Raw genomic sequence first — 71,376 nt, forward strand, 5'->3', positions numbered from 1 at the left:
ACAGCACTTAAAGCAATGAAAAAAAAAAAAAAAAAGAAAGCCGACTAAGCCACCACGGACGCAGTTTCACAAGACCGAGTTTAGGAGAGAGTTTAGATGCTTACCACGGGGTTAATTGAGTCACAGCAACTTTTCGATGGCTTATCCAGCGGACAAGAGCTTCTCCCGTTGCTTAGGTCCCCTGTTATATGTATAGAGTTGTGGTCAGTGTGAGTCAAATACCCAAGGGGCCAAACCCAAGTCCCTCGATGAGCTGTACTGGGCAGCACTGGTTTGAGCTGGCCAGTACAGCTCTTTGAAGGAGTTAGTTAAGTTTGCCAAGGGGCTTGCAGCACGAGTTCAAAGGAATTGTGTTACCAACCTTGGACGGTCTCACCGGTGGTCGCAGAGCAAACGCGATAATTACAAGGTCCAGCACCGATGTTCATGGCAAGCAGTGCGATAGCCATAACAAGTACCATATAGAGCTTCATGGTAGATAGAAGTACGCTTTAGTGAAGATGAAGATGATTTTATGGATTTGAAGATGTTCCTCTGATGAGTGATTGGATGATGATATTAGCCACAGAGCCGAATGGGAGATGGGTTTATATAGTATGCTGGTGTGATTTTGTTTGCTAGGATACTTTTGAAGCTTTTGTATATGCTCATTGATTCTCAGGTTCGAGGGACGGATACACCACAAAGACACATTTGCGCAGAACGATGTCCAAGCCGTCCGAGATCCGATGCTCAACTCCGCGTCCCCAGTCAGGGTATCTTTTGGGCTAAGCTTAACTAAGCCCCTCTCGCGCGGCTGCGTCCGCGCCCCTCGAAGAGGGGCTTACAACGGACTCGTACTTTTTGGCAGGAGAGCTCCAAGAATTAAGGTGCCTTAAGTAGTTTTTTGGACTTCTCCTCGAGCCCTCACCGTAGAATTTCTCAAGTTTCTCGTATGTTGTTCTTCACACTTTTGTACATGATCTGGTACCTCATAGTTTGTCTCACCTTGAGGGGAAGTGTTATAAATATGCGATGAAGATTTGGTAATATGTGTGCTTAAGTGCTTTCAAATTTCGTATCCAAGGCATATGAAGAAGGCTTAGGCCATTACAAGAGGACGTAAGGCCTTGTAAGGCCCATTCTTGACACAGCTCTCAAAGCATGCAGAGCTATCTGTTTCTCATGAAACTTGTGCCAGCAAATGTACAAAGGCATGAAGAAAAACATACCAGCAGCTCACAAATTTCTACGGTGAGGATTTGAGGAGAAGTCCAAAAAACAACATAAAGGGACTTAATTCTTGGAGCTCTCCTGCCGAAAAGTACGAGTCCGTTGTAAGCCCCTCTTCGAGGGGCGCGGACGCAGCCGCGCGAGAGGGGCTTAGTTAAGCTTACTTTTGGGCGTCCTTGAGCGCTGACGCCTTTTTCACACTCTGAGGATGTTGTGATGGCTCTCTGACTGTGGATACTGGATGATATCCCCAGCTCTCAGCCTGACCCGGACATCCCTACTGAAGCTGTCTTCAGAATGAAGCCTGGATGTCCTCGCAAGACCTGAGATCATAATATTTGGCAGATTCCGTCAAGTGTGCACCAGGTTGTCCGCCAACTTTGCCTCGCCAACTGCGCCCCTTCTCCAAGCCGTGTGAAGGTCCATAAGGTCCGTGCGCTGACCACTTAATGAAAGAAAGTTCTAGAAAAAAAGATAGAACAGAAGAAATCGGAGGGAGAAGGGGAAATACCTTTGCAATTCGTAAGGTCACTCCACCTTCCTCATCCCACAAACTTTCATCCGACCTTCTTTCCTCACATCCCATCATCACCACTAAACTCAACTTGATTTATGAATTCACACTATTTGTTTCAACACTACATAACAACACCTCCCTACTACCGTTCTGAACTCCTCTCCTCAACATTCATCTTCTTAACTAGATCGCTCTCTCAGACTAAGTCGTGCAAATTGCAATTCTAGACCTATCACACTGACTCTCAACTTGCATTCTAGGCACTTATCTTCTTGCTCGTCATAACCTACCCATCTGAATTTGTAAGTTGATCACTTTTTGTCTTCTCTTTATCTCCATTATTCCATCCACTTCAGGTCTACTCTAATCTGACCATACCTTGTTTGACTTTGATCGTATCTGAATGGCTAGGGCCAGGAGAACCAAGTTAACCAGTCAGTGAGTTTTGAGCCACACCACCTCCACTTCCAAACTTGTGAATTAATGTCATTTATGTTTGATTAGGTGATGATCTCTTTGAGTCTGATGGTTAGGGCAAAGGCAACAATCAAATGGTCGGTTACTTATTCTAGAATCGATCGAGCAACCATGACCAATCAAACACATCTTGAATCAAGCTGAATCCATAGCCATCTTCAGGATCGCGATCAGCCCGATGTACAAACTACAGTGATTGGGTGAGGTTCGGAAAAGGTCTAATCTTCAACGGGTTCACCACATTTCAGAAACCTTCAATATTTCAATTCTAATCGGCTATCAGTAAAGTCCCTTTTGTACACTTTTGATTGATTTGATTGCTCCCACCTTCCATGAACCTATCATTGTAATAAAATGAGATCGATCATGGCTTTGTAATTTCATTCGACATATTTGTGTTTTTGTCCAACTCTATACACGTCAAATCAAATATCGAGTCTTTATCATTCTATCTCCTCTAACAGCATTGAAATGCAGCATACGTTTTTCCTACAAAAATTAGTCTTTGAAGCTGTCCCTTGTGTCTGATAGCCGGTGTGTGAAACAAGTGAGAAGCCATCCCTGAGATCATTGGTCCTGGAGATGAGTAAGTCATCCTCATGACAACTGCAGAGACCCCCAGCAGTTCCTGTGAACACGCAGCTCTCAGCACAGCCTACACAGGCGTCTTGAGGACACCCTTGTAGAATCAATACGAAGACTTTGGGAAGCCCGTGGGACGCCCCGGATTCCGGCTCTGATCCGGGCTCCTTGGATCAGTTTCGTGAGGACGTCCCTCCCCCCGCAACGATAAGCGGTTGTCCCTGGGACATCCGCGTGTCCTTGTGGTGTATCTATTTTTGTTCATGATCTCCAACTACAGTCAAATCGGAAAAGCTTGACCGATTTCGCCCGCAAAACTCGAGCAATTTGGCGGGGAATTTGTGACAAGCTTTTCCGGTTTGACTGTAAAAGAAAGGCCGGATGGATTGATCTGGCAAGCTGTGCTGGATTATAATTCAAACTACGCACCTGCGCTCGGTCATCCTCGCGAGGCGTTGAGCGTGAGTGAGCGTGAGTGATGCGCGAGCGCGGGAATTTTGCTAGTCTTGTGATTTGAGATGACGATGTTTCTCACTCTGAGGATGGTACATACTTATCTTCTGATCCAAAAGTTAAAACTGAGAGTGAGCACAGCCTCACTCAAGCAACGCCTCGCGAGGATGCGCGAGCGTGGGACTTTGTTAAGTTTACAGCCTCACCAACTCTCACCAACTTCACTGATGATGGATCATTTCTCACAACCGATCTGAAATGCGGTGAAAGGACATCCACCGGCCCCGGTGTCTAGCCGCATGAATCCAGACATAGCCAATTTGACAAATTGTTTTGCTTCCAAAAATTTGCGTCACGGCAGTGGTCAAAACCAATTAAAAAGCGTTCTTAAAGGTTTTGTATTGTTTGTATTCTCAAAATTAGCAGAGAAACAAAACTTGGTCAAGAAGAAAACCAAGTCTTGGACAATGATGCGCTTTTCAAAAATAATCAAATCAATTATTCTCAAATCAGCTGTAACACAAATCTCTATATGGTTGTGCCAGAGATTAAAACAGTGCATGCAGCACACGCAAATGAAACGTCAAAACCACATCAGCTGCAAGATTGTCCTAATCTCGCACAACTTGACTCAAAGAGACTGAAAGACAATTTAATTTGCACATGATTATGCAATTACATCCCAACAAGAAGAAACACCTAATCAAAAAAAAATCTCATCCAAAACATTCTTTGAACAATTGGCAAAAGCTTTGTACAGCCCTTTGCATAATTGATGACTTTGAAGAAGAAAAAACATTGAGTTTTCAAAGAAAAAACCTTGAGTTTTGTCAAAAAGCTGCTGAGTTTTTCAAAAAGTCAGTGAGTTTTTTTTGGAAACCTGGCTCAGTAAGTCTAAAAGAGAAAGAGCTGGCTCAGTTTTTGAAAAAAAGAATGAGTTTTTGAAAAAAACTTGCAGGTTTTTTTGAAGGATCGCACTATTTGGCGCCCGGTTTGGGACAACTCAATGCCCGGTTTCGACAGCCAAATTTGGCCGCAGCCGCAGCAATTGCGCAAACCGGGCTCAATATTACCGGTTTGGGCTGTTACACACTGCAACCGGGCTCAATGTGATGAAACCGGGAGGCTTCAACTCAACTTTACCCTTAACCCTTTACCCTTCACCCTTTACCCTCTAACCTCTACCCCCTTCACTCAATTCACCCTTTGTTCCTCACTCCTTTCCATTCCTCCCTCCGAATTTCAACGCTTTGACCGCCAATGTCCTAAGTCCCAAGCTCACCTCTATATACATAGGATCAAAATACATATGCATAAGTGATGAAACATGATCAAAGTGCAAATGAAAGTGAAATAAATGTGGTTTGGGTTATGTATGATTGAAACAAAAGAGCAAGAGGCAGAGCGAAATCGTGTGAAACAAAAAAAAATTGGGGGCGAGTGAGATTTGGAATGCCAAAAGCAAAAGCGGTTTGGCCCGTTATTGGAATTGAAACCGGGCTGCGAAAGTTGTGTCAAGTTTTGAATACAGTTAAATAAAGGGCGGTCTTCCCAAACCGGGCGCCAAATAGTACGATCCTTTTTTGAAAACTCAAGCGTTTTCTCTTTTTCCAAAGTCATCAATTCTGCAAAGGGCTGTATGTATTTCCATGCTATGGGGAAGGTATGCTTTCCAAAGTTTGTACAAAAAGTCTGGAAGGTCTCATCGATTATTACAAATTCCATCAAACAAAGAAAACCAGAATGACTTACAATGGCTGATAGTTTTTTCAGAGAAAGTAGCAGCATTCTAATTTTGGAATCATTAAGATGGGGTTTGAAAGAGGCAGATCCAGTCTCTTTTATGGATACAAGAATGACTGGCATTGGTGTCTGAGAACTTGATCCAAGAATTGGGAATAATTTTATTCTTCCCCCTCCTTCTCAAAATATGTTCTGGGGCAAGATGTTAGGTGTCATCTCAGCAATTGGCATAGGAATTGAAATCAGCTCTCATGTGCCTTACAATATTGTGTGACCACTATTTTGACATCATGCAGATTTTGGAAGGATGTTTTATGCATGTCTCAGCTGAATTTAATTCAGCTGCTGATAACTGATCACATCAAAAATCAATCTTGACCCCTAGAAAACTGATACCCTTTGTCATGAAATCAATGCTGAATCCATCTCTGCTTCACAGATTGAGCCCTCTCTTTGTTCTGGAGGTCAAGACACAAATTGGATTTCTTTCAATTTGTCATCCCAATTAAAGCTAAATCCAAATGAAAAAGCCTGTGTTCAAAAACCCTATGTTAAACATCTCTGTAAACAATTAAGGAAGTTGTCTAAGCAAGATCAAACTTCAGTCATTTGTCCTGTTTCTTTACAAAAATACAAATCCTGTCTTCATTTTGAGCTTCCATTCAGTTGCAACAAACATGACTTATGCAATTTATCATCATTGATGAGTCAAGTAATTTCTCCAAAATCGGTTTGTGCATATTTAGTTGATATTCATCACATTTTTAGGATACAATGAAGTACTGTATCAAGAACTTATCAAAGCCAGTAGTTAGGAAGGAGAAACTTACGGTGGATCAAATCAAGTCTGCAGCATCTATTGCATCCTCTAACAATGACAAATTATTCTTAGCCATGCTGGGTGTGGGTTTTGGGGGCCTTTGTTGCTTGGGTGAACTGACCATTCCTGGTTTGAAAAAGTGTTTTGACATGTGGAAAGTTATATTACAATCATCATTTTGGTTTTCAACCTGCAAGGAATTTATTCAGTACAGTCAAACCCGCACAAACGCATAATTTGGGTGGAAGACTTTTGCTATGCATTTCTGTTGTCAAATTTGGCAGTAAAAAGCATCAAGATTCTAGTTTTTTTCTATGCATTATCACGAGTTATGCACCTGCGCGAGTATGCATTTGCGCGGGTTTGACTGTATCTTGTTCAAAAGGGGACACAAATTTCATCAGTGCTCCTGTCATTATTCATTGTGCTGCCAATCCTTCCTCTTGTCCCATCCATCTTATCAAGTCCTGTATACATAAACGAGATGACACCAGATGAAAACTTCATCACTTTTCCTGAGCTCTTTGTCACACACAATGGTTCTTTACCATCCTGCTCCTGGTTGCTGTCAAAATCCCACACTCGATTTTTGATAAATCTTTGGGCAGTCATTCTTTACATTCTGGTGGTGCTACGGCTCTAGCACAGGCATGCACTACTATGGATCATATCAAAAGTGCAGTAAACTGATCTTCTGAAGCATTTTTGATTTATGTTCAAGGACATGTCACAATAAGATTACCAGAGGTTCAAAATCATGTAATTGGTGATTTGTCTCATGTTGGATCCATTTTTTTTCTCAAAAAAAAGGGAATCATTGGGTTTTAAGACTGGTCAATGGCTTCCATGCTTCTGTCTTATATCTCATTGGTCAATGGCTTTCATGCCCTTACAATGTTGTTTGATATGTCTTCTATGCCTGTGTGTCTGGTGTTGGGACAGATCTTGATCCAGAAACTGAGACAGAGATTGTTTCTTTCTAATGTTTTGCTTCACCCTCTCCTCCTTCACCACTCTATGGCTGTATGGCTTGTAGACAGGTTGGAGAGGGTCTTTTCTTTTCAAAGAAATATCATAACCCTGAGCTGTTTGGCCTAAGGATTTGCCCACAACCACTCTGCCTTTTTAGTATTTTCAGATACTGAGTATCACAAGTTTTTATAAATTACATTTCTTGTATATAGCTTTTTGTTTATTCACAATACACAGCCCTGCAAAAGTAATTTTTGGGTGAAGTTTATTCTTTGGCCAACCCTGGTTGCCTGCCACAATAGCAAGTGATGACGGGCAAAGCATATGAGAGGTCCTCAAAGCCATGTGCTTTTGGACCCAAATATATATATATATATGTCCCCCAAAAAATCAAAAAAGTATATTAGAGAAGTATATACATGTACATATGTAGCTTGTAATTGAAAATTGCACTCTATACCAGAAAAAGCTACCTGCTCAGTAGAATCTGAAGTAAAAATTCATAAATGCTAATCCAACCAACACACCTTGCTCAATAAGGAATTCATACTTTAATTCTTGCAAGTCAACACCAAATGGAACAAGAATCCACCCCATTTCATCAATTTCAGAGTTCAAACAAAACAGATGGAAGAATGTTATTGGTTACACACAATATTGATAAAAAACATACATAGGGAACCAAAGTAATATTTCATTTAAAAATTGGTACACAGTATTTACACAGAACACAATTAAAAACATCAAGTCAAAGCTTGAGATGGACATGAGTATCAAGCTTTACCAGGGCTTGTTTGCTCCATTGCTGATTTTACTGAAGGAGTAATACACCTCAGTTATGATGTGCCCATGATGAAGAAAGAATGTGTCAACTCACAAGCTCCATGAAGTGATTTTAACATTTGTTTCATCGTCTTGGAACCCAAGCCGTGACATCATCTGCGTAAAGAGTCATTCCAGTCAGGTAAACAATCCCAATAGTGGATTCATGATAACACATACTTGGTCAGAGAGATAAATTCCTGAACACCCGTCATCAATGTCAACAGGCTTCCCCGTGGTGAAAGCACACCCGTCCGCGATGATTCCGTCAACAGTCCGGTTATTGGCAATCACAGAGCTGTGCAAAAAGGAGATTAGTCAATCCTAGCTGATGACTGACAGACAAATACCTACACAGTTTTAAAGCAATTATTTTTTCCGTTATTCAACCTGATGTGAGAATAATTTGTGAGAACCTAATGTCAGCATACACTGATAGGTGCAGATCATAGTTGATGAGTAATATGAAACAACCCGGTAAGCCATCCAGGGACAGAATTTGAGTCATCTTGACCGCCTGAACCGTTCCAAGGGCACACAACAAGGTCTGAACCGCTATAAGCAACGCCACATGCCTGGATTTTTCAATTATGTAGTGTTAATAGGGTGTCTAGCAAACACAAGATTATCACCGGTGATCAAGAAAATTACTTACGCCTTGCCCGCCCGAAGAGCCGGAAATCCTTTTACTCTGTAGCAACCAGTACTGATTGAGCACGCAGTCTCAGATGACAGTGAAGATTCAAAGGGACGGACTTACGGGTTTGGTAGGCTTGATATCCGAGTTCACTTCGGCTGTCGCCATTGTTAAAGCGGAGGTCTGGAGACTGGTGAGCTATTGAGGAGAATGGTCCGTTTGAATAGACGAATCAGTTTAAGCTTCAAGGTACCACATGGAATCAAAGATTTCAGCACTGACTCGATAAGCAGACACGTCTTGGACTTTGTTAGAGTTGGTTAACCACTTGTAACACGTGCTATGAGGGTTTGCTGTGTTGTCTTTTGGTGCAGGGAACGTTGTAGGTTTTTCTCCCAAGACGTTGTGAAGCAAGAACATAAAATATACTGTGGCAACGTTCAAAGGCATCTTAACAGAGTTATAGGAACAAAAAATAGATATGGAAGAAATTTCGAGTGTTCAAATTGGAATATGTAAGCGATTGTGTGAGGTGATGAACAAGAAGGCCAAACTGCACATGGCCTTTATAAGGTCTTTGGACAGTGCAAAAGAGAGAACTGCTCGCGGACGGATCCTATGCTCCCCACTTCTCATCGCCCCTCGAAGCCTCATCGCGAAATGGCCAGCAATGTTATGTGCTTCACAAAGTTTGATATATGTCTGATCAAGAAAAGCTGTGCCAGATTGAATAGAGCCATTCAATCTGACGAATGTTTTGTCAAGCTCTCTTGTTACCTGTAACGTCAAATCCATACCGCACGGCCGTTGTTACCGGGTCACATCCTGACATCCAATCCACAATCCACAATTCACAATTCACAATTCACTGGAGCTTGCGCGAAGCGCCCGAAGTCCAGTATGATCGTGTCTAGACAGTGAGTGCGTAAGTGGGGCACGCAGCGCCAGCAGCTCGCAGACTTTAGATATCTCTTACACCATGCCGTGCAACAGATAAGTATCATATTGATCAATTTATAACCCTGGAGGTCTCTGTGGGGAACACCAAGTCCCCCCCCGATGCAGCCAATCTCCCCCCTGGATTTAGCAGTCACAAGACTTGTGAATTCAAATCCCAAAGAGAGTAACAAATGAGAATAAAGGGGGCGGAATTGGGCAGTAAAAGTATACTAGGAGTATGAGCCCAATATGCATTGACGCTGTTATCCTCTGCTCGCGATTCCACTTGCACTGGTGAGGAATAGGTGCACTCCCGGTACGGAGCCATTGTGGCGATGACCCATGAATCGATTCCTACGAGATAATAAGATTGCTTGTTACGACATTGTTGTTCTGTCAATGGAATATATATTATTTGGTGCAATTTGTACCTCATGAACAGAGGAGAGAACTATGTATCACCTGACTACCCCAATAGAAAGTTTCAGAAAACAGGTAGGACTGCTGAGTCATGGAAGGCTTGCACTCTGTTTGAATCAATAAAAAGATGAAGCATAACTTGAACACCTTAACCTGCTTTCAGCAAGTGTTTCCATTCTCTGTCAAAAAGGCGGAGATTCTCTGGGGTTATCAACTTGTTGCAATAGAGTTGTGACCACACGTGCTTGTCATGAGATACAAGATGCTTCATTGCCATGGAATATGTAAAACATTCAACTGCGGAGGAATCTCACCAGAGGTTCCCAGGCAGCTAATCATCAAAGACAAAATCCAAATGGAGAGTAGAAAGTGTATTCAGTGACTTTGTTTATCTGTTGGCCCATGAACTAATTCCTCCTCTACCTGATATATAGTACAAAGGAGGACTTTGAAATCCAGGATGAGCTTTCAGCAGGTGTTGTATTTGGAAAGATAAAACCTTTGTTGAATTATTAGGGAAGTCCAGGTTGGAAAAATGCTGAAAATAAAACTGTGCCCAAATCAAAATGCTACTTATAATGTTAGAATTTTGAAAAGCCTATCAGAAAGCCTCACCTGATCAAGAAGCACATTCCTAGACAAGAACAGTTGAAACCAATATACTTTCAAGTTTTGAGGGTATACAAGGCACTTTTTGGCTCACTTGAACCTCACTATTACAACCATTTTCATAGTACAATTCTTATTTAGTCCCAATGATCAAGCCTGATGCTTTATTTATCAAAGCCCTGTCAACTCAACTTCATGACCTTATCACAATAGTTTCATGATCATAAGAGATACAAGAGGTCATCCATGTGTATGTGTGTCATATCATTTTTTATAACATTGATGTCAGTACATTTCAAAATTATTGACTTTTGTTTTCATGTATCTGGATCCAAATTCTGAATCCAAATATATACTTACCTTTAACAAAAGAAACAAATCAATGAGAAGTGTAAAAAGCCTTTTCAATGATTACTAATACAGGGAGCTCAATTTCAAAGATACTCAACTACTCTTGGGTAATATTAATTTACAGATGGAGCAGGACTATGGCTGTGACCTGGACTCTGCCCTTCCCATCTGACTCTACCCAACAATATGTTTCAATTTGAAAGTCTGCAGCCTGTAAACCTGAAACCTAGCCACAAACACCCTGTGGGCACGTCAGTGGCCTTGGCTGCCCAGGTGCCTGTGTTTTTTTGCTCAACATTTTCTTTGATATTTTTCTTTCCATGATCTCAGTATAGCTCTTTTTGTTGGGCTGATTCCATACACAGAACATTCTTAGTATAATTAAGATGAAAAACCAATGAAACAAATCTTATAATCAGATTGTTAGAAGAAGCAATCAGATCAATCTTTATTACCTGATTACCAACACGGAACAATCTTAGTATAAGTAAGATGAAAACCAAACCAAACCAATCTTATATTAAGATTCTCAGAAGAAGTAATCATATGAGGAAAAAGGAAAACATCTGATTGTTGTTTGAGGTCAAGTTATAAACAGAAAACAAAAAATGAATTGGTGTATGACATCATAGGATCAGTCATGTAACTTTATACATGATGTAATATCAACAAATGAAAAGATGAAAACAGAACAAGAAACAATGTATGAAAATGATCAAGTTAAGTAATCACATTGATGAAAAAGACTTTGAAGGCATTCACAGATATTCAATCCAACACTTTTTGATCTCCAAGTAGGCTCATATAGTCTGTAAATAAATTTTGATACACATATAATGTCAACATAGGTCAAGATCATTGCATTTTTAGCACATTTTTACACCTATAAAGCATTCAAGGTGTACCCTGCTTGACAGTAACCAAAGCTCAATGTAATTTCAAGCAATCTAACCTAACTAAGTCTTGGCAAACAAGCCTGCAAGAGATATAATTATATCTATGCAAGGAATTTGGCACAGGAGCTGGAGACTTTTTCCAACTGCTATATCTCAATATCTTACAGATAAATTGTCATGAGCCTACTAATGGGTTTAAGCTTACTGTGTATCAGATCACAGATACTACTAGACAGCTTGAGCCATGTTGTACTAATGATTCCTCAGATCACAATCTTATCATTTATGCTCATGAAGCACCTCTTGATCTTTTTCAAACATGCTCCCTCTCATAACATATTACAAAGTCTTATCTCTGGACATCAGCAAGATTCATACAAACATCTTGAAATCAAAAGTTAAGCAAAAGACAATCAGAATTTGATTGGAAAATTTCAAGAAGAAGAAGAAAGAAGTCAAATCAGAGCTTGAATTAAATTCATTACAATAAGGGTGTCATGTCTCTATTAGCTTCAGGGCCAGCCGGCCTCAGCCCTGGGACATTCAGGATTCTACCAGGTAGGGCCAGGCAGGCCCTGGCTTGGGCCAGCCCTTTGTAAGCTGGTTTGAAAGCTTGGGAAGGATGCTTGATGACATCAATTTTTCCAGAAAATTGCCTCAACAAGCCCTTTACCCATGCCTCCACAAAGATTTTTCTGATGGCCCTGGCCCCAAGTTTCCCTGGAACAGGGCCTTTGTCACTATCACCAGGTTGAGTTTAAGGCTTGGTTTTGACCTAGCCTGGAGACCACTTGGGTAGACTTGGCCAGCTCATAGCCCAAGATTGCATACACTTGCACTTGTTTCACCTTTTGGATTCTCTGCCCTGCTTGGCCCTGAGTGATTTTGGGATACCCTTGTGTGTACCCAAGGCCGGATTTAGCCCTGTGTCCGGCCCTGAAATCTCAGGGTCGGGTCACAGCCCTAGGCAGGACAGTGGTGTCTCTCTATCTCATGTATGTTGGACATGTTACAAGACTTTGCCACACACCTATCTAAAATTGATATTTCCTCAACTTCCTTGGCTTGGCATGTTGTTTTCTTTTGTTTTACTGATATGTAAGATGCCAAAAGACTTGTTCTAAGAGTTGGATTCAAGATATTGATTCTCTCTCATAACAGAATCTCTCCTTTGTTTTTCTGAACTTAAAAGACAGAATACCATGAGTGTTGAAAGAAATTATATTAACAAACAAATATCATCCGTCAAACCTAAAAAAAAGATCACGATCTGTCCAATTTCATAAGACCCCCATAGATTTTTTTTACCATTCTGCTTGGCGTTTTATATGTCCTTTTGTATGTTTTAATATGTATATGTATATAAAAAAAAGTTATACTTGTGATTAGAATCTTAATCTCACAAGTTTGATAAAAAGATATGACGATATCTAAGTTTTTGATCAGAATCAAACCAAAACCCAAAGAAGATGAAAAGGAAGGAAAATGGAAAATGGAAAATGAAAGGTGACGAGATATGTTGTAGAAAAGACTGGAAGATATGAAGGAAGTGATAGTTTGAAGCCGAAAAAGAAAACATAATGATCAATGTAACCAAGTCCTTGCGACTGATCTAGGATTACTTGGGCCAGCTCGAGGATTTGAGGCGACTCGAGGGTTAGGAGTCGCTCGAGAATTAGAGGCTGGTCCAGGTTGAGGGGTATTCCGACGATGTCTAGCAGGACCATGAAGAGAGTTACCAGGATGATCATGATATCCAAGATGATAACCAAGATACTGATGTCGAGCACCCGGAAGTTGAGCTGGTGGAGCTGGATGATGTAATTCAAAGCCTTCGATCCCAGGTAAGTTTAAACCACGATGAACAGGAAAATCATCATGTTGTACAAATAAACCAGCTGCAGGTTGAAGACCTAAGGGAGTTTGATGATTCGGTTTTAGACGGGCTGCTGTATCGAGTAAAGCTCTTCGGTTTGTCCATTGAGTTAATTTTTCTTCTCTTTCAAGTTCCATAGCTAATGCTTCTGAATCCTTGCCTTCTGATCTAAGCATACTAAGTTGATGATCCTATCATTCATAAATAAATAAAAATTAATGTCTTGAATTGAATCTCTTCAGATTCATTCAACACGCTTGAATGAACTTACAAAGTATTTTTGTATGATTGATTCAAGAATATACATTCGAGCAGGTGGTGAAGTCGATTCTTGTCGACAAGATGGACAAACCGACTAAAAGTGAAAAGAGTTGAAGATCAGTCTCAATAAGTTTTTTAGTGAAGTTAAGTAGATTGAACTTTGTTCGCGTTTAGATCGACAAACCTCTTTTTGTAACCAATCATGTGCACAACTACCACAGAATGAATGACCGCAAGCGAAATTAACAGGCGAAACAAATAATTCACAACAGATTGGACAAGCTAATTCTGAATTAAGAAGCAAAAAGAAAAAAGACAATCGGATCAGAGATTGATATAATTGATCAAATTTTAAGACAAAAAAGAACTTACCTTCATCTAAGTCAAGAGAGGGAGCAGAAGCAGAAGAGGAAGGTTTTGTAGGATGATCAGGTTCAGGTGTTTTTGATTGATAATTAGATAAAGTAGTTTGTTTTAATTTTTTTACATGATGAAATCGATTTTGATCAAGATGATGACTTGTACTTGTACTTGGATTTGATTGAGTTCTTTTATTGGTAGAAATTGGAGGTGAATCTAATGTTAAATCAATGATGGTTGATGTTGATTTCTTTGAAGTCGATTGAATTCCTTCATCATCTTCTTGAACTTCAGCTTTGTTTTTGTTTTTGTTCTTCTTTTCTGATCCGATCTCGATTTCGTCGTCTTGATCTGAATGAGATAAAACTAAGTTCAAGTATTTGTTTTGATTACTCATATCGATTGGAATCGAGTAGTTGTAGTTGGTCAGTGTCCTTGTTGATAATCGATGATGGAGAGGAGAAGAAAGTTGAGTATTTTTATTTTTATTTTTTTTATTTTTTTTAAATATTTTCACTGAGCGTTTTAGAAATTCTGAAGATTTCTTTTGATCAACTTCTTCTCAGCAAACCTTTGTGTACAAGTTCGAGTATCCTAAAACCAAATTACTAAAACTGGATTTGATTTACAGTTATGTACTTGAATACAACTTCAAAGAAATCGGTAATGTTTAATGGATACAAATCTTTCCATAGGAATCACAAACTGACAAACCACCATCTTGCCTCATGTTGATGTCCATCATCTTTGTCATTCTTTATTTCCTTTCTATCCCATAATTCCTCAGCTTTGGATTGTATTTGGAATACCAAATGCACGATCTGTACCATAACCACAAACTTATAAAGGTACAATCATACTTGTGTACCCCCTGTGTGTGGACTTATAAGATACAGAAGCTTGATTTCATACTTGGACAAAGGGAAATGATTGTATTTCGGAAGTGGATATCACAGATGAAATGTGTTCAATAAGATATGTATCTCGTGAGGGTAACTACCTGTTATTTTTGCCCTTTTCCCTCTCTTGTATATTTGCTTGCAACCTTCGACGTCCACTTCCAGGTTGTAAGATATCCAACCAAATCGAGAACATACCCTCATTCGCAGATAAACCTTGAACAGACTCTGCTCAGCCGCCTAAAGCTAGTTGGAAAAACGAGAAAGGTATCATCACAATGAAATACAAAGGACTCTCTGCAACTGTTCTGATCCAAACGGACTAAAATGGGTGCCAACTGTTTCGTTTGATGCGAACCCAATCGCTTCACAGAACTCCTTTGTGTTTCCCCTTGTGCAGGTTTTACACCCACCAATCAAATATTTGTTCGAGTTCACTTGAAGACCATTCACAGAAATGCAAAAGTTACGTGTTATCAGCTTATAAGCGTGTACGATATTATTCGAGTTCCTTTTGATACAAGTCTGATTTATAGCAGGTGTTAGGACACTCTTAAGCTCGCGAAATCGGTGCCTTTTGAATTATCGACGAGAGCAAAAAAATCATGTGCACTCTCCTCATCGGTTTAAGTGTCATAACTAACCGAAAGCTGGATATCCTTACGAGTTTTTGGGAAAAAAGAATGCGTGATGGGCAGACACTTGGTGATTGAACATACCCTATGATCAGAAAAGGCCACTCTCATTGAAATGTGGACTAAATATTTTTAAATGCTAATCCGACTGTGAAGCAAGACCCAATGCTCAATAGGAAGCGAAATAATACGTAGTGGTACACTTCAAAACTCAAGATCATGGTTATAAGTACAAGGCAACATGAGATGGAACAAGAATTTATTCCATATCATGAAGTTCAGCGTTCAAACTAGACAAATAAAAAAGATAACAGTGAATAGCTTTGGATACTAATAAGAAAATGTCTCTGGAATCAAAATAGTATTCAACTTTAAAAGGAGATTCAAAAACCATTGTGTGATTGTCTTTGAACACGCACGTAACACATAAACAATAATAAATCAAGACTCGGAACGGACACCGCTATCAAACTTCACCACGGCTGATTTGCTGGAACTTCGGTTTTGCTGACCAGACAAGAAATCTCAGTGATGATTTGGTCATGATGAAGAGTTTCAAAGAATGTGTTGACTCACAAGTCCCATGAAGTGATCCTAACATCTTGATCATTATCTGTGAAGCCAAGATCTGACATCACCTACACAGAGAGTCATACCTGTCTGTCAGGAAACAATTCTTAGGGTGCCTTACTCATGATAAATCATACCTGATCAGAGAGATAGATATCTGAACATCCATGATCAATGTCAACAGGTTTGCCAGTACTGAAAGCGCACCCGTCCGCAATAGTTGCGTCTACAGTCCGACCATTGGCAGTTACAGTACTGTGGAATAGAGAAGTCAGTCATTTATATTTGATAGTTGAAAAAAGAATGCCTACACAGTTTTGAAGCAATTGTTTAGGCCTTTAAGTTCTCTGACATAAATAAAGCCCATGTTCAACTCATGTCAGCATAATTGGTGTGAATCATACTTGATGACTAGTATGAACTAACCCAGTGAGCCATCCAGAGACATAGTTTGGGTCATCTTTACCGAAGGAACCATTCCAGAGGCACACCATACGATCCTGACCGCTGTAGGTCACGCCGCATGCCTGGGTAGTCAAGTACGGTATCAACAAGATGTCGGACAGACAAAAGTATCACCGGTGATAAAGATGATCGCATGCTTACACCTGTGAAACCAGAAGAGCCGGAAATTCTCTTACTCTGTAACGAGAAGTATCGGTTGAGTAAGTAAATGACAAAGAGCTCTAAAGGGGGTGACTTACGCGATTAGCAGGTTCAATGTCATTCTGTGAGTTTACTTCGGCTGTCTTTGCTACCAAAGCAGAAGTCTCGAGACTAGTAAGCTACCAAGACGAATTATCCGTTTGCATACATGCACGCATCAGTTTAAGCATTAAGACACTAATTGAAGATGCAAGTGCTGACTCGATGAGCGGACACTCCGTTTGATTTTTTGAAGTCATCTCTCCACTTGCGACACCTACTATGAGGGTTTGCTGTGTTGTCTTTCGGCGCAGGAAACGTTGTAGATTTTTGTCCTAAGACGTTGGTAAGCAAGACTATAAAAAATACCGAGGCAACGTTCAAAAGCATTTTAAGACAGTTAAAGGTGCAAAGAGAATCGATACGGAAGAACTTGTTAGTTATCAAATCAGAGTATGTAAGTGATGGAGTGAGCTGATGAACAAGAAGGCTGACTGCATATGGCCTTTATATAGTCCTCAGGGCAGTGCAAAACAAAGAAATGCTCGCGAACGGATTCTATACTCCCCACTTCAAGTTCGCATCGCCCCTTGGAGTAAACTCATCAGAGTCCCACGCTGTCGCTCGCAGGAGCCTCGGAGCCTCGGAGCCTCTGGAGTCTGCGCTCTTTCCCAGAATCGACAAAGACCAAATGAGTCGATATCATTTGAGATGTGTCCAATCGTTCGAAAGAGGAGAAAAAAAGCTTTGCAAAGATGAATAGAGCCAATCAATTTAACTCCTGTTTCGTCTGACTCTGATATTGTAACATCAAATCCACACCGCATGGCCTTTGTTAACCGGGTCACATCTTACCATCAAAAAATCACCAATCTCTGGAGCTTGCGCAAAGTGCCCAAAGGCCAGCAGAATCATGAGTGAGTGGTGAGTGTGTAAATGTTAATGGAGCGCGCATCAGCCATCGGACTTTAGACATCTCTTACACCGCGCAATGCTATGTATAAATAGTTATTGTACAATATTGATCGATTCACCATTCTCAAGGTCCTTGTGGGGAGCGAGGGCAATGCAGACAATCCTCCCCCTTGGTTTCGGAGTCACGAGACTTGTGGAGTCGAAGCCCAGAAGAGACAAATGAGCAAGTGATGGGAGGATATGGGGCGGCATTAAGCAGTGATGTATCTTCTCCAGGGAGCCCCCACGTCCATTTGTAGCTTGTGAGTTGACTCCACTTGCGCTGATGAGGTATGAGTGCACTTCCAGTACAGATCTGTTGCGGTGTTTGCCAGCAAATCGATTCCCATGAGACAAGAAAGATTCATGTTCCGACACCGCCTTTCAGTCAATAGAAGATATCCATTACCTTATGGACCCAGAGGAGAGAAGTATCATCTGACAATCCCATTGCAACTCCAGAAACACTAGACCAAACTGATCAGTCAAAAAGAGCTTGGCTCTTTGTATATTATGGGCTATCCAAAATACAAAAAACCAAGCAAAACTTGAACTGTTCAACATGTTGACGCGCTTCTACCAAGCAACTCCTTTCTCATGTGAAGGTGAGGAATAAATCCCTCGCGGGGATCGACTCATTCAACCAGAGTTGAATCACGAATGTCAATGATGAGACAAAAGACGATTTATTGCCGTATAATATAACATTCAACTGCTGCTACACTACACTGCGCGTATCAGTCCCATAAGTATCACCACATCTTCATACATTGGGTAGCCAGATTTCTGGCATTTGTGCACTCTATTTTGACTTTGAGACCGAAGCCAACAGGCATCATGATGATGTAGCAGGAGAGCATTGATCTATGCCAATTTGCTCACTTTAACTTCACCAAACATCTCTCCTCTAGGAGATCCAGACTTATTATTCTTCAACTATTCAAAGAATCAAGAGAAAAGCATATACATAGTATCATCTACCTTTGACTATCAAGTCTCCAGACAACTTCCAAGATTCTCATCTGGCATGACCAAAAAATTATATCACAAAGAAAACTCCCTTTCACAAAATGAATAATCCACAACTAGGACCAGCATAACAAGACATCAACTGACTGTTTTTACCCAATAAATCTTCAGTAAAGAATGCTTTTAAACCCATCTCTATATAAGTGCAAAGTATTGCCTAACCCTACTTACATATAATCACATATCAAAAAAAAAAGAAGAAATCAAACACTAAAACTTCATCAACACATATCTCCAGTTTACGATCTTAAGCCTTGACTTGATTTTTGGTCTACTAAAAGTGTCAAGATGAAGATCTCAAGTATAACTCTCTACACAGGAAGCCGATGGGTCCTTCCGTTGGATCGAAATCATACATATGATATGTCATGAGAAATGACCTTTTAGTGGGATGAAGGTACACTTTTTCGAGTATTTGATGTTCAAACATTCATCAAAACACGTCCAGACACTTTATCATCAAACTGGACTTTGCCGTACACCGGCAAGTCGATCTGTAACCTAAAATTCGTAAACCATACAACCATTTTTTTCGGTCAACCTTGTACCCATCATCGCTTGCTGGGATTGTTTCAAAGACTCACTCCTCTGATGTAAGGTAAACTTAGAAACGTTCCTACCATAGGAACTTGCCGTAAGAATGAAAGAACCACAGGAAAGAAATCTCTACAAAACAAAAATCGGAAATCATGAATCAGTTGCAAAGAAGCGTTACCAAAAAAGACAGAAAGACGAACTAACCCAAATAGATTCAGAAATCCTAAGTAGAGACCGAAAAAGAAGATCAAGGTATTAGATAGATTCACATTTATTTAGTTAAAAAAATCACACCAACCAAACATCTCAATCAAGATCCCAAAGAAAGGATATTTAACGAAAACTCTAAAAAGAAAATATCAAGTCCATTTCAATCAGTTACTTTTCAGTGACTTTATTCAAAAAAATCTTTTTGATTCTAAAGGATAATCAATTGGAAAACTAACTAACAAAACGATCCCACCTAAAAAACATACAGTTCCACGAATCTTATTCCATCTTGCAAAAAAATAATACGTTTTCCTAGGTCCAATCACCAAGGTGATTCCCGAAAGAAAAAGAACCTAAATTCTCTCCGTCCCACCCCCCCACACCACGACCAAGAAAAAACCAAATCAACCCATCAATTTTATATAAACTCATCATCAATTTAAAGATTTCTTTTTTGTTTTTTTGTTTTTTTTTGTTTTTTGTTTTTGATTTATCTACTTACATTTCCTAATGCTAATAAAGGTCCATCAAAAAATAACATACTACCAAGTAACAAAAAAAAGAATCCAGCAGTCGTAAGTCCTACACCGATTTTTTGTCCATCTGTTCTATTACCATCGGAAAAAGAAAAAAAATAAAAATAAAAAAAACAAAAAAACAAAAAAGATTCATGTTGTTTATCATTAGTACAGGGTTTCGTATATATTTTTGGAGTTGAAAGATTTCTTACAGCCACATTCTTTTAAATTGGTTTGGGTTCTTGGGGTTCAAGGAGGTTTAATGATTCTTGATTCGGTTTGATCGGTTCTTAAGGCTTGAGAAAGTGTAGTTCTAAGTTTGATTTCTTTAAATGATTCAGTGGTAAGCTTTGGTTTGAGTGGTTTTGAGGAGATGAGAAGTGTTGAAGTGATGCTGAGCTTGGTGGTGAATGAAAATTTAATCGTGAAGGATATATTGCTCGAGTTGATGACCTGATGACGACGATTTCTCAAAACTGCAGATGTCAACTATCTGTCACGCTTCACTCTGCCAATTCAAGCCCTTGACACCTCTTTCTGAATCAGACTCTCGGTCTCTGATGGTGACATACGCGGGTCGGCTCATCGGGGCCACAGGATGAGAAAAACATCTTCGCATCTCTTCTTGCCTTCTTCTCTCTCACCCTGCTAGACAGCAAAGGCATGTTAGAATCATGTCCTTTGGGCTCATTTAAACCGCTTGAAAAATGGTCAAGAAGCAAACCCACAAATCACACAATACTCAGGGATACCTGAGCAATGGGTGGATCATTTCATTTTCTTATTCATTTGAATAATTGAATTATTTCAATCTTTCTTATCAAAATCTCTTTGGTAAAAGAAAGAAACCACAACACAAAGAAAAAAATGTTCAAAGATTTCTCTAAAAAACACAATCCAATCTAATCCAATCCAAAAAAATCTTTGCAATGCTTATTTCTTTCCCTTTCATCTTTCCCCTTATTCTTCTCTTATTCTTCTTCCTTTTACATATATACAAAAAACATCAAAAGAAAGACATCAAAAGACCAATCAAAAAGTAAAACCAGCAAATTAAAAAAACAAGACCAAAAAGAAATCTAAAATCTAAAATTTTGTAATGTTTTTCTTTGGTGTTTGTTTAAATACTTACATCAGATCCAAGTGATTGTTAAAAAGAATAATAAACAGATAAATAAAATGATCAAAATCGAAAAAACAAATCAAAAGAACCGTTCATTTTTCAAAAAGATTTGTAATGATAGAAAAAAAACGAAACAAATCAAAACGAAAATCATAAAACGTTTTATATAAAAAAAATATTAAACCAAGAAACCCATGATCATCTTCATCTGCTTCGAATCCGAGGATCAAGAATTAAAAAACCCCACCATACAGATCCACCAATTGCTTTCCCTCACCAAAAAAAACAGAAAAAAAAGCAAAAAAAAGCAATTCAAAGGTCTACCGAAATATACAAAACACTCGAAAAGAAAAACCAGAGAAAAGAAGATGCAAGGTTTTACGTTTTTTCCCTCTTTAAAGCCTCTGTTCAAAGGATTCAATCACATAAACGTAAAATTCAAATTAAAAGATACACTCCTAATAAACTAAGAATCAATAAGTTTTCAATTTCCTATGTTTTTCCCTAAAAGTATCTAATCGATTCAAAACCTTACTATCAAGTACCGGAACGGCCAGCACAGACTTCTTACATTCCCTAATCTTTTCCATTTCTTTTTCCTTCAAACTCTCTTCTGTTTCTTCTTCCATCTCTTCCATCTCTTCTTCTTCTTCTTCTTCGAATTCTAATGTCAACGAATTCTTAGGTTGTTCTTCATCGTATTCTAAAAACTGGAGTGTTCCAAACTTGGCTAATCTATTTAAACTTACAAGTGATTCAGTTAAAGTAGGTAATCCGAATGGTAACTAATCATAAATCCCATATCGATCATCAGTTCATAATCAATTCCACAACCTTTGAAAAAAACCAGCTTACCATATATCTAGAATCCAATAATTCACCTAAACATTCAGGAGAAGCAGGTGGAAGATAACTCTCGAATTGGCTTTCATCCATCAATCCTTCATCAATAGCTTTGACCGCATTATCTTCAATCACTTCAGCTCTCACTAAACCTTCTAATCCATTATAGCCATTCCCATTACCTTGATGAGCTCCCATCATCTCTTCTTCTGCTTTTTCTCTTTCTTCTAATTCTTCTTTTCTACTTAACCTTTTCTTATCCCAATCTTGTTGTAATTTCACTAAATACGTTCTACCTTCTTCTGTCATCTTGGTTTCTTCAATCTCATATCTATAATCTTTTAATGATTTTAACATTTGTACTGGATTCAATGAACTCGGATTCAATTCATTAATCACGCAAATCAATTTATTCATATCTTGAACTTGTTCATTCGAAATCGATTGTAACCATTTCAACATCGAATTCAATGGTTTAAAGTATTCTTGAATCAATCGATTCGGTAATCGATTATGTCTTGACCATTCTTCAATCACATTCACATTCAATCTGATCTCCATAGCCTTCGATCTACATAAATATTTCCTTCTAGTGATGATTCGATTAAACAATTCACATCCTAACCAATAAAACAATTGTGAAAAGGCTTGAACGATCAAAGACGAATGTAACTCATACGATTGTAATACATAAAGCACAGACGAAAGTAAATCAGTAATCGCTCGTGGTCCAATCGATTGATTGTTGGGGTTAAGATGATTTGATTTTAATGGGGTCGTATTAGGTGATGAGACTTGATGAGAACTTGATCTTAAATGAGTTGGAGTCTTGTTAGGTGTTTGTTGAGCAGATCCAGATGAAGGAGGTGAACGAGGTGAGCCGACCAAAAATGAACTCAAACTAGGTTTCAATGAAGTTTGTCGACTCCTTTTAACCGTCAAAGCTTTCACAAATCTCCATGATCCTTCTGGTTCGAATTCGACATGTTCAAATCCAGGTAAGGGTTGAAAATCTAACATTGATGAATCTAAGACCTTATCTAATCTTCTTTCTGCATTTCTGATAACCAAAACAAAAATCAAATTAATTAAATCTTGTAAATGAACTTGAAATTCTTTGGAAACCGAATTCAAATGTGGTTCTCGTTTCAGATAATAAAGTAAAGTACAGCAATTGAATAACCAAAATGCAGAATTCGCCATACTATCCTCACGAGCCTATCAACTCGACCAGAAAACAAAATCTCGATCAATATCGAACCTTTTAGCACCAAATCTCTGTGTTGTCTGTTTGCTTACCAAGACCACATCTTCAATCTGATCCAATGCACCCAAGATCAATTCTTCAAGTAAATCTTCCGTACCGAAATGAGCAGCAAATCTTGCACAAAGAAAGATCACATTCGAAGGTACAAACCGATGATTTCTTGATCTTTTGGGTTCCATCGAACTGATCACTGCATCAAATATGATCGGTAATTCATCAATCGAACAAACTAACATTTGATCCGGTAAACATTGATCCCAATCGAACTCTTCTGATCTTTGTTCTTGTTCCCATGCTTCAATGGAATTTGAGTTTTGTAAATTGTTAAGATGATGTGAAGTATGAGAACTTAGAGTTGATAAAAATAATGAAGATGAGTTGAGATGACTAGCAGGTTCATTGTCTGTTGAAGTTGAAGGAAATCCAAATAAATTAAAATTAAGATCTAATGTTTTAGCCGCCAAGCTTGCAAGTTCACGTAATTGATTAGATTGTGATTGATGAGCTTGAAGTTGAGCTTGACGTGCAGCAGAAGGAGGACGTGGGGATTTCATGGAAGCCAAAGATGGAGGTCTAGAAGATCTACTCGGATTAGATTGTTGATCTTGAGATTTGAGTAAGGCATCAGCTTTAGCTTCTTCTGCCATTCTTAAGATATGACGAATATCATCACCCTCGGGTCCTCTTTTAGCCAAATCATAGGGTCTTAATCCTCGAAACCTTCTGGTTCGTTTTGAAGGTGTATCAGTAGGAGTAGTAGGACAGGATGGTTGATCTTCACAATAACTAAGTGAATCAGAAGCTAAAGTGGAAAACGAACTTGCAGATAAACGTGAATGAGTTGAGATTGAAGAAGATTGACAAGATGAAGGAGGCATGGATGATTCAGAATAAGAAACTAAATTGGTAGTTGCCCCATGATTGAGTAAATAAGATACGATTGTAAAATCACCATTCCGAGCAGCCCAATGAAGTGCAGTCCAACCGACTAGAAAACCCATTGAAGCAAATCAAGTTAGTATATTAAACTCTGAATCCGAGAATTGAGAGATGATTTAATGAACCTGAATCTCTAGAATCGACTACATTACCACCTATACCATCTACTATAGCACGTACAGCTTCAGGATGACCAAAAGCCGCGGCTAGAATGATAGGAGGAGTTCCATCTTGATCGGTTAAATTTAAATTTAAATATTTTCTTGGTTCACCGGGTTTTAAGATCGAATGAGTGAGATTAGAAGTAGATTGGTTTGAAAGATTGTGTCTTGGATGACGAGTGAGATGATTAGGAATTGAAGTTAAATGATGATGATCGTGATCTTTTGATAATAACCATTCGATTAGATCACTATCACCTGAACTAGCAGCCGAAAGGTAAGCTGAATTGAAGACTTCTTTGACTTGATTTTCTTGAATCGAATGAAGATGAATCGAATGAACCAGATTAGATAGATTGATAGGAGTAGGAGCCAATGCAATCAAAGGATCAATGTAAGAAGGATCTGGAATCAAACTTGAGTTTTGATGATTTGATGATGATGATAGTTCTTGTGATGGTTTTTTTGGTGATTGATGATTGATTGTTTGATCTTCAGTCATGTCTGATTGTTTTAATGTTTGATAGTTTGATGGTTTGATTGGATGGATGGATGGATGGTAATGTTGTTGTTTGACGGTTTGAAGTTGGAAATTGAAATTGGCTCAAGCTTTACCCTAAATCCAAATCACGTCAAATACCCGAATGAAAAAAACCCGGACGAACCCATTTGAATCTTCACATCTTTCAAACGGGTATCTTGCTCATCAAGCGCACTTTATAAAGTACTTGCAGTCTGAGGAAGATTGTAATTTAAAGTTGTTTTTGGATGAAAAGTGATTGATCAATCAATCTTGTTGTAAATCAAACATCAGAGAAACAGTTTTCCATGTTTACTTTGAGGTTGAGCCTTGTGATTGAGAAGTCTCAATGTCAGGTATAAAGTAACACAAATCCATTGCTTCCATATCAGTTGGCTCCATATTTCTGTGTATGAGCTCTAACATTATTTGGATGCAGGCTATGGCTTGCTTCATGTTCATTTCCTCAATGGCAATTTTTTGCTTTCTGGCCAATTCTTTTTCTCAATTAGAAGCCATCATTTTGGACAGCAGATCATCAATTTTTGTGGTGATGTTCTCTTGAATTTGTGCAGCACATTCTTCACTCTCAGCTTCTTCTTCTTTAGTACCTAGATGTTTGATTATAGAGTTGATACCTAAAAGATCTTGAGGTGAATCTGGAACAACAAGTGTATCTTTACTACTGACTCAACTGTATTTCCCAGACAGATTTGCAAGAAAAGCACTAGGGGTGTGGTCTTCAATAGCTGGCTTGTTATTCAATGGTTTTTGGAAAAGTATTTTGAGACCTTCCAATGGTGTATTCAGAGTTTGAGATGTGCAAGTTGGTGAAAGAAGTTGAGGCTGAGCAATTAAGAGAGGTTGAGGTCTGAACTGGATCACCTAACAAGTCCCTTGCCACCAATGTCATGGATTGAGGTCCTGATCCTACCCTGAAGGCTACCCTGACTATCATATTTCTTGTTCCCTCCTCCTGGTTTCTTAGCTAATTTGAATGCTTCAATGATGTCTTTTGAGACTGTAAATCCAAACATTTGACCCACCATGTTTGCCCTCCCCAGTTGATTTGGTCAAGTCATTAGAGCAGCTTTGAACCACCCTCCAAGTGTCTTAATCTACGTAATAAATTGATGAGTTAAAGAAGAAAACTACTTCAACACTACATCAAAACAAGACTCACCTTCCTTAAGCACACTTGACCTGGTCTGCTCAAATATTTCTTGCTTGCAAGAAACTCTCCCACCTCCTTGAAATGCACAACCAGCTTTTGTGTGCACCAAACATTGTGGTTTTTATATACACTGTACCATTCACCATCATTACTTTGAGGTATAATTTTTTTTGGTCAAATTCTAAGTCTTTGTTCTTGCCAACTTGAGTTTGAGCTTCATTTTGATTTTCACAACCAGAATCAGGCTGAAATGGACAAAGAGATTTCGAGATTCTGGGACTTCTTCCTTTAGAGGTTATTCTTGTGGCTTCTTAGGGGGGTTAGGAGTGGCCATAGGAGGCGTAGGTTGGTTGGTTGATAGTGGTGTCAGATAAGAATATGGCCAGATGGATTTGGTGGAGGCGCAACAAGTTTGCTGGGAGGAAAGGGTTGGGACTGTAAAAGCTGTCGAGGGTAAAGTTGCCTGAGTTCCGCCAGTATTTGTTTCAATAGCAAGTGTTTGCACAAAGTTCGTTGAGTTGGTTGAAGTTAATGTGGGCATAGTTTGAGAGGCGATTGGGACACATGGAGGTGGTCAGGTTATTTGAAGTAGGCAAACTTTGGAGTTGTAAATTGAGAATGATCAGTAGTTGAAAGGTACATCAACTGATCATCAAGTAGTATACCAATCATAGTGCTTATGTAATCCAAATTATTCAATTCCAATGCTTCATCCAAATCCATCTTTCAACTTCTCAATCAAACTGAAGTTCTCCTCATCAGATTCATCATTTGGATATCCATTCTCAATCTTTAACACATTCCATCATCAAAACACAAAATACACATAATACACATTCATGAACCATCAAGTGTTTAATAAAGAAACCTATCTACATTCATCTCCATCATCATCTTCTCATTCAATACAATCATCATAGTCAACTTCATGATTCATCTGCACACTACCTTCTACTACGATCGGACTACCAGGTACGGATTCCAATACAAGTGGGGGTGGTCTAGACCCATGACCATGATGATGTTGATGATGATGTGCTTGTTGATGATTCGTTCCATGTCCTCCTTTCAAATACCTTAATCTAGAAAGCCCACCGCCACCACCGCCTATACTTTTATCTGAATCAGTACTACCTGCTCGATTACGATGATCTGTATATCCATTCGGTGGATTCGGATTACTCAGATTCCCAATCAGATTTCCCGAACTTCTTCTAGATCTAAGACTAGGACTTGGTCCACTTCCACTTCGTTCATTCACTCCTGAAAGTTGTAATGGCAATAACCTATTACTCAGATTCGTCATGCCCGTCATCGTAGGTGATTCAGATCTAAATTGAGTGGTCAGATTAGGTGAAGGGGCTCCCATTCCTGTACTACTACTTGTTAATGACGTTCCAGTCGATCCACTACGTGTTCTGAAATCTTGAATCGCTTCTAAATCTTTACAAATCAAATGTGAGACGGTTTTGGCTGTGAATGAACTGGTGGGACTACTAAGCGGTTTCGAATATGATTTCTTACTACTACTAGCAGCTGTAGTCGTCACCATCGAGTTAGGAGAAGGTGGAATACGTGAATTCGAAAGTGGAATGACTTGTGGCATACTGATCGATCGGTTCGGTCCTGATAACGAAACACCAAGTCCAGAGAGAGTTTCATCTGTTCTGATCGGAGCTGGTGGTCTTGATCTAAAGGTACTGGTCGAAGGACTTCCAGACCGTTCGACCGAATTACCGGCTGCAATCACCGCTGCTGCTGTGGCTGTACGTTTGGCTCGTTCTTTTTCTCGATCTCGTTGTCTAGATCTTTGTTCAGATTTTTTCGATTCGAAATGAGATCTAGCTGATTCTTGTAAAGCAGATTGAATCGAAAACCTATATACATATCCTCCGCCCCCCACCAACACAAAAAAAATCAAAAGTTTAAGTCAATTCAAAATATCAAATTAGAAATGATCAAGAAACCGTATCGAACTAACGAAAATGCATAATCTGAAGCTGTAAATGTACTATTGTTCTTAGCCCAAAATGGACAACCTCGATCAATGAGTAATAAAACGATTTTAAGATGACCCCAACCTGCAGCACTAATTCAATCATTAATGCTTAGAAAAGCACACAGACACACACACCCAAGGGATGCTAAAAAAGAAAATCGTAAGTTTCTCAAAAGAAAGACTGACTAATGTAAACATGTATTCCCTTCATTATCTGTTAGTTCCACATCCGCATGTAGGTCTAATAAGAGCTATCCAAGCGAAAAGATTTGATCATTAGAATTTTTTTGGTCAAGATTTGGAAAGAAATTTGATTGACTTACTGAAACTGTCGTTTCGTGTCCTTTTTGAGAAGCCACATGTAAAGCTGTCATACCCTCTGAGTTGGCCCAATCCAAAACAAATCTAATGATCATGAATCAGAAAAAGTCTCCTGTTAAAAATCAATCTTATAAAGACTTACGGGTAATGAGAATGATAAAGAGTAATAATATCAGTAGAACCTCTTGATGCAGCCAAATGAATCACCGTATTATTCTCAGGATCCTACCGAAAAAAAAAACAGTTCAGTGTCCTTAACCAATCCAAAAGAAAAGAAAAAAACTTGAAACAAAACTTACCCTACTTACTGCATCTGATTCAACATGATATTCTTCAATTAACATTCTACACATTTCAACATCACCTACTTCAGCTCCAACAATCAAACTAGTTTTTCTGGTCACTGGATCCGGTTGACTTGGATCTAATGGACTTCCATCTGAATTAATAGCTGTATTTAAAAGTCTTCTAACCAAGTTCACACTTGAAGTTTGAATGGCTTTTTCTAATCTGTCATAAACAAAACAGATGGTAAGTTTCATTTTGTTTTTTGTTTTTGTTTGATGGGAAGTATAGAATCTTGATGGTTTACCTGGCAGAGGGTGATCGTTCGTCTTGAAATGGTGGTGGTTCTTGATGAGTATGTCTTCTTTTTGATGAACTTGAAGTTGACATGATGATAGTTGATTTCTTGTCTGATTCCGATGTTTATGACGCGAGAGTGTTGAATCCATGAATTGAAATTGTGTCATAGTAATATGTACTACTTGATATAAGCATATCCTTATACATAACCATCCCAATCGAAACCAAAAAAAAAGTTTAAAAAACATATCAGACCACTTTTGACACTTTTCAACCTTCAAACTTATCGAAAAGATTATAAAACATCATGACTTTAATCGCTTCATCAAGTAAACCTCACCAACCAAAGAAATCAAGAAAAGAAGAAGACAAAGAAAGTTCACATTCCAATTCAAATTCAAGTTCAGATCAAGAAGATGACAACTCAGGATCAGGATCAGAAGATGATGAAATCAGTACAGATGAAGAAGGAGATGAAGATGAAATCAAAACGTTGAATAGAAACAAACATGGAAACCAAACTCATCGGAAACTAGTTTGTGAAGAAGAAGATCGATCAGATCAAAGTGATGAAACTTCAAATCATATCTCTCAAACTACAAAAAGTAATTGTCCAAAACACTTCCTTCGAATCTTTCATCCAACATAACCTTCCATTTTAATGTTGATTTTGGTTTTCTGAAAACAGAACGTAAAAGAAGAGCCACTTCACCTACTACTTTTGGAACGATCCTATCCCAAGCCATCGAATCATCCAAAACATCAAATGCACATGGCCCAGCCACCTCACTAACCCAATCCTCAAGAGCCGCCCTAAAACAAGCCAAAAAAGATTCACTCCTAGAATCCAATCGAAAAAGAACGGCCTCTAAACGTCACGAGTTACAAGAAAGAGGTCATATCAAAGATGTCATAGGAGGATGGACACCTAGACCAGCCTTACCGTTTTCAGAATGGTTAGTCGGCAGAAAAGGTATCGAAATCGAAATGGTCGGTGGAGTAGGGCACGAGAAAGTCTTGCGAAGGTTGGCTCAAACAGGTGTGGTGAAACTGTTTAATGCGATCAGAGCTGCACAAAACGTTGTGGAAGATGAAGCCGGTCAACCGTTTGCTCCGGTCTCACTTAGTGGAGCTCAGAAACGTAAATTGAATAAATTGGCGGGGTCTAAGCCTTTAGAGAAATCGGTGGAGCATGAAAAGGAGGAGAAGGATCAGACGAATGAAGGTTTGGTTAGTAAGACTAAATCCAATGTACTTGGTAGTAGAGGAAAAGAACAAGCATGTAAGTGGTTTCACATCTTTGTTGAAATGTATTGTTTTTTTTTGCTTTTGGAACAAAGGTGAATCCTTGTGTGAAATTGATTTGAACTTGTTTTGACGATTGAAATTTAGTGTCGAATCTATCGAAGATTTCGTTTTTAGAATTAATTAAATCTAGTGGAATGAAGAAACCGATATGATTGAATGAAAAAGGAAAAAACACAATCGAGAGTTGATATTTGATATTTCAAGGATGATTTGTTGGTTTGATTCTTTTTTATGACAAGTTTTCTTTTATTGGATTCAAATTATTCTCTCGAATTGGAACCCATGAATTGATGAATTGAAAATCTAATTGGAGTGATTATAAAACCCTATAGAATACAAAGTTGTATGAACATCCAAGCCTTGTGTTATAAGATATGAAGCTCGAAATGGTATGTCAAAAGACGAACATCTCAGTCTTGCTTCTGTTCTCTAACTTTACACGCAACTCCGATCTTCCAGTTCGGGTTGGTAGAGAGCACTACACCCCATCAAATTCTACCAACACCTAACCTGGAACAGTGATGTGCGCCAAGTTCACTCTTGTTTCGGACGGATAAAACTTTTGGTCACTTTGCAAGTCAACTGAGACCCAGATTGATCTTGATCATCATTACAAAGTTTACCAATTTCTTGATTCTCCTGCTGCCTCGAAATGCAAAAATGTAAACAGAGATTGACCCTCTCCCCTGCAGAGGGCCCTCCAACGCATCATCTGTGCTGTGCTGAAGTGTTGATATATGCAAAGGATCTGTTTGCTATTGCCAAGACATTAGTTTTGATTTACCCGGATGGTTTGTGTGTTATTTACTCATTTTATAAATCGGTTATGTGGGGTCTTGAAATATGGAAGTTGAGTAAATTCAATAGTTTTTTTGATAAATAAACAGATCAATATAGACACTCGTTGCGAATCAATAGCGGATGATCTAAAGTGTGAAATTCTTGAAGTGATCACTGTGATTACCAGGTGTTTGGTTGTATCAACTTTTTTGGCAAATGGAAGTGTGATATGTACATCATACGTATTTCTTAGGAATGTAAAACATGATGAAGTTTTTTATCACACTATTACTGTGAATTATACTCTCTCTATTATTAATAATATCCCTGAGGTGAAAATTTGAAAATACTCAATGATTTGATCTATCCACCAAATCTCACTTGGCAAGCATGGTTCATCATGATTTGATGAGGTTAGATTGGTTTTAACCACTGCATGCTTTTTTATGTACACACAAACGGTCAAAGTCAAAAATGATTTGTTTTTTTTATAAAGTTTGGATGAACGCTTGAAAGTCCATTGATGATGATGTCATTTGGAAGGAACCGGAAGGAGAACTTGGCAAGAATCATAAAAACAAACTTGCGCATTGTTTAGATTCAGATTCATATTTCAGGTAAACACAAGATTACAGATGAGCTCATTGGAAGTACATAAACAACTTGTGCTATAACATAATATCATTTTGAAGTCTATCGCAGCAGGTCCTGAGGATGGCAATAAAGAATGAACTATATATTACTTGAGGCAGGATGACCGTGATGAGAAGTGAAGTTGAGAAAGTTAAACTGATTGGCTTGAGCAGGTTGTTAGCAAGTTGGATGGAAAAGTCGTTGATTGGAGATCATAAAACGATTCACAACCTTCAGGATATCATGACTTTCAACTTATAAATATTACAGAGTTTAAGCATTCCTGCTATCTACAACCTTTGAAATGAACTTGCATGAAAAGACATGGCTTCTTGGCAAGACAATCTGGATCTTCCTCAAGGGTATCTCATGGTCAATTGAGCTGATGATCCCTATTTCCCCGCATTGCTTTAGTGAAACGCTTTGATATGAGAATGATTTGGGGATTTGCAGCTAAACGACTTTATTCGATCAACCGATCAATTGGTACTATGTACCTAATACCTCCAAGACCCCTTATCAAGTAAATAAATCAGTAGTCAGACTCAGTACCCCTTATCTACTAATATATTACTCTTGAACCCCTCAATTTTAAGTTTCTTTCTTTCTTTCTGAAATTAAATATTCACTTGATTACCTATAAGAATCTACTTCACTTCATCCTACAATAGTTCTTACATAGCTTTATCCGATTATCAACTTCAGATTGATTGATTGATTGATTGATTGATTGATTGATTGCTAAACAAGTTGATCAATTCTCTTATTCGTTAACTATAGTTGCTTTCAAAGTATACTACTACTTCTTTAACCCTCAATCAAACTGTCTACCTCAATCTACACTTACTTCATCTCAATATGGCGTCGTCTAATACCAATAATAAATCTAATAGTAATCATACTATTAGAAACCCATTCAATTCTATCCTTAAGGCTCATGAACTCAATCAATTTGAGATCTCAGAGCTTGAAGGAACTCACCAAGTCGTCATCATTGGCGCGGGAATGGCTGGTCTTAGTGCTGCTCTAAAGTTGGCTAAACTTAATTACAAAGTCATCATTGTTGAGGCTAGAGATAGAGTTGGAGGTCGAATCGAGACTCGTGAATTCCAAACTTCTACCAAATCAAATGATAGTGTCAAAGAAGATCCTAGCCGAATCGATCTGGGTGCAAGGTGAGTTGAATGTTGACTTCTTTACCAATCTGGTAATTGGCTCTGAATCACGTGCTTACCACTTTTTGCGATGATGTTTCGGTACAGTTTTCTTCATGGGATCGAAGGAAATCCTTTGATCGATCTTATGAAGGAGTATAAACAAGTAAGTCCTTGATTTGGTATATCAGACTCTATAATCAGAACATACTCACCTGGACTATCCACATCTTTAGCCCGTGCATTTCGAGAATGAGGAGAGCCCAATGAAGATATACTCCTTCGATGGTAAGTGACTCAAATCATTTCTGAAGTGAATTGATCAAAGTTGTTCACAAGTTCTTCCTTACCATTTCGTTTGCAAAAAAAAACAATTAGGTCCAGCTCTTCCTGATAAGTCAACCAAGAAACTTATAGATCATGCGTATCTTACCTTTTTTGAGTCGGCTCGTAACGATGCCCAAGCTTCTGAGACTCCAGATTCGGCTGCTTCATTAGGTTCCTACTTATATGATCCTCAATCACCATTATTCAATGTGGCTAGTGGACCAGAGGATCGTTCAGTTTTAGCACATTTGGTTGGTGGATTAGAGAGTTGGACAGGAGCAGCTCTTGAGCAAGTCTCACTTCGTTGGTGGGGATTTGAACGTGAATTTAATGGTAAAGATGGTGTAGTCACTCATGGATACGGTGTACTTGTTAATTTAATGGCACAGGAGTTTATTCGATTAGGTGGAAAGATCATCTTGGGTTACGAATGTCTTGGATTAGAATACGACCTTGATGCTGGATTGGTGAAGACTTTAATCCGTCCAACTTTATCTGAATCTTTAGAAGATAACGCTCATGCAGAACGGATACCAAGGCCGGCTGAGGAGGCCGGTTCTAAATCAATTCAAGAGGGTGCCGTGATCAGACTCTCATCTGATTATACTGTCTGCACCCTTCCCTTAGGCGTACTTAAATCTATCTTGGTTAAAGATCATCTGTTCTTCAACCCTCCTCTGCCTGCTCGTCGATGTCAAGCTATTGAACGAATCGGATTCGGATTGCTTAACAAAGTTATCCTACGATACGATCATGCCTGGTGGCCAATCGATGCACCATGGTTAATGCTCCTTCCACTCAACCCATCTGGATCTTTAACTTCCTCATCGCCTTCTTCTATTTCTCTCTCGAGCTCTGGATCTACTTCATCGGATTCTAGTTCAGGAGCTTCGACTCCTTCAAGCGTTTCGCCTTTCCATGGTCATCTTCCTAACCATGCTTCCTTACTTGAATCTACTATCTTTGCTACTTCAGTGAAGGTACAGAACTATGTTCCGATCACTGGTGAAGCTGCATTAGTATTTTTCTTTGGTGCATCTGCTGGAGAAGCGATTGAAGAGCTTTCAGATCAATCAGTATCCGAAATGATGCACGCTAAATTGGTGGCTCACTTGGATGACGCTGAAGAAGATGATCGTCATCTTGAGATTCCTGAAGGACCATCTGAATGTATTGTGACTCGTTGGAGAAAGGATCGATTCTCACTTGGATCTTATGCTTTTATTCCTCCGTTTTCGAAGCAAGCTTCCAACTTGGATGAACCGGCTACTCCACTTGATATTATGGAGATGAATAGACCTTTGTGGAATGGTAGACTTGGTTGGGCAGGTGAACATTGTCAAGTTGATCATTATGGTAAGCTTTATTTTTCTTTTCTAATCTGATTGTCCTGAAAATATCACTCACATGCCGATGACTATTTTAAAAAATCTACTTTTTGACTATTGACCTCAAAATTGTTTATCTTCCAATACCACCCATCCTAAATGCGACTTAACTATTCCTATTCTTTTCAAATCGAATCGATCAACAAAAGCTTGTGTTCATGGACCTCATCTGAGTGGCTTAGAAGAAGCCGAAAGAATTCATGTGGCTATCCAAGCCAATACTACCGGTTCTCCTTCCTCCTCTGTCTGATGAGTAAGGTAAGGAAATGGGAGGAAAATGGGAAGATCATCAAAAAAACGTATCAAGTCGTCCATCATTGTAAGTATTTCTCAAATATCTCTGTGTGGGTTTGTTACTGATTGTTAGTTCTTTTTTGTGTAGGTAACGTGTTCTGAAATCTTAAGATTTTCTTGTAAGAAGTAAAATCACGGATTTACTTGAACCTATGAAGAAAAAGAACTTATAGACTTCATCATGATCGAGACTTGTATGTAAAGATGATAAAAAACAGATTCCCCTTAAACTTATACTCAATGAATTCTTAATTTTTGTTTTGAGAAATTTATCATTGATGTCAATTGTGTGTTTTTTTGATGTGATTGTTTGATTGTATTACCATTTTCTTTTTGTTTTGTTTTGAAGTCTTATGGTATTGGTGATTTGAAAGAAATACATGTCAGATTATGGTATCCTATACACAAAGTCAAATCTGAAACTTTTCCACAAAGTTTGCAAAACTTTTCTGAAAACAAAAAATTGGCTATGTTCTAGACTCCTGAACTTGTGAACAAAAAATACATCTTTGAATGATCTAGATTGGTGGGAATGGTACACTGTGGGGATTTGATTGAGTTTCAGAAAAGTTGTTGAATATATTTTGGATTTCTGACTTTCTGGAAACTTTTTGGAAAGGTTTTAGAAAGGTTTTAGAAAGGTTTCAGAAGTGGCTTTGGGCAGTATGATTGATGGAAATGTATTGGTTCAAGTATAGCTGGTTGTGAAATTAAATGTCTTGTGTGCAAAACTTCATGTGAGTTTGGTTGCCACACGACCACCTTTTACCAACACAGCAACAGAGTAACAGAGTCATTGGTTAGCCCATACCCAACCTTGGAATGACATGTGCTATATTGACAAACAGCATCTGAACTTTGGAACCCTGCCAGATACCACACACATGGGAGGCACACAGAGTTGTTGGATGAAGATTGTGACTTCATGCTAGAACTGCTGAATGGTAATCCTAGCCTATGACTAGAAAAGTGTTGACAATCTGTTTACCATTGTACTGGAACTTGGATTTCCCTCAATACCATTGCTAACAAGCTCAAGAATTTCCTGAACCTGATACTCAATAAATCTCAAACCTGGTATCCATTTCAAAGTGCCACCAAGCCCAATTTCTATGATAATCAACCCACTCACCTGATCAACCACAGTAGTTCCAGACAATTGTAACTTTTGTTAGGATTCACCACATCATACCTTTGAGGCATCAATATCTGGTATTGTTATTGGAAGCAGATGCCTACCAAAGCGCGGCTTTGACCACAACATTAGCTTACCTTTCTAGACTTCATTCTTTCCTACAATTCTGCATATTCACAATTTGCCCTGCAATCTGCCACCAATTTAACCAGAGTATGCAAAGTCCTCAGAGGAGTCACAGTCCAAATTTCACTTTTAGTAGAGAGCAAAGAACCACTCATGTGATTTCTTCAGTTTTTTTATCAATACTTCAATTGGTTTATTGATACCTTGAAAAATTAATCAATGATTCTGTGAAATCTATATACTCATTGGACAAGATCACAATCTGTTGAGTTTTGCATCAACAAAGAGAAGGCTTAAAAACAAAATATCACAAGCTTATCACTTCAAGATTGTGATTTTCTTTATCATTCAATACTTATTTGATGATTTTGGTAAGTGTTTAAAATTATTGGAAAAGAGAGTTGTGCAATTATGATGTCTCACCAAAGCTGCTGCCTCACTAACAACCAAGTTGCTGATCGATCTAGCAAGTTATTGATGATAATACAAGTAGAACAAGCAAGGTTTGCATGTATTGTAACAGTAAACAGATAAATCAAAAATCATTCAATCAAGAGGATGATTTTCAGACTTGATTGAGTATGATTTTGTACCAAGACATATCAACCACATCAAGTTCTCATCATCAAATCATGAAGACATTCATCCTCTTCTTCTGTTGTATTTTGTAACAATACAAAAAGACTTAAAAATGAAAGGGTTGGTATTTTATGTAGCAAGGAAATTGAGTTATCATTGATGGAGATGGATAAGATGTATGGAATTGGAATTGGATTGAGAGCTCGTTTAGAGCCTTGGTGTATGTTGCTTGAATAGCAGCAGAATGAAAGCTGAGGGCTTATAAAGCTCAAGCTGTGATTGTACACAGACTTTTGATGGGTCTTGTCTTGAATCAAACATGAGTCTGACCAGGAGCCAGATTTTTCTCTTTGGTTGGACAAGCTTTCATGGAAAGGCAGAATTTTTGGTGTCCAGGCAAGATACAGTGTGTAGAGCACAGGAATAACAAATGTGTTTCAAGCTGTGGAGTTGTAAGGATAGATGTGCATGAGGCTCAGTGTAAAACTGTTGCAGCTTTTACTGCTTTGTGCTCAAATTGTATATCCTCTCCAAGTGGTTTCTGTAATCACTCAATTGCTCAAGCAAGCAGTACTACTACCATGGCAAACCCTGTAGGAGAAAAACTTGCAAATATTTGATGATGCACGCTTGAATCTATCAAATAATGGTCCCATCCCTTGACTTAACTGACATAGGGTAAGATTGGAATGCAAGTGAAAATAGGAGGAACACATTCAATTGAAGCAATTTGACTTAATGTAAGGAGCCTGATGCCCGGATTCGCTACCGGTCAAAATCACTGGTTACAAATGCTAGGTGTGAAGGCGTGTACATCGTAAAAACAGCATGTTTAATCGAAATGATTTAATAAAGGAAAAGAAAAATCTAGTGCCACGAGAGTAAGGTTGTCTGCTTAAAAACATATTCACATAGAAAATTCTAATGATGTCTGTGGAAAACTGTGTGAGTGGAAGTGAGAAATGCATGGTTGTCATATCTGAGTAAAATGAAAAACATGCGATCATCGTGGATACGAAATACAAAGCATAGTAGGAGTAAGAAAACTGATAGAGCACTGTCCATTGAATTGTGCAAAGAGTCATGAAAATTTTGCAGAGTCGAAACGCAGCAGGTGCTTGAAACCTTTGTAATGTTCAAATTATAGATTTTTCCGAGTAGACAGCGAGATCGGAACTTTAAGATGTGCATTGGAGTCCTGATCAGTTGAGATTTGTCTCGCGGCCAAGCTTTGAAGGGTCCATTGATGGATGGCACCTGTTAGAACATCAACAAAAAGAGCATGATGTGTCAGACAAGATGTAGTCAATTCTGGTTGAGCACGTGAACATACCATTGTATTGTTTTACCGCATCCGACAAAGGGGTTCTCGGATGAGTGTGAGCTTGTGAAGGATCACTAGGAAGATGTAGAGAGCTAAAGCTTGAATTCTCTGATGAGACTGAATAGGATTGATTTGGTCGCATAGTGAATAGATGAAGATGAAGTAGGTAGGGTATGGTGCTATTGGTAGCGAAATTCTTAGGGCCAGGTGATGACTTCGTTAAAGCTCACTGGGTAAAGCTCGTTGATGTGTAAAAGGGTACTTCAATGTTCTTCCAATCATCAAGAAAGCTGAGGCTATTTAGGAAGTTCATGAAAAGACTGCCAAGGATCAAAACCATGGACCATTAATTCAGCTTGCCCAGAAGAGTCAGATGATGAATCGTAATTAACGATCAAGGCGTGCGGAAGGGTAATGACGAAAATTGCAAATATGACATCATATCGCATCGATCGAGTTCCCGTTCATTCATCATAATGCAGGTATCACGTCACCAAAGCATCACACTCTCAGTCCTTTACAAATGACCAAGTTGTTGAGCTTGCTTTTATTTTTCAAAGCGTTCAGGCTAGCGCATTGATAAAAGTTACAACTTTTCAAAGATTCATGACCTCTTTTATTACCAGTGACGTCAGAGTCAGGTAAACTTTCCAATGATATCTACAGTTGATTTGAAAAAGGTTGACCCGCAAAATTCAAGTGATTTGTCTCGAAACTCTCGCCAAGCTTTGTGAGTTTGATTGTAACTATACGGGTAGATCACACCCTCAGATTAACTTGAACCTAAACTCACTTTGAGTGTAATGATCCTTGCAAATGCGAAAAGACTTTAAAGCGTTACAGTCTAACCCGCGCTAATGCATAATTTGGGGAGACTCACTTTCCTATGCAATTAGACGGGTTATGCTTTTTGACCTACACCCCCAAAATGCATAAAAATATGCATTTAGATTTTGGGGTGTATTGCATAGAATTATGCATTAGTACGGTTATTGTATTGCCCCACCCATATGGGACAAGAGAGGGTGAAGGTGGGAAAACTTCAGTAAGAAAGTTTTCAATTTTGAGGACATTTGTTGTCTATTTAGTACGATATGTACAGAAAGAAACAAAAACAATTGTTTTCAAGAACATGGTTTATCGAATACAATGTGTTACAAAAAGCAGTCAACAAACAATAACTTTTGAGGACTTGTGCTTATTTGGTACGACATGTAGAAAAAGAAAGAAATTGAAGTATTTTTGAAGGTAATTTCTAGGTGGAGATCGATCAATAATCAAGTGTTAGGATATAGTCACACGTTGGAAGAAATCAGTTATTGCCACTTGTTTTTTGTTACCAAAAAAACTCGGACTCAAGCATCTCGGCATACTTCTGCAAAGAGTTGTCCAATTTGAGACCAGAAGCTGTACCAGTGCCCTCTATGTGTGCTAATTCCTTGTTTCCAGTAGCAGACATGATGAAGAAAGATGCAAAGTGATCTAAGGGAGCTGAAGATTGTGTGAGGTGGGTGATATCACTTCACTGATCATTCCAAAGCACAACTGCTGTTGCTTTTTGTCAGTATCACCACCACATCACTGGGTTTGACCTATGCAATACCGCTTCCAAGATATGATTTTTTTTGCTTTGACCCTATGCATTATGCAATATGCAATTAAAATCTTGTTTTGGCCCGCACCAGCGTGGTGGAGACCAAAATCTATGCATTTTGGCTGGATATGCATATGCGCGGGTATACAACAGCGCGGGTTAGACTGTATCTGGATGTTTCCAACTATGCACGGTGGTGGAGCACTGTGTGGTGGTGAATTAAGCATGAGAATCAACTTTCTCCTCCCTTCGTCCTAAGTCTACCACATCCCCTCCAAATACAAAGTCTAACTTTGTGATTGCACTACCGCTTTATTGTAATTCCACGGTTCACAATTTTTCATTTCAACATTTCAAGTTTTCGCTACTTTGAAGGCGCGTATTGTTTTGTACCCCACTTTGCATGGTTGTATCTAGATTTCTCCTCAACTCTCCATGTACTGTCCATTGCGAAAGTCTTGTCTAAATTTTCCCGTAAAACTCAATCAAGCTGGCGGAGAATTGTGGCCAACTTCTTTCTAACCGAAGGAATATAATGCAAAAATCAAGCTTTTCACATTTCAATAGCTCATTGACCCATCACTGGGTTTAAGCGTAGTAAGCCTTTGAATAAATGTGGTCTGGTACTGCACTGCTCACTTCATACTCGAGCAATTTGTCTAGAACAATTCAGCATAGGCATCTTTTCTCAAAATACATGAAGACCAATATGGGGTTGCTGTGCAAGTTCTAGGCAAAATATTGGCACCTTTCCATTCATCCAGTCGCCTATTGGTTGTCCCTCTTCACAGGACAGCATCAGGTTGGACAAATGATGATGCTGTGTGACTTGGGTAGGAGCACAGTTGGTCACTGTTCAACTTCCAGTAAGCTTTCTGTGGACAACCATGCTGGCTTGGATAGTGGTTATTACGACACCTCTTAATTGTTTCACTATTCCAAGGGGGTATAGTCAATTTTGGGTGATGGATAGCTGACCTTGATTGTGTTGAAGCTTTTGGCATGCTGTATGTTTCTAATGTGTGTACTAAATTTGCTTCTTAAAATCAGATAATTCACCTTATACCTTTTCCTATCATTATCTCACCATTCTCCTCTTGATTAAACTAGAGCTCCTGGGTGGACAGGAGATCCGCATGGCACTCAGATGCTTTCAGCATACCCGTCTGTTCTTATCAAATCTTTCAATCACCATCAAGGGTCATAGTCAATAGTCAAGTGTCGCAACTTCAAGCTATCTTTCCACTCTCAAGGGAGATTGCGAGTTGTGTTGTCGAATTAGTAAAGATTTTATCGTCGACGAACCAATCAAACAGACTGTAATACCTGAAATACCACATATGTTCACGTCAGAAGTATAGTATAGCCTAGCCGTTACTCTTGAGCCAAGCTAAATGATATCAACAATGCTAGTTGATGTTCACCAATATGAATTTTATATATCAATTTTCAAAGAAAAAATTCCAAACCACACAGAGTCCAACTACATCGCTTGCAAACTAAAGTCCCTTCTTTTTCTTTTTGATATATACAGATGAAAATCAATAGAAAACCAATGAGATGACCCAACCACAGATCTCATCATCCGACATATAAACGTGTCAGCAAGCAGACTGATTTTGTGTCAGATTAATCCCACTAAGAAAACATATCATAATAAAAAAACATATGAGAGCATATATGAAGAAGTAGATTGGAAAGACTAGAATAAGGAAAGATGGAAAGTAATAGAGGCCGGATTGTAAAGAGCATAACTAATGGGCGATCTTGCAAACACAAGGGTAAACTACGTATATCTGTTATGTGTGTGAATGTAAACCGGAAAGAGCTAAAGAGTCATGAAGAAGAGCAAGTATCAAAGCATCTCCTCATGTGATTGTCCATAAGAATAATGACCTCCTCCAGTCATCAATCGTGAAGAGAAGCCTTGAGAAGCGGTCCAAGAGGTTTGTTGAGAATATGCATTCTCTACTGTCATATTGAATGGAGCAAATGTCCTCCGTGAACGCACAATGTCTCCAAATTGACGTTTAGCGAGATCTCGGATAGGTTCCATAAACTGCGAACTGTGACTCCTATCATCTTCAGAGGTTGGATGAGCAAGATCGTTGAGCTGGGCAAACCATTTCTCGATAGATGATTCTGACAGGATGATACCATTGGTTGAAGTGATATGATAGATCTTCTCAATGAACTGTCGCCAGGCTTGTAGTAGATCTGGTATCAAAACTGAACGCAAAGGTTGAGAAGCTGCATAATTGAGCATATCTGATTGATCACGACTGGTGGTAGGCAAACAGTTATCGATCTTTTTGATGGATGTGGTGAGTAAGTACAGAAAACTGAATTGATTCGAGACTGTGGTGTGGATTTGGGATTGTTCGAAACCATCTTCGCCTTTGGTCCAGATCTTGAGTAAACCGAGACACTCGTTGACATACTCATTCAGAGGACATCGAACTCGGTTCCAGATGTATTCCTCTCGGTTAGTACGCTTGTTAGGTATCGATTCCAAGAGCTGACTCTCAACCTCCGCTAGTTTGGTGGTGATAGCTTCGATTGTGGGTTTCGGAAGTAGCGCGGGAATAGATCGTTTGAGTTCTGGGTGTTGAGCGACGATACTCTGAAGTAAAGTGAGAAGCTCAGGCTTAGTGAGACTAGCTGTAGACAATTTCGAAAGTAGGTCGAGTGAGTCGATAAGTGACGTTATCCTGAATTCAATAGTCTCGCAATAACTTACAGAATGCTTTTCCCAAATCAATTTGATCCTCTCCATCATCCTTTGAATCGCTGGTAGTCATATCAGCATCCGAGGAAGACTGACTAACGCCCTTCTTGACTCTTTTAATCGGACAGGCAGAGATGATTCGAGTTGAGATGGGTTGCTGGTCGTGATCCATTTCCTCTGATGTACATCGTTTTCGAGTCTTGGATGAAGAAACCGCTCTGGGTTGTTCTTTCTTGGGAGATAAAGATGTAGGTTGAAGAAATGATTGAGAAGGTCTAGCGAATCCCCATGAGAGTGGAACAGGAAGAGCGGGTTGTCGGAAGGGAACTTGATGACTCATTGGTAACAAAGGAGAATGGGTTGTAGTCCTGAAATATAAGAAGCGCAGTGTGATCAAGTTTTTAGTCAGACAAACACAAACCAAAGTTGATTGAGAGAAGAGACTCACATGATGGAATCCTATCTATATATCTTTACGATGTATATCTGCGTTGTAAACTGATTTGAATATACTAACTGTATGAGCAGTTGAAGTTGATGGATGGTGAGTATAGACAAAAGTATGTGATGACTGATTTTGATTTGGAATGTAGTTAATGTTAATCAGAGCTTTTGATGTAATCCTCAGTTGTTCATTAGAGGAAGAAAGAAGCAGAAGATTGTTACTGATACTGATGAAGGATGAAAGGATGAGAATCGATGATGATAGGAAGAAGTTCTCAACTTGGACTTCATCTCAACATTGCCCTCAGTCTCAGCTAGCCTCAGCTGCAGCTTATGTAAATCACATACATTGTTTTTTTAATGCGATTGTTATGACTTGTTACATATGTCATTACAGCTGTCTCTGAGATAACCCATAGTTTCTGGGTGCAATCAGAAACTATGGGTTATCTTAGAGTATGGGCTACACCAGGATTCTCTGCATGAACCCATGAATTGATAGGTATGGGTTATTGCAGAGATTTTTGGCGGAAGGCAAGACAATAGCGCTTTTAATGCATATGATTCAAGAAGAATGAGAGAGGAAAGACAACAGGTTGTGCTGGACTACGTAGTGTTTTGGAGTGTGTGGCACTACATGCACCCAGAGCTTGCTGTATGGAATACAAAAGTTGGGAAGGCTCAAGATGGATCTCATTTATTGCAAGAGCTGGCAAGGGCTTCTCAGCGCAGTCAATCAATGCAAAAGTAAAAAAGCAGATTAAGCCATCTCTAGCCCTTTCAAAATTGAGGTGAGAAACACCTCAATTGTGGTAAGTCTTTTCCTGAACTTAATACTAAAAAAGATCAAGATAGACTAGATATCAAGCTTGAAAAAGATTGATATCTATTTGAATTGATTTTCAGATGAATCTTGGGCTTGAATGAATTAAGTTGAGATAAGTTGTTGAGTTAATGTTCTTGTTGATAAAGGTCCCATATTGTTGATATGGTGAAATTCAAATTGTCAACTTGCTGAGAGATCTTGAACAAGATTGATAGTTGATATTTTAGCTGATAGGGGATGTTGAAGTTAGATTGGGAATGTGGTGATCTGATCAAATTCCAGAAAGGCAGAACACATTCTGGCTTTCTGGCTTTCTGGCTTTCTGGAAAATTTTTATGGAAACTTTGCAGAAGAGTTCCAGAACAGCTTTGTGTAGTATAATTGACATGGTTGTTGATGATATTATTGATCCATGATTTCTATTTCTAAATAAGATAGACTGCCTCCTTTTTCTAATTTATCTGCTTTTTTTTGTCATGAAAATTAGATCACAATTGATCTATGTTTTTGATGTTCTGAGACCAGATTACCTGACCATCTAGCCAATACCACTAGAGATTTATAAAATCTATTCACCTGCAGAAGATTCAAAAGGTTAGGTAGATTGGCTGGTCTAAAACTTGTGGGAACTCCATGTAACAGGACCTGGCATGTATTGGGAAGTGTTTTCAGATTATTGTCTATTGGATGAGTCCATTGATGTTCATTTTGTAGAAGAAATCTAGCTTCATCCTGTGATCATGTAAGCAGTCTTTTGGGCATGGTTTTGCTGCACCTTAAACCCAAACTGGTTTATCTTCTAAAGTTATGATCAAAGCTTGTAATACAGTATTTGTCTTGTCCCTGATTTAAGCCTGAGATAAGTCTGCCAACAGAGAGACTCCTGGTTGAGTATGGATAATAAATCTGCCTGATTCAAATTCATTTATTGCTTGTTTTGATGGAAGAGTGATTGCATCTGCATTTTTTTCTTCCCTTCTATCCTTTGTTTACAAACTATGCCCATCATTGCCCAGCTGGATTTCAGGTGGATGGAATAGTGATTGGTGGGGTAAGTTTCATCAAAATTGGCTTTGAGCTTAAATTTTTGATTGTCTTTTCCAAAGTCTACATGATGATATTCTGCTTTTGATTGTGTCTTGAAGGATAGGTATTGAGATTTTTCCCGAATTTGATGACTCTGTTAATGTTTTCTCATCCCATAGCTGTAATGGGGATGCTTTGCCTTTGTGGTTAGTAATAAGATAGTCAATGAAGTTGTGTAAACCTTGATGAACATTTGCTGGAAACGTGGAGTTTTCCAATGAAGCCTTGCTGATGTTTGATCCTGTTGGGGGAGGAGGATTTGCAAAGGGCATATGGCTGATGATTTGATGATGAAGCAATGAAAAAACTGTGATCATGCAACAATGAGGTGTTCCACAGTGACTGCACAGTTTTAATCAACTGTAGTGGTTCAAAGTAAGAAATGGTCATCCAAATCACATACATTGTACATGAAAGGCTGATTATGTAGGCTACACCTGTTATGTATGGATTAAGCCACCTGGTCCTAGCCCTGACAGCTGAGTGCACCCAATAAGTTTTACCTCAAGGCCAAGATGAGGGCCACACAAGGCCCAGACCAGAAAATTTCAAGTGGAAGAAAGCTTCCTCAGAAAACTAGTGACAATGTACAAGTGGCAACTGCCTGACAACCCATGCAGGATAGTGACTTTCATGAATATGAGAAGCTTTGTTGCATATAATGGGTCAGGTCATAGCCCTAGTTGAGATATCAAAATTCATCAAGGTCATATTCATGTTGATGTCTGCATTCTCTTTTGACCTCTTTTATATATGCCCATGTTGTTCCTAGATACAACTTGTCACAATGGTTTGTTTTGGATGGCTCAGCAACTTTGCCTTTGAGTCTTTTTGAATTTCTATCTTCTACTTCTGAATGTTTTGGAACCTCAATTGTCTGGGATTTCCCAGATACATTGTTCATTCCACCTTCTTTTGTAGGATGAGTGTTCATTAACCTCACGCATTTTAGTCTAATGTGTCAAAAATGTGTTGCAGGTATCAGTTTTGTGGCATTTGGCATGTTTGTGAGGGTAAAACCATCAGCAGATAAAACCAAAAGCTATGACCCCCACTCAGTTGCTGGTCCAGTCAAACATGGATGGTATATGAGTGACTGGCTATTAAGTGATCATATGTGATACTCTGTCAGTCATCAGCCAGTGCTATTCTCCTTGCTTGAGATCAATATAATAATGCTGCAGCAGTTTTGTCAAATGGCACCAGGTGGTACCTTTGTGATGGATTCATCAATCTTGGTCCCAGATTCCAGCGCAAGCTGATTTTTGTGATCGATTGAATTGTAGAGCTAAGAGCAGTGGGCGGCAGCAACAGGGTTTTTGCACGCCAGCCTTCGAAAACAAGTGGAATTGCGACCAGGGCCCATCGAAAATGAACAGGCCCTGATTTCATGGGCAGTGGATGTGGCTTAGCGAGTTGAGTAGGGTCGAAGGGCTGCTCATGTAGTTGTTTGGACAGAGGCCTCCGCTCCTCCGGGGAAACTCAGTCGGCGATGCACATGCACCTGCATTTTTCAATTGTGTCCGTGGAACGGCGAGAAACTTTCAGCGTATCTGACACAAAACACTTTCACGAGTGATCTGAGATGGTGTGATCAAACACATTTACTGTGTACGGAGATGAATGAGATCAGAGCAAGGTGATTCCGGAAAGCCCAAAATTTTGTGACCACAGGCCAGCGCCAAGATACATTTCGAAGGAAGGAAGATAAGAAAGTAAAAAAGGATAAGACATATGACAGGGTGGCTCTAGGGGAAAGCCGACCACCAGATCATAACGCGTGCCTCGACTACATGTCTCAACTGAAAGACAGCGTGAGCTCATCCCCGAGCCAAAAAAGTACACATCAAGTAGAAATCATGAACCCAAGCAAAGAAAGAGTAGAATCAAAGAACCACGGTCTATGTAGGAGAAAAGAAGGATTGGAGGATAATATTGGAATGAGATCATGTCATTGGACCTTGAGCCTCAATCCCTCCAATACGTAATCAGGTTGAAAAGCCGACTGAATCCCGGAAAAGCGGAAAGAGACAATGTTGGTATAAGTGCCGCATCTAGCGGGCACACATGGAGGGTAGTCCCATCACTACTTGTTGGTGTCATATATTCCCCGGGTATGAGTCGCACGCTGAGCAGTGGGATTGGATGATGGTGACATCAGTAAAAGAGTATGCAAAGAGACACTGACAAAAACGTAAGTCGAGCAGCATGGAAAACTTACGTAATGAGCCAGTTCATCCTCGTGCTGTACAGGGCAAAAATATCAAGATCATGAGAATGAATGAAGGTTTTTGATAGAGGATATTGAAAATGTACGAACAACGGCAAATTCCTTCTTGCACACCGGGCAGATGTAGACAACTGCTAAGACTCGGCGGAGAGCTTCAATAGGGCGGCTGTGGACGGGAGGAGTCCAGAGAAGAAACCGACGAGTTTGAGCTCTGAGAGTGGTGAAGCACAGCGTCCAGGGATAGAGGAGAATTGAAGCTGTGACATACATCATGGTGTTTGAACGAAGAAGGAAGGCTGAAGTAAGAGCGGGAGCAAGGAGATTTGATCGGCCAGCGGTTGGTTCAAAAGATAAAGTGAAGGCGTTTAAACTGAGTAGAGCATGAGGTGTAAGCTACGGTATTGTGTTCGAGGTGAACAACAGAGGTTGGCTCACGGATGTCCTAGTATATAGTTGTTCAAGTGTGATATCAAATCGTTTGCTTGGATGTTTAATCGAGGTGCAAATGCAAAAAGGAGTTGGAAAATGATGAAGGAGATGGTAGTTAGTAATTGAGACGGTGGTGGTATAGCTCGGGGCGAACAGCGGACGAATTTATAGAAATTGGAAATATAAACGACAGGACGTATGGACACAGCACGTTCGAGCTTGTATTGCGTCCGGAGCAGACGCAACGAAACAAATTAAGGAGGCAACAAAAATGAAACAGGCTACATACGCAAGAGGGGTGTGACTGACCAGTGAAACAAGTTTATGGGCTATTGGAAGATAGCTAGACGGACGTGAGAGAAGGGGCGAAGGAGAAGAGGAGGGCACGAGAAGAGTTTGATGATCGATAACTCTCGATTAGCTCCTCATCAGAGGGTCACGCCGAGTTACGTCGAGAGACAATTCTGAGCTAAGGGACGCTCTCGACAAGCCGCTGTTCTCGAAAACGTAAGAAAGCACTTCTAAAAAGAGACCAAAGCTTGTAGATACGTAGGTGAGGTGCTTTGAGGTCAAGTGGGACGTACTGTACGAAGCTTGATGAAAGATTCATCGGTCCGTCCCAGTCTTAATGATCTCTCGAGAGTTGATAAGGGGTCGTATTAGACTACGTGCCGGATGGTTTTTAAATTTTAGAGCCTGGATACGTGACCACTGACTCTAATCGGGAAGCGCTATCTTCTTTAGGAAGTTTGAAATTGCATTGGGCTTACTTGAACCTCCATGATCCAGCTCAGCATGGTCTTCACGCGGAAGCTCAAGATAAAATATTCAGTAGCGCGGCTCACAGCTTCATCACCGGCCAAGCAGCGGGTCATAACCATGAAGTATAATTAGCCAACCGATCTCATCCGACTCTCCAATTATAATGATGAACCACGTCTCGAGTCATTTGACCTCAGATTGTGTACATATAAATATTTGTACTTTATACTTTCCCTCATGTGATTCGCCGGGTGATGGGTGAATCGATTTGCTACGGTTCTCGTGATCAAATCAAGTTCAGTCTTACCGCCCAAGCTCATTATGCTCAAAGACAGATGCTCAGCTGTAAGATATCAGCTCCGAGTCCCACAAGACTAGTGGAACGGAGCTTGTGTGTGCTGAGCATCCGGCTCTATATCTGAGTCCGATCGGGACTGCGCCGTCCAGAGAATTGGAGGACTGCCGGAGGTTGGGAATCGCGGGAATGGGAATGGGCTGTATGAGCCTGTACTCACCGCCATGTTTCAGTCCAGAGGTTTAGGCTGAGCAGCACATACACATCCTTCTTTGTAAACATTCGTCCCATCGGCCGGCATAGAAACCATACCTTGCATATGTTTTTAATGCATTTTGAGTACAACAATGGAGCGTGCGACATAAGACTACATTACATTTCGATAATCTTGACCAGACCCATCATAACATCAAAATCAGAGTCTTCCAAGTTCTTCAGATGATTTCTCTGACTTAAGTTGAGTTATAGGGGTTGTAAAGGGTTGCAAATGAAAGGACCTACTGGAGGGCCGGATGAAAAACCCTCGATAGCTGTCACTTTTTAATCAGCATCGATCAAGCGCCATTGATCAGAACGTTCTGAGGACAAGACTAACCTGACAATGATCGGAAGAGAGTCGATCAAATGACTTGTTCTACTTTCTTTATCGTGTTTCTCTCCCTTGAAGTGCTCTGAAATTCAGACAGGCCAATCCTTGGTTTGACAAGCTGGTGGTGCTGTTTGGTCTAGCGTACGCTCTTAACTGGTTTCTTTCTTACGATCTTGAGTCATTTTTGATTATCTCAGCTTATAATATTCGATTGAGCCATTAGTGTTTAGTCAAAAAAACATTGTTTTTCAAACTAATACATCCGAGAGCTTTGCTTGTTTGCCTCATCGATTTCGATCGATATGTTGCTTTGAAGCGGGTATGAGTTGATGATGCTCCTGCTCTGGAACTGCAAATCCTTTCAACGCTCGGTGATCATTGGAAAGAACGTAACTTTGTGTACATACATATACACGAAGCCAACGGTGTGGCGCTTTGTTGGATGTTTCAAAAGAAAAGTGCAGACCAATTGGGTGTTGACCAACTCCTGTATGCCCATTCATTCATACAGCTCCCATTCCCATTCCCATCCCATTCCCAATCTCCGGCAATCCTCTGGTGCTCCCGTTTTTGAGATGCTTAGGCGCACTATTTTTTCTCTGCACCCCCATCCTGAACCACAACACCCCCACAACAAGGCGCATACAACCATGAGAAGAAAACAACAAAAGAAAAGATAAAAGATAAAAAAAAGATCCTCCATGCAGACAACATGATCAGGTAAACTTAGCAAAGTCTCATGCTTGCCTTGAGCAAGGCTGAAGCAAGCAAGGGACTTACACCAAACTTACACGCTCCATAACTTCACAGTAGACACTTTTTCAGGGAGCCTCTGTCATTGGCTTTTGTCTCATTCCACACCAGGGATTTTGGTATGGTCCAAAGAGAAAAAATATGCACCTTACTCTGGCGCATATTGTACCAATACCTCACCAAGGAAACTGCTCCCCTCCATGAACAAAATTGCTACAAAGTTTTGGCTTCAATTGCAACTGCACATGTAAACCACACATGTAAATGCTGCAAATAGGAAGTGTTGGTGAAAATGGTTGGTTTTGTTATAACATGATCTACATAACAAGAGCCCTTTCCTGGGTGCAAAATTTGTACGATATGTGTCTTACTCTGGCATATATTTCTTTCCTTTGGACCATGGCTGAATCCTCAGTGTGGAAAAAGATAAAGGGGATCAAAGAAAGCTCCCTGAAAAATCCTCTACCACAAGGTTATGGAGTGTACAAGTTGTTGAAAGACAATCAAGACTGATGTCAGGAGTGTTGTATTGAGTGTGAAAGGTGGAATAGGTGTCACGGTTTCTTTCTTATATTTATCTCGTCTAAGAGTGATCTTACGTATGATGTATAATGCTTTGTTATTTGCTGTTATTTTCCCAACCAACATTAGCGCTGATCTTTCCCAATGTTTTGTGTTGAAGTGACTGAGATATATATGTTGTTTTGTCTGCTCGTCCTAATCTCTCTTTCCTCATCTATTGGAAAGAGAGTAAGTTTTCCACTACCTTTTTTCTAACTCGTATTAGCACTAATGTTACCACATCGAAGATTCCTATAGATCACTCAAGCCCTATCTTATAAGCTCATTACTTTTATTCTCATCTTATCTTTCCTCCGTGAAACTTAGGTACACTACTATCTTCTCTATTTTTCATATCTTATCAATTGTGGTGTTCATATTATTTTTCTTTCTTATTGTGTTTCAGGTTAGTTTACCAGGTCTGCATACCTGCTTGTTGGAGAAGAGTGCTGAACGTCAAGCACTGTCTTATTAGGTTAGTTGGAAATGAATATTATCTATTGGAAAGAGAATTCCTATAGATCACTCGAGCCGTATCTTATAAGCTCATTACTTTTATTCTCATCTTATCTTTCCTCCGTAAAACTTAGGTTAGTTTACCAGGTCTGCATACCTGCTTGTTGTAGAAGAGTGCTGAACGTCAAGCACTGTCTTATTAGGTTAGTTCACCAGGTCTGCATACCTGCTTGTTGGAGAAGAGTGCTGAACATCGAGCACTGTCTTATTAGGTACCTGTGTCTCTAGCCATTTACACAAGTTTGGCGCAAGTCCCCTTCTTGCCTCAGCCTTGCTTGAGGTGGGCGTGGGGCTTTGTTAAGTTGAATGATCCTGGGGTCTTGACTGCAGCTGAGATAACAAGCAAAAAAGACAGAAAAAAGACAACAACAATCTGCGGAGACAGAACAAACAGATTGATCCTAATGAAAAATATGATCTGTGAGAACCACTCAAGTTGAGCAGCAAGCACGCTTGTGAAAGGACAGGGTTGGAGACAGGGAACAAAAATAAAATAAAAAATGATACGTGAACAAAAGGAATAAGCCAGATCCTTCTTCATGTTGAAGTTGCTTGATGTGTGAGTTGTAAGCTTGTTGATCAGCTGGTGCAGCTGCTTGGAAATTGAAGGTGTATGCATTGAGTTGTTTTTGTTGCTCAGCCCACCAATCATTGTGCTTATCTTCTTGATCAGCATCCGTTGATTATGCTCACTGAATGGGATTGAGCAAAGTGAATTTCTGTCAAGTCATATTTTAAAGCATCTTCATGTATGCTCAATTCAATAGGGGGTTTTAAATTAAGTTTTTGATGGTACTACAGCTGGTTGCATAAAAAATTCTGTCACCCTTTTTTATTTTTTTTATTTTTTTAAAGTTGCACTAAAAATTACCAACATAGATTCTACATAAGAGCTGTGGCAGGCTGTCCTCGACTTTCTCAAGGGTGCAAAGTTTGCCAAAGATCCTGAAGATCACAAGTATTGCTGCCTTTGTATCCGAAATGCACAAGCTTTATCAACCTTTGGTATGGTTGCAACCAAAGCTCAGCATCACAATGGACAACCTGACACCAATAGGGCATGAAAGTGTTTTGAGCTTCATTCTGAAGCACTTCTAACCCCTCTGGCTAGACTTCGCATCCCACCTCAAGACAACAATGTCCCACCGGCGCGCTCACATTACCCCACCGTGAGTAATCCAGATTGGAGAGGGTAGAAGGTGTGTATGTAATTGGAGAGGGGTGAAGACGAGTCAAAAGGTGGGACGAGATCAAAAAAGGGGATCTGCACATATGTCATACAACCTTTAAAATTCAGCACATCATGATCAACTACAGCTGCTCTTTATGTAGAACTATGTTGGTAATTTTTAGTGCAACTTAAAAAAAAATAAAAAATAAAAAAAGGGCGACAGCATTTTTTATGCAAACAGCTGTAGAGAGTATGCGGGCATGCCCGCAACAGTTGAACCATGATAGTATTTTTTCTGGTCAGAAATTCTGTAAGTGCGCGCACCCTTACGTAACATCAATTGTAAGTACTATGTAGTTCCAGTGAGGTGATACTGGTTTAGTACAGTCAAACCAGAATCGCTTGGCCGATGTTATGAACTGGTTCTATTTCACTTGAGTGACATATTCACATTACATGTCACAAGCTCGAGAACCATCTTATAGTTGTAGATACATTGCCTGTACAGATTTTCCCTCATCCGACAATCCACATAGGAAGACTGGTAATAGATACAAATCCTCACCAGAACTCCCTTGACCCTCGTCGCCGAAAACCCCCAAGTCTGTCCATAACATATTGTCGGATCTATAGACGAGACTCAAGGACTATAGATAGATCACCAAGAAGAAACAAGTAGAATTGACTTAAATCAAAAGAAAACCGAACCTCAAGATTCAGAATACTAGCGAATCTCGACCTCATTAGAAAACCTTATCTAGATCTCAGAAATTCAAAGTTGAAAAGACCCAAGAAACTATTCGAAATCGAAAACCTTATTAACTAATCTGCATACGCTGAAACCGAATCCACCAGAACCTTATCTTACTTACTAAAAACTCTGTCGATCCCGACTGTGATCCCTGGACTAGCAAACGCAACCACGTCTCCATCTTACCGTGCTCCTTTAGAGGAGGAGGACTCTGATAGTGAAACTCCGATCCCTTTTCTCGACGCCGATTCTAGCCTTACCGGTAGCGAGATCGATATGTCTGACACCAACATGACCTCTCTCGAAGACATACAACGCAAGCTTGCGGAGCTTTCCACCTCATTGGCTGAAGAACGCCTGATGCGAGGACAAGCTGAAGCCAGATACCAGCAGTCCGAAGCTCGTTTAGCGGCGTTGGAATCCCGAGGCCCATCTGCACCTGCTGCAGCCACTCAACCACCCACTCCGCCACAGCCACCACCAGCTGAACCGGTCCTGAAGGGCCCCAAAGTCTCGACGCCCGATAAATTCAACGGCGCTCGAGGCGAACCCGCAGAGATCTTTGCGAGTCAAGTCCAGCTCTATATGCTGGCACACCCCTACCTCTTCCCCGACGACCGAAGTAAGGTGGTTTTCTCGCTGTCTTACCTCACGGGAGCAGCCAGCAGTTGGGCGCAACCCTTGACAAAGGAGTTATTCGACCCCGCTACCGCCCACCTCGTAACCTTTGAACGCTTCGTTACAAATTTTAAAGCTATGTATTTCGATACTGAGAAGAAATCGAAGGCGGAACGCGCGCTGCGAAACTTATCGCAGAAGACCACCGTGGCCGCGTATACCCATGAATTTAACATTCACGCAACTTCTACTGGCTGGGAAACTCCGACGCTCATTAGTCAATACGAGCAAGGTTTGAAAAAGGAGATTAGAGTGGCAATGGTTATGACGCAAGAGGATTTCACGTCAATTGAACAACTCACTAATTTAGCTATCAAGATAGACAGTAAATTACACGGCGCGACCAACCCAACCTTCCATACGCCAAGCACGAGTGCAGGAATCTCAGACCCCAATGCCATGGACTTATCAGCCGCCTACGTTAGATTGTCCGAAGAGGAACGAGCACGACGTATGCGAGCGGGTTTATGCTTCCGCTGCAATGGCCAGGGTCACATCTCCAGCGCATGTCCCGATCGTAGAGCTAGTAGGAAAGGGAAGGGTCGAGGTGGTTATCAATCAAAAATAGCTGGATTGGAAATTAAAGTCGCAGAGTTGAGTAATCAGAGGGTGAATCATACCAGTAGTTTAGAAGGAGTAGGACGAGCTGAAACTTCAAAAAATGGAGAAGCTCAGGATTGAAGGTTGTGCCCATCCTGAGCCACCTGGAGAATTTGTCATCAATTAATGTGGGATCTAGTAGAATGAACTTGTGCAATACAAACGACCCGCGCATTTTTTTACACACCACATTATCCATGTCCCAAATTCCCCGAGCCACACCGTCCCAAACATTTCCCGCTACGTTCCTCATTGATTCAGGTGCTACGCACGATGTGCTCAGTGAATCATTTGCCTACCACGCTGGCTTGATAGCCGGTGCTGATCGACATGACCAATTGATCACTGGATTCGACGGCTCTGAGAGCCGATCTTCCTTCAAGACCCACCTTTTTATCAAATCCGACCCATTACCGACCCCATTCATCATTACAAGACTCAAAGACTCGTACGACGGCATACTTGGCATGCCATGGATCAAGAAAAACTTTCACCTGATTGACTGGAGTAAAAGTATGGTACACCCAGCCGAGACTCACGTTGCAACCACTTCATTGGTTTCGTATTGGCCGAAAACACCCTTATCTGGCCACTCTTTGGACCCCATGAGGGACGCTAGGCACAATTACGAGGGGATGTGTGTCAATTCTGACACGTTAGCATCCCCGCAATGTGAGTTCGAGAGTCCAGTTAATCCTAATCACCTTGAAACAGATGACAACCCTCTATCTCCCGATAGTTCCCCCCTTATCACGATTACACCCACCACGAACAACGAAAACCACGAACACATCACGACACAAGACCCGGAGTGAATACGGCCTCGTCCGTCCCGCCACAGAACCCCGACGATCCCAAGGAGGAGCCTCAGGGGCACGCAAGGAACAGTGACGAGGGGGCTAATGTCTTTTTAGATATATCAACGCCCCCGCAATGTGAGTTTATTACTGATTCCAACCCATGTTCAACCCGAACAGCTGGCAAGCCTGTTTCTCCCTTGAATAACACATCAATCCAGGTCACAACAGCCAAGACGTCCTGGTCAACCTCAGCACGACTCGCCGCCGACAAAAAGAAACTCGAACCCGTCAAAGCTCTAGAGGAAATTGTCCCGTCTAGGTATCATAGGCACTTACACATGTTTAGGAAGTCCAATGCCCAACGCCTACCCCCGAGACGCCGCTACGACTTTCGTGTCGAACTGATACCAGGAGCTCAACCGCAGGCTAGCAGGATAATTCCATTATCACCAGCCGAGGACGCTGCTTTGGAGGAATTGGTGAATTCAGGCTTAGCCAACGGGACTATCCGTCGAACCACTTCGCCATGGGCTGCCCCTGTGTTATTCACAGGGAAGAAGGACGGCAATCTGCGCCCTTGTTTTGATTACCGTAAGCTCAACGCCCTAACCGTCAAGAACAAATACCCACTACCGTTGACTATGGACTTAGTCGACAGTTTGCTGGATGCCGAAGACTTTACCAAGCTTGATATGCGCAATGCGTACGGTAATCTTCGAGTAGCAGAGGGTGATGAGGATAAACTGGCCTTTATATGCAAACAAGGCCAGTTTGCACCTCTGACTATGCCTTTTGGGCCAACAGGCGCCCCTGGTTATTTCCAATACTTTATTCAAGATATCTTATTGGGACGTATAGGTAAAGACACCGCGGCCTTCTTGGATGACATTATGATTTATACAAAGCCTAAAGTAGATCACGAAGGCGCTGTTGATGGTGTACTTGACGTCCTATCCAAGCATACACTCTGGCTGAAACCCGAAAAATGCGAGTTCTCGAAGAAGGAAATTGAATACCTTGGCCTTATTATCTCTAAGAATAAAATCAGAATGGACCCGACGAAAGTGAAAGCCGTCAAAGAATGGCCAGCACCCCAATCAGTATCTGAACTCCAACGCTTCATTGGATTCGCCAATTTTTACCGACGTTTCATCGACCAATTTTCAAGAACCACAAGACCACTTCATAATCTGACCAAGCTCAACGCGCACTATGTCTGGGATGAAAAATGCGAAAAAGCCTTTGAGAGCCTGAAGACCTCCTTCACCACCGCACCCGTACTGAAGATAGCCGATCCATACAAGCCGTTTACTCTGGAATGTGACTGCTCCGATTTTGCATTAGGAGCAGTGCTATCACAACGCAGCGAGGACGATGGAGAACTCCACCCAGTAGCTTACCTGTCCAGATCACTAGTCCAAGCTGAAAGGAACTACGAGATCTTTGATAAGGAACTACTGGCGATTGTCGCGTCTTTCAAAGAGTGGCGCCACTACCTGGAGGGAAACCCCAACCGCCTAGATGTGATAGTCTACATGGACCATCGTAACCTGGAGTCTTTCATGACAACCAAGCAGCTTACCCGCAGACAGGCTCGATGGGCGGAGACACTGGGCTGTTTCGATTTCGTGATTAAATTCCGACCCGGCAGTAAAGCTACCAAACCAGATGCCTTATCTAGAAGACCGGACCTGGCGCCTACTAACGAGGAAAAATTGACCTTTGGCCAGTTGTTAAGACCCGAAAACATCGGCCCAGACACGTTCCCGGTCGAGCTTGCTAGCGTAGAGGGGTTCTTTGAAGATGAAGTGGTTGCACTCGACAATTCTGAGCACTGGTTTGAGGTGGATGTATTGGGCATCGCTGAAACTGACACTAAGGCACCGGACATTCCTACGGATGATCAAATTATACAACGAATCAGAGACGCAAGCAAAGAGTGTGACAGGATAGGGGAACTGATGAACGCAACCTTGAACCCGATATCAGCCAAGACGAAAGCAGCTTTGAAGCATTACAAAGTACAAGATGGTATCCTCTACAACCAAGGTAGAATAGAGGTACCTGACGTCGACGACATCAAATACTCAATACTAAGAAGCAGACACGACTCATTGCTTGCGGGCCACCCAGGTCGAGCAAAGACTCTCGGATTGGTCAGGAGAAGCTTCATCTGGCCATCTCAGAAAGCGTACGTCAACAGGTACGTGGACGGTTGTGACTCTTGTCTAAGGGTTAAATCAACCACACAGAAACCCTTTGGGACTCTGGAGCCACTACCGATACCGGCTGGCCCGTGGACGGATATCTCATATGACCTTATCACCGGCCTCCCTGCATCAAACGGCTACGACAGCATATTAACCGTGGTGGATAGATTAACGAAAATGAGTCATTTCATTGCTTGTACTGAATCAATGTCGGCTGAAGACCTAGCAGATCTCATGATGAAGAACGTATGGAAGCTTCATGGAACTCCCAAGACGATAATCTCAGATAGGGGTAGTATTTTCATTTCACAGATCACGGAAGAAATTGACAAACGCCTAGGTATACGCCTTCACCCGTCAACCGCTTTCCACCCACGTACAGACGGTCAAAGCGAGATCGTCAATAAAGTAATCGAACAATATTTACGACATTTCGTTAAATATCGACAAGACGATTGGGAAAGTCTACTGCCCACAGCTGAGTTCTCGTATAACAACAAAGACCATGAATCCACGGGCATTTCACCGTTTAAAGCTAACTATGGATTTAACCCATCATTCAACAAAGTACCATCAGCTGAACAGTGTGTGCCAGCAGTAGAGAAGAGGATGCAAACACTCGCCGAAGTGCAATCTGAATTAAATCAATGTTTAGAATTAACTCAAGAGAAGATGAAAGAACAATTTGACAAAAGAGTACAACAAACACCAAGATGGGAAGTAGGAGACCAAGTCTGGTTGAACGGACGAAACATTTCGACAACTAGGCCAAGCCCAAAATTAGAAAATAGATGGCTAGGTCCTTTCTTCATTATCCAAAAGATATCAAATTCTACTTATAAATTGAATCTCCCTCTTTCCATGAAAAGCGTCCATCCTGTATTTCATGTCTCTGTACTCAGGAAACATAACCCGGATACAATACATCAACAAAAACAACCCCCAGTCGAACCAATCATAATACAGGATGAAGAAGAATGGGAAGTCAACGAGATACTAGATTGTAGAAGAAGGTACAACAAGAAGGAATACTTTGTGAGTTGGAAAGGATTTGGCAAGGAAAACAATTCATGGGAACCCGAAATCAACCTCAAGAATAGTCAAGATTTAGTTAATGAGTTTAATTTAAAATATCCCGACACAACAAATAAGTACAAAAGGAGAAGGCGGAAGAAGTGAGAGGGCTATGCTTTTTCCCACTGGGTTTTTTAACGCAGCCCGTGGAAAGAATGCAGGGCTTGCAAGAGGAAGCTTGGGCATTAAAGGGGGGATAATGTTATGAACTGGTTCTATTTCACTTGAGTGACATATTCACATTACATGTCACAAGCTCGAGAACCATCTTATAGTTGTAGATACATTGCCTGTACAGATTTTCCCTCATCCGACAATCCACATAGGAAGACTGGTAATAGATACAAATCCTCACCAGAACTCCCTTGACCCTCGTCGCCGAAAACCCCCAAGTCTGTCCATAACAGCCGATCCAATTTTTATTTAATCTTTTTCACAGAAATACAGGCAAAGCTATAAGCATAGCCTTGTACTTGCATTGAATTTCGAACTGGGGCTGTTGACCAAATTGGTCAACAGCTCAGCTATTCAACCACCACATCTCCCTTGATTGCTTTCTTATTATCTTAATCTTTTGTTTTCTTCATCTATCCCACCATGCCTTACGTCAAATATACGGCTCAAGTGAAAGTTATTGCCCTCACAAAGTTCATGGCCGGTCAAACCATGAAATCGATCAACGAAGACTTGACCACTGCGATCTCAGCCCATTCCTTCTCTTGGTGGAAGTCTCTCTACGACAAGACTCAAGCAGTTGTGAGGAGTCCGGCTACCTACAAAAAACGTGGTCGTAAAACCATTCACTCCGACATTGATTGTCAGTTCATGGTTGAACTCCTTGAAGCCAATCCGACAATGTTCCTAGACAAGATCCAAGAAGCGATGTACGATCACACCGATCTCATCGCTTGTCGACAAACTATAGCGAACGATTTAAAAGAGAGACTCTTTCTTACTGTTCACAAAGCCTCCAAGGTCGACATCAATCAATCACCCAAACGTCGAGCAATCTATTCCGGCCAAGTTGCTCATTTGCCATCCAAGTGTTTGGTATTCTTAGGTTAGTCAAACTTTCACTTCTTCATTCCAATCCACAATCTCCATGATTCTGATTTCATTTTGTTCTTATATATATGAAGACGAGACCGGTCTTCGGCCACAGGATGTGCAAAGGAACAAGGTTCTATCTCAAAAAGGAGAACGTCCAAAGGCTTTGAGACGCACCAGGGCCGGTTCTCACTATAGCATGCTAGCGGCGATCTGCGAGTTGGGGTTACTGGCAGTCAACGCCAAGGTGAATGCCTACCACCGAAACGAATTCGAAGCATTTTTAAAACACGTTTTAGTAAGTGTTTTCTCTCTCTTTGAATTGTTATTGAGCAAGTTAAGCTGATTATCACGGATTTTAATCAAGCTTCCTGTCATGCGGCCGTACCCAGAGCGAAACTCGGTCTTGGTCTTGGATAACGTGTCAATCCATCACCGTGGAGCCATTGAAGCGCTGTGTGATGCAGTAGGGGTTGTCCTAGTTTACTTATCACCTTATTCGCCATCTTTCAACCCAATCGAGCGAACGTTCAAGGTGTTCAAGGATGCCCTTCGTCGGAACGGGCTTTTTGCTGAGGCGCTGGACAAGATGGGTTGTATGAAGAGAGTAATGAGTCATATCTGTACCAGCACATTCATGAAGAGTCTTTATGCGACTTGTGGGTACAGAAAAAAAGAGTATGCAGAGGTGTAAAGAACAAAGTTGTAAAATTTCTTCATGTTTCTATTTCTAAAAAAATCAAACACGTGTATCTTATCCAAAATGATTGAAGAAATGAACTTATTTTTCTCTACTCTAAACACAATTGAGTGCAACTTGAACATGAATCAATTTGATTCAAATAGCAAACTAATTTATGATTGATGCGATGGCATGGACTGATTTCTGTGTTAGTCAGCAACTGTAGAAATCAGTTCATGATCATGAACTGATTTCGACAGCTCAAGATTTCGACAGTTCAACAGTTCATGATCAGTTCATGATCATGAACTTCTGTCAATATGATCATATCTCAGTTTTATCAAATCAATGACTCAAAACATTGAGTGAGTAGTTTGGCGCATTAAATGTTTCACTAAAAAACCATTTCATTACACAACAGTCATACAAAACAGGCGGATAATAATGTATACAAGTACTTTAGTTATAGTATACTGTAGCTACAAATTTTAACAGTACTCTTTGAGAAGAGGGCGGATCAGTACATTTTTTTTAAGGTCGGAAGAAAGAAGGATTAAGACAGAGCCAATCTGTTTCTCTTCTTGAGTTCCTCTCGATACAACGTAGGCTTTTGATGAAGGCGAAGAGCAGGTCCAAATTTGAACCCAAACTCTCTCATCTTTGCAAAACTAAGCTCTTCGGATGAAAACATTTCGAAATCCACGATATTATATTTCTTGACAAGGTCTCGAGTTTTTTGATCCTCTGGGCCGATCAAACAAAACTTGAGGTAGTCCTCAATTGGAGGAGGGGTCCCTGGGGATGGTAAATCTGATTGAGGTGCAGCAACAGCTGCTTGGTTTTTGTTGTTGTTCAAGGCCAGCAGAGCACTGATGGTGTCGAGCGCAGAATTCGAGGTTGATTGGTTGTTTGATTTCGATGTCGGAACCAAGGAAACCCATTTGAACTCCGGGCCGCGAGGTGGTTTCCTGATTGTGACACCTTGTTTCTTTTTTACCTGTGTCAAAAAGATCAAGGATAGTTAGTCTCTTGTTTTCATAAAATAAGATGAAGATTGGAGCTGAGAGGAACTTACAAGATCATTTGCCCAGATGTCAAATCCCAGATGACTGATCGACATCGCCTGGTCGGGGTTCTCGATGTTAAGACATCCCATGCACTCCCTGCCGTTAATCAAGAAATCACTATACAAGGCCATCAACGTCGTTAGTTGGGCCTGAACTGCTGCATCGATATCTATACTCTGTTGTAGAAGAGCGATGAAGAGGATGATTGATCAGAAAAAAATTGGAAAAAGAAAGTAAAGGTGAAAGAAACACACCGGCATCTCTATCTCATCTTGTTGAGCCGGAGCCAATGCATTAGGAATATGATGGTGCATTGCTTGATTGAATTTTAATGCCTGTTTGTTAATTCAAGATGTTAATGGACGTATCACTTCAAGATTGAGATTGAGAAGATTATTTGACTTACCTTAGAAGTAGTTTGTTCTTGAGTCTTTGGGTTCATCATGTCAAAACAAAACCCAACCTCGTTGTTGGGTTTCTTGATCATCATATTCTTGAAATCGTCCAATATGGATTCCATGTTGATTACCGGCAACAGTGACTTACCAAAAGCCTCACCGTAATTAATGTAGCCCTTGAGGGTTACTCGTCCTTCGTCATCGGCATCTCTGAGTAAAGTGCCACATCCTCTCATGTGTGCGTTGCATGCCCGAAATAGATCAGTCTTCAAATCCAGAAGGGATCGGCCATGGATGTGGAGGAGGATGTCAAAATATGGCTTGGTGTGATGGTCGGAGTAGGTTAATGGAACACCTGACCGTTTCTGGGCATCCGTGAGGCCATCAGCTATGAAAACGTGGAAGGCGAGTTTTGCACGGGTCGGTTTGGATTCGGTGGTGGCTACAACGGGCGATTTGGAAGCTTGAGTTGCTTGTGGAGCTGGACTCGGTGAAACCGTCAGATCCACATCAATATGTGGATCTAAAGAACAAATTTCAGGATTAATATCAACCAAGGTTTCAATAGATAGAAACATTGGAACACTCACTTGACCCAGCCGAACGAACTCGAGTTCCAGTCGCTTGACCACCAAACATGGGATCTCTATGGACCACGTTTGGATCATTGCGATGGTGGTCTCCAACGGCCGCGGTTGGAGATCCTTGAACAGCTTGTTGACTAGAACTCGGTAAAGGAGCGGTATCGACGTGGGCATCTATAGATGCGATACAAGTTAGTTGAAATAATATGAGAGGCTGTAAATTGAGACAAAACACTGACCAGGACGAAGATGAAAGGGACAAGGAAACTCCCGAAAGCCTACCTTGGCAAAGGGGTTGACATGGACCAAATCGATATCGCGGTATTGTTGTTTACCGTATCGACCATTCTCCCAATGATGACCGGGTCTGAAAACCAAAGAGAAGATGATCAGACTCAGACAATGAAAGAGAAAAAAAAGGTTAGGAACTCACTTATCAAAATAGCAAGGAGTCCCAGTCCTGCCGGAATCAGGACTAAGGCCTTCTGGCCCAGCCTGACGGGCTCGGCGTCGCGCACTATAAAATATGACCATTAGTAATGATCATGAAAAGAAACGATAGAAATTGAACTTACAAATCCTTCTTTCTCGCCTCTTCTTCATCAGCGAGCTCTTTCTTAGTTTTTCGGGTGGGCATGTTGGTATCGCATGGGTATTGGGGCTATTGGAAGGTATTGGAAGATATTGGAAGATATTGGAAGGTATTGGAAGGTGAAGGAGTGGTGAAGGAGTGGTGGATCGAGGGCAATGAGGTGAAAGGGTCAACAGCCCAAATTCAATCGAGGGTATCTCGATTGAAGGCTATATATGCTTATAGCTTTGCCTGTATTGCTGTGAAAAAGATTAAATAAAAATTGGATCGGCCAAGCGATTCTGGTTTGACTGTATTTACCACCAGAGAGATCAAAATTTTTATCAACTTGTAAAACATATGCAATTCTGAATGGGATGGATTGGATTGTCAATGGCCGGATTAGAAATGTGATTGAAAGATAATGTTTGGTTATGATGTTATGAATAGTGTTTTTCTAGTCTTGATTGTGTTAGTTTTTCCTGATTTACTTCAAAGGTCTATTGGGTGATCTGAATTGAGATAAGCAAAATTGTTAAATTTTCTTATTCAGTTCTTTGATAATCAATCAATTGTGAAATCTTACAACATTCATGGTACCCAAAGCTGTGTGTATTTTGCTGTGTATTGGTTTTTTATTTGCAGCTGGACATGACCCGGAAAAAGTCTATGTAGTGCAAATGAAGATCCTTGCCGATGGAAGCAAGATTTGATGAGGTCTGTGACCCTCATAATGGGCAAAAACAAAAAAATGACCAAAAATCTTGCTGTTGTGAGTATAAAAACATGACATTAGCCGTAAAAAACAGCCTTAAAACTCAAGGTCAGAATCAGGCCTTGGGGGCACGAAAATTTTTTTGCGCCAATCGATTTTGCGCCAAAGTGAGAGGGTTTGTGAGCTTCTGAATAGGCTCAATTGATAGCCCTAGTTCATGCGCATCTTTTGATGTGATCTGCACCTTCAGACGAAGAGTGGTGCGTTGTGTAGAGCCCAAAAACTGAAAAATACGTTTCGTCACATACATCTATAGGCTCATTCCTGGGTCCTATTTGAAGGCAATTGTCACAAGTAGCTCTCGTTGAAATGGGCACGAGGTTTATCCAGACAAAGTGGGTGCTTTTGCGTTTTTGAAAAACCTTCCAGCCAAACTCGAATTTTGCACTCCCTGCCCACACACCAAGACCGGCTGATAATTCCCAAGTCCCTCTGCAGACAACCGAGCCCGCGAGGAAAACGTGTTAGTTAAGTTGGATCAATCATTATTTGTTCAACCCCCTTGCAAAAAGGACTCTGTGCTGCGCTCGTTGATACATACTAGGCTATCATAAAATAGGGTGGTGATATGCTTCGAGGGAGGCGATACAAAGGAGTTACCGAGCTTCATCAGGGCTCTGGGTTAAGCATTTTGGGACTTGAGATTGTCAAGGTAGCGAATCAGTCGTCATGCTGCTTTGGCCATCCCTACAAACTTTTTTTCTTCGACCCCATAGAAAGCTGATGATCACCATCATCGCTTGAATTGATCTCGTCTTCAATAATCTAATTCCCACCTCATCTAAGATCAAGCAAGTCCTCACAGATTAATCATAATCCCAATTTCCCCCAATCATTCCGTAACCATCTTCAAAGAGGACTCGCACATTGGTGGAGGACAATCGAGTGCAGCCTGGTCTGCAAGACCTGAGTTGGTGGACTGTCTGTGTTTGTGAAGACAGTCATCAATCATGCCTTTGACTGCACACCTTGACGTATTCACATGGGGAATCATCATCAACTTGGTGATAGCAGCTCTATTCACCTCACCACTTTTAGTGAGTCATGATATGCTGAGTGACCATTTCTCCAGACATACAAGCCTGATTGATCGTCAAACTTCTCCAAATCTTTCACTTCATCCATTCGGCTTCGTACGTGCGAATATCTTTAGTTCATCTTTTTCCGCGCTTATCATCACCCCACCTCTACCCTTTGGAAAGCGGTCTATGTACCACGAACCTGGTGGCCTCCTGATCCAACAAAGCGAGCACACCGAATTTTCGATCCACTCCCCGCTTACTCGCTGCTCAAATCAACTGCTCTATTGCTCGCAGGGTCTTCCTGGCGTTTGATACATCCTAACGAGTCTTCATCAGAGTGTGCGAAAGATAACGATCCTCGCTTGTTCACTGATGAGGAGATCCACCTTCGATTCTTGGCACTTTGTTTGAGAATCACGCTCCTCGGACTCCTTCTCGGGATCCCCGTCTGCTTCGTATTATTCATTTCAGAAGTACCACTTGAACCCCCTGAGATTGCTCCTAGCTCTCTCGAAAACTTCACGGTTCTTAGATTGATCTACTCGTATGATCTCTCACCTGCTCGCTACTCTACCAAGCTCGTACTCTGGGGGGTATTTTCCCTAGTCATAGGTAGTGTCATCGGATTTCTCCTAGTGCTAGCCGAATGGATCTTTCTCAGGTACCACCTTCAGCGTTTTTCACAGAAGAAATGCGACAAGCTTCAAATCGTCTTCCTCCCTTCATCCTCGACTTGTGGCCTTGATCAAATTGGCGAGAAAGATATGCTCCGATGGGTGAGAGCCTGCGCTCTGGGTCCTTCCGGAGCAGAAGGCGACGGTCACGCATTGGAAGCTTTCAAACTACACAATAAGCCCCCTGCGCGCAGTCAGCCCGCAGAGAAGAATCGTAAAAATAAGTCCAAATTCATTCCTAGCTCATTTGGTACATACGCCAATATCGACGCAGTCGCGGACGGCGAGGGCCTACACCAAAGTCAGAGGGATCCGTGCTCCCGTTCTTCAGATCACTCGCTTGACCAGAGAGCCGTAATAATCCATGGCGTCTTCACCATCTCAGATCTGGATCAACTCTGTACTTTGTCTGATCGCCGAAAAAAGGTCATCGATGACTTGGAGCTTGCTGAAGCTAAATACGTTGCGAGCTTTGTTTCCGAAGATGAAGAATTTGAAGAAGTACCAAAGAAAACTCATTCACGGACCCAAAAGAAATTTGGTTGGAAATCAAGAAAGAAGTCAAAGCCAAAAGAAGAGGTTACTCCTTTTGCACCAGCGGCCTTTTACAAGCTCGAAACCGCGCCGCTCGAGATGTTGAGCTTCGATTGGAAAAGCCCATCAATAAGGACTTCTCAGGCGGATTGGGGGTTCGATTGGGACGTCGGAAAGGATGATGTGCCCATGCAGGAAGTAAAAGTTGCAACATCACAAACCCCGAAGTTCAACGAGGTTGAGCAAGATTTGGAGCTTCCCAATGCCGGCTATCAGGCCAAGGTAAATTTCTAGACTCTTTTCTACCGTTTCCACATTTTCTCCAGGTGACATTCTGATAGGCTGACGGCTTGACATTATTCATCATTCAGTGGGCAGTTGGATGCCAAGTAGAAATGAAAACTGACGGTACCCTCTTCCCCGTATCGCCACTTGTGCCACAATCTCAAGCGTCTCGAGCTTTAGCGTCTTTTCCAAGTAGATCGGATCTACTTCTTACAGCTGAGAAAGAGGGATTGCCACTTCCCTCTTACAACGACCCTCATGCATCCCCTTCCTTCAATAAGTCGATCTCATCAAAGTCTCACCGTGGAAGCACGTCGACTCTAGACTCGTCAAATGATAGCCACATCAATCCACCTATCACAAATTCGACTGTTAGTCTAGTCTCATATCGTGAAGATGAGAAGCGGCCTGAGCGACGTTCACTTGTAAACAAGACTCCCTCTCAGCATAATTTCTGTGATGGCGAGATTCCTTTAACACTTTCCTTCATTGAAAGGAGCAGTAAAACACAGAGATCAGTAGCTTCACATTCACAGCGAGGCTCCAAATTCACTACGAAGCAAGTTCCTCATCCTCAGAGCTGGGCAAGAACTGTCTCCCAACATCAAGCTCTCAAGGGAAGGCACGTAGACCCCGAAACCACTGAAATCCAAAGCATTAGGAATGGTTTATATGAAGATCCCTTTTACTCAAATCCATCGAGAAGAGGACCAATCCCAGTCCAGCTTCAATTCAGAACACCATCTATAGCAACTTCTCAACTCCGCTCTACAGCTGCCACTCCCATGACCGCTTCCAGATCGACTTTTCACTCTGAGGCTCCCCTTTGTAAAAAACTAAAACTACGCCGTGCCGTCAAATCGGATGAGATCAAGCAACTTTACCATGCGATCCGACAACATCGCTCCCATCTCAAACGCCTGAATGATGACTTCCTCAGTGCCAGGAGCCAAGCCATCAAAACCTTAGAGGAAGGCGTCAACGGTGCCATACGGGGATGGATCATTGTCGGAAAAGGTGTAGATATGATACAAGGGGCGCAAAACATCATAGGAATGACTCGCGATGATATCAATTGGAAAAATTTAGGTAAAAAGTCCGCTTCAGTGGGATTAGGTGTCTTCTGGAGTTGCTTCTGTGTCCTGGTGACTCTGGTGTGTGTAATCCGTGAGTTGCCACGCTTCTTATATTTTAGGTGAATGAATCTTATCCATTACAGATACCTAAATTGATAGCTGTCAAAAATCCTTCACCCTTTGAAACCCCTGCCACAGTCGGACCCATATCTCTTTTGACTACGAGTGCCTCTCTGGAGCTTCGACAAAATTCCTTGATATTTCAAAAAATTAATACAGACAGTGCTCTAATTCTCAGTCTTATCTCAATAACCACTCCCTCGATCTTGTCAGGTGCACTTCTTCTAGCCAGTTTATTGATCATATCATATCTTGCGCATAATCATTCTGGACTCCCTTCAAACTCTGCAGCACAAATTCTTGAAGTGAAAGCAAGTATGATCATGATCATCTGTTGTTTTATCGCGTGGTTCACTTTTTCGGGCGCCACGGCCAGCTCTGCTCTACAAAACAAAGAAGGTGATCAAATTCACCAAATTGCCAATGGTATCTCTACCATCTCCTCCTTCTTTCTTGCATTCGAATCTCTGCTTGCAATAATCATACCGGCGCTGGTACTGGCCCAGCCAAGCCGGTGGAAATCGATACGGAATGTCCTCAAACAGACCCAAACACCACGAGAAAGAGTCTTGAGTCTTTGGCCACACGATATGAACTCAGGGATATCGCGAAGTGCCACTTGTCTGATAGGAGTAGTGGTGATGTCATTTTTCCCGATTGCTCCTCTAACAGTGAGTTTCCGCGCATGAGCATCTTCAGCTCCAAAATTTGTATGGAACTTCATAATAAATGACTAATCTGATCTGAAACCTATCAGACTGTGCCAGCTTTGTTCTTTTTTTTAGTCATGATCCTAGTTCAGCATAGAAACATCCGATTACTCTATCGCCGTAGTAGTCAGAATGGGGGAAGGACAGAGTTGACCATGGTCTCAATTCTTGCACTGACCTTGGGACTCCAAAGCGCATTCGTCGGCTTCATCCTATTCTCGCGAAAACAGTGGCATCTCGCCTCCTGTTCCTTTTTCATCGCCTGTTCGATCTTTTTAATCTCATGTCCAATGATGTTACATGACTGGAATCGCCAATCACGAAAGAAATTAGACCCGGAGTCCAGACTCGCGCTCGAGGTGTTTCAAAAGGGGCCACAGCACGCAATCCATTCAACGTCTGCGACATCTGCGCTTGGGCAGCGAGGTACCGGAAACAATAATCCAGACTCTCGCCCACATTCAACTCAATCCGTGATCGATATCGTCAATACTACGTTGAATTCGACTCATGGCACAAATCATAGAGTGGTCCCATTACCAAGTGAAAGCGTTGATGACTTAGTTGAAACTCGTTTAGCTCTGAGGACATACCCGGACGCTCCTCCCCACCTTCCAGATCTTCCTTGGGACGAGGCAGGGACCTTCTCTCACGAAACATTGTATCCACCCGTTTTGATGCAGAGATCTCCAGCGATCTGGCTGCCTAAGGACGGTGTGGCAGAGGAAGAGGCACAAGATTTGACTAAATATTGGAGTAATTTGATTCTCTCTTTGACCACACAATCTTCACATCATACACTGAGCTTCTCCGGGTGTTTTTTTTCAGATTTGGATGCATTCTATGAAGAAGGAATCTCCACCAAACTTCTTAATCTATATTGACGAGAGACTGCGAGACACAGTGCTGCCAATGGATTCGCTGGACATTCAATTTTCTTGCGAGGAAAATTGAGATCGTGGGTGTCACAATAAAACTAGGTCAAAGCTTTGATAATTCATATATTTGTGGGTCAATTTTAATTCATTAAATTTTTCTCATCTTTATTTGCCTCATCTTTCAGAAGGCAAAGAAAGTAGAATCTTCCTTATAATTTCGATTTCAGACACTGATATCCCACACAATTCAAGACGTTTACTTTTGATCATCGACTCCGCGCATGCCTGCTTACCATGTTTCATCCACACTCTGCAGCTACTATACCTGAGTGTATTGGGCTCAGGATTTGTTTCTCTGGATATCAAGAACCATATGCAATTTTTTTCTTAATGACAGTCAACGATCTTTGTACCCCATAAAGCTTCTTAAAATTCCAGTTCTTATCAATTATGCATTTTTGTGTAATCTAGCTGAAGCTGTAGATGTAATCAATTATACCAGGACGCCTCAAGTTTTCTGCATACTCTTTTCAACTTATAGGTTATCCTCATCACCGGGGCCAGCAGCTATTGAGCTGCCTCTTCACTAAGGATCACGAGCTTGTTTGACTGAAGACTGGGATTTGTGGACCACAGAGCATGTGAAAAATATGTGTTGAAGTGTGCAATCGACAGAAAGAAGAAATGATGAATGGCAAGAAAAGATATACATAATCAGCATTGACAGATAAACCAGAAAGTTGTCATCAAGTGAAAAATGAAATGACATCATTAATTACCCCAATGTATTCAAATTGATGATCTACCTATAATAATCGTAACTTGATTTAACTTACTTCTTTTCCCCATCTTAATTATCTCATTGTTATGATTGAATAAGATCATTATTGTCTTACTTTACCAGCGATCAGTTTTCAATCATCAACAACTTAGTAAACTGATCAATCACTCTATCAATCTGATCCTACATATAAGTATTAGTTGTTTTCTATTTGATTCAATTCCTTCTATCATTCTGATGAGATTATTGTTGTTTATAGGTCAGAGTTCTTCATTTTAGAAAAGTCTTGTCGGTGTTGTGATCTTTGTGCTGAAGCGCATGCTTTTAGATCCGGGATCAAAGAATTCTAGACATTCTTGGCTGTATGCTCTAAGCCACCACCAACAAAGTTACCTTGGGGTTTTGTATCTGAGGCATCATTGGACTAGATTACCTGGGACTGCATGTCCAAGGTGATGATCACACGCATTATTTGGAAGTGAAAACAGCCTTGGATAAAATTACCTGGACATTCTGTCCAAGGTAATTTGGTCCGATGATACCTTGGATTCAAAATCCCAAGGTAACTTTGTTGGTGGTGGCTTAGAGCATCCACACCACTGTTGTGCCTCTTTGGCATGACTTATGACCATGTTAGTGTAGGCTGCCAAGGGGGTACTGTGATTGTGTGGGTACCTTCTTATATTTTTTTCTCCAAACCAAAGAACCAGCTGACAATTGCAACACAAATTGAGGATTGCCCATGCCTGTATACCAGTTGGCCTGTAGGCCTGTAGGCCTGTCAAGAAATGACCTGGTTGATAATAGTTGTTGGTAACATGTTATTAGCTGATGGGAATGTGGGAAATTCAGACTTCTAATGCACATGTAACTTTTCTAATGGGTTGGATTCTGTTGACTTGATTCTGTTCAACAGGTATGATGTCATCATTCTGTTGACTATCCTTCACCAAATTTTCCCATAGCTTTCACATCTGGTTTCTCTTTAAACTATCAATCTTATATCTGTCTATTTCTTTTTGCATCCCACCCACCCATTTCTTTCCCTGGTTTTTATTCACAAACATTTGATATTATACTTTGTGAAGTTTTGTGTTAAAATCAAAGATAGTCTTGGTGTCTTTTATTTTTTACTTTTATATTTTTCATTTCACTTTATTTTTTGTGTTTGGTTATATTCATTTTTTAATATTTCATCCTTTAGGTTATGTTCCATTTTAATATCTTTTGCTTTGTTTTTTTTAGAAAAAAAGTGTGGCATTCTCTTAATTCTTTTATTATGTTAGCGTAGACATGTAGTAGTTTCATAATTAGTTGTTGTCCGCTGGCCACCCCGTAGGGTCAGATACATTTTTATTCAAGCAATTTATTTACCCTAGGCACTTAGCCTGGGGAATTCACCCAAAACATGTTCACTATTGAGTTATCTTAGTATTTTTTCTTACTAAGCTTTTGTAAGTTTTATGATCCACATTTCACAATCAAGACAGACTTGGGTAGCTTCTCAGTTAGTCAGCTTTATCTTATGACCAATGTCTAATGTTTGAGTTCATGTAGACTTTCTTATCATTGGTATAATCAAATAATAGATCAATCCCAACCAATGCTAGCATGAAGAGAGTGGTTTTTCTGGCTTCCCAATTTGTAGCACTATAATCAAAAGCAAACAGCTCTAAGTTCAAACCTCAGTGATGAAGTGAATAAAAAGGAAACACTCTTTTGTGTCATCTGTTTGTCAAGTGCTGAGTGTACATTTTAATCGATTTGAGACACATCCTGGAGTATGATATCTCCTATTGTATCATGTTACATACAATACTTGACCCAAAATTGTCTTTCTCATTTGACTCGTTGCAATTCATTTTTGCCAAGGGATGAAAAAGTAGTCCAAAGACCAGCTGAGTGGGCAGTCCACAGGCTGTGTTCAGATCATTTCTGGGGAAAGAGATCATTGGTGGCTGGTTATGTGGTATGAAGACAGCCAATAGGCCAAATTGTGGCTTGGCCCTTCGCAGACCATTTTGAGGCAAGCCGTCTTGGCCACCTTGAGGCTGCTTGTAAGTCAGTGGTCAATGGGCTGCTTCCATACGGCCACCTGGTTTCAAGGCTGGAAGCTGACTTGATCCTAAAGGTGGCACCTGGCCTGGCCTG

At 40.6% G+C, this 71,376-nt stretch overlaps 11 protein-coding genes across 11 annotated transcripts; 3 read left to right on the forward strand and 8 right to left on the reverse strand.

Moving 5' to 3' along the window:
* Positions 1–7,556: 7,556 nt before the first annotated feature.
* On the reverse strand, positions 7,557–8,685 carry MELLADRAFT_123218 (uncharacterized protein; the record flags this gene model as incomplete). The annotated part of the gene is made up of 8 exons (XM_007406211.1): positions 7,557–7,590; positions 7,654–7,715; positions 7,779–7,896; positions 7,953–7,988; positions 8,073–8,173; positions 8,254–8,289; positions 8,359–8,433; positions 8,518–8,685. The coding sequence occupies 8 exons, from the start codon at positions 8,683–8,685 to the stop codon at positions 7,557–7,559; spliced, it is 630 nt and encodes a 209-aa protein (XP_007406273.1).
* Positions 8,686–13,447: 4,762 nt separating this feature from the next.
* On the reverse strand, positions 13,448–14,450 carry MELLADRAFT_76829 (uncharacterized protein; the record flags this gene model as incomplete). The annotated part of the gene is made up of 4 exons (XM_007406210.1): positions 13,448–13,517; positions 13,598–13,681; positions 13,772–13,875; positions 13,960–14,450. Coding segments are annotated over 4 exons (642 nt in total), but the record flags the coding sequence as incomplete, so codon positions are not given.
* A 1,275-nt stretch (positions 14,451–15,725) lies between these two features.
* MELLADRAFT_70965 (uncharacterized protein) lies at positions 15,726–17,131 on the reverse strand (the record flags this gene model as incomplete). The annotated part of the gene is made up of 8 exons (XM_007406209.1): positions 15,726–15,988; positions 16,058–16,119; positions 16,189–16,306; positions 16,363–16,398; positions 16,478–16,578; positions 16,658–16,693; positions 16,756–16,836; positions 16,919–17,131. 8 exons carry the CDS (start codon positions 17,084–17,086, stop codon positions 15,955–15,957), a joined length of 636 nt encoding a protein of 211 aa, XP_007406271.1.
* Positions 17,132–18,514: 1,383 nt separating this feature from the next.
* MELLADRAFT_103049 (uncharacterized protein) lies at positions 18,515–20,563 on the reverse strand (the record flags this gene model as incomplete). The annotated part of the gene is made up of 7 exons (XM_007406208.1): positions 18,515–18,586; positions 19,264–19,345; positions 19,421–19,439; positions 19,515–19,561; positions 19,667–19,779; positions 19,929–20,034; positions 20,517–20,563. 7 exons carry the CDS (start codon positions 20,561–20,563, stop codon positions 18,515–18,517), a joined length of 486 nt encoding a protein of 161 aa, XP_007406270.1.
* Positions 20,564–21,540: 977 nt separating this feature from the next.
* Positions 21,541–24,858, reverse strand: MELLADRAFT_76831 (uncharacterized protein; the record flags this gene model as incomplete). Its single annotated transcript, XM_007406207.1, has 5 exons — positions 21,541–21,777; positions 21,817–21,852; positions 21,923–23,128; positions 23,210–24,165; positions 24,242–24,858. The coding sequence occupies 5 exons, from the start codon at positions 24,777–24,779 to the stop codon at positions 21,541–21,543; spliced, it is 2,973 nt and encodes a 990-aa protein (XP_007406269.1).
* Positions 24,859–26,750: 1,892 nt separating this feature from the next.
* MELLADRAFT_115428 (uncharacterized protein) lies at positions 26,751–28,966 on the reverse strand (the record flags this gene model as incomplete). Its single annotated transcript, XM_007406206.1, has 8 exons — positions 26,751–26,936; positions 27,048–27,507; positions 27,984–28,060; positions 28,157–28,221; positions 28,294–28,375; positions 28,434–28,516; positions 28,591–28,801; positions 28,884–28,966. 8 exons carry the CDS (start codon positions 28,964–28,966, stop codon positions 26,870–26,872), a joined length of 1,128 nt encoding a protein of 375 aa, XP_007406268.1.
* A 217-nt stretch (positions 28,967–29,183) lies between these two features.
* Positions 29,184–30,336, forward strand: MELLADRAFT_60183 (uncharacterized protein; the record flags this gene model as incomplete). The annotated part of the gene is made up of 3 exons (XM_007405871.1): positions 29,184–29,481; positions 29,565–30,158; positions 30,269–30,336. 3 exons carry the CDS (start codon positions 29,184–29,186, stop codon positions 30,334–30,336), a joined length of 960 nt encoding a protein of 319 aa, XP_007405933.1.
* Positions 30,337–32,455: 2,119 nt separating this feature from the next.
* On the forward strand, positions 32,456–34,716 carry MELLADRAFT_93440 (uncharacterized protein; the record flags this gene model as incomplete). The annotated part of the gene is made up of 6 exons (XM_007405872.1): positions 32,456–32,772; positions 32,860–32,917; positions 32,988–33,039; positions 33,130–33,859; positions 33,932–34,434; positions 34,616–34,716. The coding sequence occupies 6 exons, from the start codon at positions 32,456–32,458 to the stop codon at positions 34,714–34,716; spliced, it is 1,761 nt and encodes a 586-aa protein (XP_007405934.1).
* Positions 34,717–37,313: 2,597 nt separating this feature from the next.
* MELLADRAFT_70967 (uncharacterized protein) lies at positions 37,314–38,129 on the reverse strand (the record flags this gene model as incomplete). The annotated part of the gene is made up of 2 exons (XM_007406205.1): positions 37,314–37,857; positions 37,934–38,129. The coding sequence occupies 2 exons, from the start codon at positions 37,934–37,936 to the stop codon at positions 37,522–37,524; spliced, it is 339 nt and encodes a 112-aa protein (XP_007406267.1).
* Positions 38,130–40,948: 2,819 nt separating this feature from the next.
* MELLADRAFT_76833 (uncharacterized protein) lies at positions 40,949–42,942 on the reverse strand (the record flags this gene model as incomplete). Its single annotated transcript, XM_007406204.1, has 3 exons — positions 40,949–42,179; positions 42,259–42,614; positions 42,695–42,942. Coding segments are annotated over 3 exons (1,164 nt in total).
* A 21,153-nt stretch (positions 42,943–64,095) lies between these two features.
* Positions 64,096–68,450, forward strand: MELLADRAFT_103056 (uncharacterized protein; the record flags this gene model as incomplete). Its single annotated transcript, XM_007405873.1, has 5 exons — positions 64,096–64,182; positions 64,299–65,657; positions 65,747–66,814; positions 66,856–67,527; positions 67,614–68,450. The coding sequence occupies 5 exons, from the start codon at positions 64,096–64,098 to the stop codon at positions 68,448–68,450; spliced, it is 4,023 nt and encodes a 1,340-aa protein (XP_007405935.1).
* Positions 68,451–71,376: the final 2,926 nt, after the last annotated feature.

Source organism: Melampsora larici-populina (assembly GCF_000204055.1).
Source record: "Melampsora larici-populina 98AG31 unplaced genomic scaffold MELLAscaffold_5, whole genome shotgun sequence".
Classification (NCBI taxonomy): Eukaryota; Fungi; Basidiomycota; class Pucciniomycetes; order Pucciniales; family Melampsoraceae; genus Melampsora; species Melampsora laricis-populina.